General features: G+C 43.1%; 3 pseudogenes; 1 reads left to right on the forward strand and 2 right to left on the reverse strand.

Annotated features, from left to right (window-relative positions):
* The first annotated feature begins 14,760 nt into the window (after nucleotides 1–14,760).
* LOC138986874 (zinc finger protein 280B-like) lies at nucleotides 14,761–35,420 on the forward strand (annotated as a pseudogene).
* A 12,078-nt stretch (nucleotides 35,421–47,498) lies between these two features.
* LOC138986875 (testis-specific Y-encoded protein 1-like) lies at nucleotides 47,499–49,899 on the reverse strand (annotated as a pseudogene).
* Nucleotides 49,900–54,236: 4,337 nt separating this feature from the next.
* LOC138986876 (protein Shroom2-like) lies at nucleotides 54,237–56,646 on the reverse strand (annotated as a pseudogene).
* Between the last annotated feature and the right edge of the window lie 15,443 nt (nucleotides 56,647–72,089).

A 72,089-nucleotide genomic window follows, 5' to 3' on the forward strand; every position in this document is an offset into this window, starting at 1 on the left:
TCCTCATTAACAGGTGGATTCTTAACTGCTGAACCACCAGAGATCAATCTTTCCCAAAGTATTGGATGATTTTACACCCTGGGACTCACTTCACATTAGAATCAAGTGAGGGAAACACTGAACTTTCAGATTCCCAGGCCCCCTCCTAGGGCAATTTTAGTTTCTTAGGTATGACATGCAGCCCTGGAATCTCTATGTTTAATAATGTCCCAGGTGATTCTGAGATTTGAACAATCTTTAGAAACATATGAAAATGAAAATGTTAGCCATCCAGTTGTGTTTGACTCTTTGCAAACCCATGGATAGTAGTTCCCCAGGCTCCTCTGTCCATGGAATTCTCGAGGAAAGCATACTGAAGTGGATAGCCATTCCCTTCTCCAGGAGATCTTCCTGAACCAGGGATCAAACTCCGGTCTGCTCTACTGCAGGCAGACTTTTTACTGTATGAGCCATCAGGGAAGCCCAGAAGCATAAATACATAGTCAACATTTTCCTTCCTTTCCCCTAAGTTTTTGCAAGCATTTTAAAATTGACATCCAAAATGTTTTTATTGTAAGTGTAAACACAGCAAAGGATGTACCTTTGGGCATACAATAAAAATAAACCCTTTAAGTAAATTAAACTAGGAATTCCCTGGCAAACCAGAGTTTAGTGCTCAATGCTGTCAGTCTGGTGATCTGGGTTCAGTCCCTGGTCAGCAAACTAAGATCCTTCAGGAAGTCTCATGGTGTGTCCATAAATAAATAAAACTGTTAATATCTTGCTTGCAAATCTATCCAGAAGAATGTAAAGAGCATAGAGCTCAAAAAATATATATTTTTATTCATTTACTTGGCTGCCTCGAGTCTTAGTCGTGGCATGCAGGATCCTTTGTCCTTTCTACTGCCCTCTGGCATGTGGGATCTTAACTACCATGTATTAAACACACATTCCCTGCATTGGAAGGCAGATTCTCAACCAATGGACCATGAGGGAAGTTCCTAGCCTTGGGTTTTGATACTCACCAATATTGCAGAAGGACATGGCAAGCCAATCCAGCATTTTTGCCTGGAGAAGTCCATGGATAGAGGAGCCTGGCTGGCTACAGTCTATGGGGTTGCAAAAAGTCAGACACAACTGAGCAACTAGGCTCAGTTTAGCATTCACTATCAACCGTCTTAAAAGAGTGTAAAATGAGCTCTTTCTAATGGTCAGTTCTGTTTTTTTTTTTTTTTTTCCCTGCTTCATTGAGATGTAATGGACACATATTGTGTAAATTTAAGGTGAACACATGTTGATTTGATAAGAACAGTGTTTTTGATGTTATATCTGGTTAAACACTTGAGATCACGTTCATCAGTGAACTTCATTTTTGTTCTAATTCAGTGACTCTGTTACCTTATAAGGAATGGAAATACACATATTTCTTCTCTGAAACCCTCCTCCTCTAAGTATCTGTGTGCACAGGGCTGTAAAGGCAGTGGGAGGGAAAGCTTGAGATATAATCTCGGTGGTGCAAAGGGGAAGGAGAGAGAAGAGGGGGAATGAGGGAGGAAGGCAGAAGGATGGGGACCAGGGTGTGACCTGACACCCCTGACGTGGTTTAAGTAAGCATGAGCCCCTGCCTAGAAAAAACTCCTGGGGTTCAGCATGAAGATCCACAGTGAGGACCCCTGAAATCCAGCAGGTGCTGAGTCTTCAAGTGCAGATCATTTAGGAGTAAGCTTGCTTTCTGCTCTCCTCACTATGCCCACCCGCCCCCAATCCACCACTCTTGCTCCCTGAAGAGGACAGGGGTTTGCTGTTTGCAGATGGAGAATTTCCTGGTATTGGAAGAGAACCCCTGCCCTTTTACATTCCTGACATCAGCCCGAGCTCTGTTAGAATACCTGTGTGGACCACTTTCCTCTGCCCTTAAGCTATTGAACCCCAAATAAATAAAGATGCAGATAAACTGGAGATAAGGTGGTGGGCCTCTGGATGCCAGCGAGGGAAGTGGGGACACTCACCACACTGAGACCTGGAAAACAGCCCCTGGGTGGGGCCCTGAAGCCCCACCCACATTCTTTCCTCTCTCTAACAATTTGGTAGACAGGTTTCTAGCTGTAAGATCCCATGGGGAAAAACTGGTTCAGAAACCTGATTGGAGCCCCGTTTGGATACTTTGGATTGGATTAGAATGGGTTTTCAAAGGCTTGGAATCTCCTGATCCAGCCTCACTGAGAAAAGGCTTTTGGAGGGCCAGGTAGGAGTTTCACGGACACTGGACACAGGAAGCTGTGCTGGTATTTCCAGAGAAATCTTTCTGGGGTGTGGAGACAGAGACACTCCAGCTTCACCCTCCACTGGGACTCAGAATAGGGAGTGTTTAGATGCACTGAGTCAATTGGACTTCAGCAGCTGGTGAGCCATGGGGTTTGGAATGCTTCATTTTGTTCTCTACAGCCATGATTTTGCAAAATTTCTCTGTAAAGGGCTGGAGAGTAACCGGGAATTAAGGGCCAATGCAGTTTCTGCCATTAGCAGTGTGAAATAGCCTCGGGAACCCACTCCAGTGTTCTTGCCTGAGAACTCCCAGGGATATAATTTTTACAGTGGGCTGCCGTCTCCCAAATGGGAAAAAGTAAACAGAGTTGGACACGACTGAAGTGAAAAAAAAAAGCTAAAGCAGCAAATGATCATGGCTGTGTTCCAATAAAACTTTATTTGTGACACTGAAATTTAGATATCATAAAATTTTCACATGTCACAAAATATTCCTATGTTTGCCCCCAAATTAAAAAAAAATATTAAACATATTTTTAAAAGTTAAAAGAAAACAAATAAACTAAAACATAAAAATCATTCTTAGCTTGTTGGTTGGGACAAAAAAGCAAACAGAAGCAAGCCAATTAACCTAAATTCCTGTTTAAACCATTTGCCTATATAATGCAGCTAGCATCCCATTAGTGACTTGTGACATGAATTTAATAGGCTGGATTCTGCATTATGAAAAACAGAAATGGCATTAAATCTAAAATGACATCAGCTAGAAAGATACAGCATTATTCTTTTTTTTTTTTCTGCCACACCCAGTGGCATGTGGGATCATAGGTCCCTGAGAGGGATTTAAGCCATGACCCTGGCCTGGAAGTGAGGAGTCTTAAATACTGGATCACCAGGGAAGTCCCACAGCATTATTTTTCATACCACTATAAAATATATATGTATATACATATGTATGTGTGTGTGTTCAGTTGCTTCAGTAATGTTTGACTCCTTGCAACACTATGGACTTGGAGAAGGCAATGGCACCCTACTCCAGTACTCTTGCCTGGAAAATCCCATAGACAGAGGACCCTGGTGGGCTGCAGTCCATGGGGTCGCTGGGAGTCGGGCAGGACTGAGCGACCTCATTTTCACTTTTCACTTTCATGCATTGGAGAAGGAAATGGCAACCCACTCCAGTGTTCTTGCCTGGAGAATCCCAGGGATGGTGGAGCCTGGTGGGCTGCTGTCTCTGGGGTCCCACAGAGTCGGATACAACTGAAGCCACTTAGTAGCAGCAGCAGCAGCAACACTATGGACTGTAGCCCACCAGGCTTCTCTGTCCATAGGATTCTTCAGGCAGGAATACTGCAGTGGGTTGCCATGCCCTCCTCCAGGGGGTCATCCTGACCCAGAGATGGAACCTGCATCTCTTACATCTTCTGCATTGGCATGAGAGACCTTTACCGCTAGGGCTATCATTTACACACAACCAAAGAAACTATAATATGCTATTGATGAAATGTGATCTGGTATCAGAAATGGTCAAATGTAAACTATAGAATGGTCGTAAATGTCAGTGAAACCTGTTAATTGCATGGAAGCTATCAAAAAATGTATTATATGGAGAGAAATTACATATCTTTTTATTTTTACATATCTTTTGTTTTCAATGACTACAACTGGTCCTGTCATCATCCAGCTACATACTGGCTGACTTTCTCCCTTGTGTGATAGTTTTAAATCATTAAGATTTGGATTTCATGAAATACTAGGAAAAATTGCTTCTCAGCCTTTTGGCTAAGATCAAGTGTAAGTACCTGGGGAGCCAGGAATTAGTGGGTCAAGCCTGTGGTACAGATAAATGATTGTATTATTAACAGTTACTGTTTATTTATGTAGCAGACATATAACACTGACAGATGCCACATGTTGTTCTAGAAACAAAAATATAGCAACCCAATAGCTCTGGAGTTGAATATGGCATGTGAGTGGGAGGAGGCTGTAATTTCTGACATCATGGTCAGGCAAGCTTGGCAGATAAACTGTGGACAGTGACAGATCAGGAGCTGGGTGATGGTACTTGAGACAGCATCCTAGGCAGGGAGAGCAGCAGAAGTCCTGAGAAGGCCCCGTCCTCTCTCCTCTGTGCCCTTGGGAGATTGGGTCCGGGAACCCTGCACCCACAGATACCAAAATGCATGGCAGTGCAAGTCTCTTATATAAAATGGTGTAGTATTTGCATGTAACTTAAGGGGATGCTCCCACATGCTTTAAATCATCCCCAGATTCCTTATAATACTTAATACAATATTGATGCTCTGTAACTAGTTTCAAGTACATATGTATATATTTGCCAGCATAAGGCAGGTTCAAGTTTTGTTATTAGAACTTTCTAGATTTTTAAAAATATATTTTTGATCCATGAATAGAGTCCGGTGGGTGCCTTCTGGACTCACAGAGTAGAGGGAGTGAGGGGCACCCCCAAGGGACAGATGGGGGCTCTTTTAGACATTTTATGTTGTTCAGCATTTCTGAGTGCTATTGGAGATCTATAGCAAAATGGCACCTACCAGCTCTCCTGTAGAGTTTGACAGGAGCACTGGGGCCATCATGGGGAGAAAGGCAAAAGTGGGGGCTGGGGAAGGAAGTTTAAAACTGTCATGTCACTTAACTGAGTTTGAGATGTTTCCTTATGTATAAAATAAGGGTGTTAATAGTTATCTCAATGTTTCAGCCAATGATTCAATCAAGTACTAATTTTGTCTTTTGAAAGAAATAGAATCATCACCACTCATCTGCAGAGAATAAGTTCCAAGACCCCCAGTGGATATCTGTAACCTCACATAGTATCAAACCCTATATACACAGTGTTTTTGCTATACAAACATACCTGTGATGCAGTTTATTTTATAAAAGTACAGTAAGAGATTGGCAACTAATAATGACAGGAAAGTGAAAGTGAAGTCGCTCAGTTGTTTCCAACTCTTTACAACCCCTTGGACTGCACCTTACTACGCTCCTCTGTCCATGGGATTTCCCAGGCAAGAATTCTGGAGTGGGTTGCCATTTCTTTTGTGAAGGATCTTCCCGACCCAGGGATTGAAGCTGGGTCTCCTGAATTGTAGGCAGACAATTTACCATCTAAGCCACCAGGGAAGGTGTAATAATAACATAGAACAATTATAACAGTATACTTTTATAGAAGTTTTGTGAAAGTTTCCATGTAAAATATATTACTGTACTAATTTAGTGATTTTTTCACCCTAAAGGCAATGGCACCCCACTCCAGTAGTCTTGCCTGGAAAATCCCATGGACAGAGGACCCTGGTGGGCTACAGTCCACAGGGATTGCTCAGTCGGATTTTTTTCACAACTGAACTGTGACTTCACTTTCACTATTCACTTCCATGCATTGGAGAAGGAAATGACCAGCATCCTCTGTTGTTCTTGCCTGGAAAATCCTAGGACAGAGGAGCCTGGTGGACTCAACAGTCTTTGGGGTTGCACAGAGTCGGACATGACTGAAGTGACTTAGCAGCAGGAGGAAGCAGCAGCAGCAGCAAGCACTTACTCACACTCTCAGAATGCCATGCAATTTTGCAGTTTGAGGTTTAACAGCAAAACTAATACAGATTTCTTTTCTCTTCTTCACATTCACCACAGATCTTAGCAACCTCAGCATGCAACTTTTCTCTCTTTTTAATCAAATTGAGAACTTTGATATTTTCACTTAAATGTAGCACTTAATGGATTCCCTCTAGCATGTCTAAATGGCCAGCATCACTCAATATGCTTTGGGTTCATTATTGAGTAAAATAAGGGTGACTTGGTCACAGCCCTGTGACATCTCAACAGTCATTGTGGTAACCAAGTAACAACTGAGTGGGATGTGCAGGACTAAGGAACAATTCACATTTTGGGCAGGAGGAAGCAGGATGGTGTGAGATTCCAGTCACACTCCTCAAAATGACATGCAATTTACAATTTATGAGTTATTTCTTTCTGGAATTTTCCATTTAATATTTTCAGAGAACAACCCTCAGGGTTAACTAAAACCACAGAGAGTGACACCTGAATTCAAGTTCAAAGCCAGTCATTTCTAACATTTTGAACAGAGTGACCAGACTCAGAAATGGAATCCCAGGGGACCTAAATTCACCATGGCCCCTCCAGGAGTCTATTCTACAAATAATACGATTATGACCTTGGAAGGTCTCTTGACCTCACCAAGCCATGTTTATGGTGAGACACCATTTTCACAGATTCACGTAAATGACCAGACATGCTTCAGTCTTATGGATCCAGACAGAACATGTAGTTTGGAAGGGCTGGAGAAAACAGACTTTTTGACTCTAGCAAGTCAGAGCAAGATTGTTGGTCCCATGAAACAAAATCTGATCATGCTACTTGATGACTTTTACTATGGATAGCATACAAGAGATAGGCAGCCAGAACAGAAGACTCACACAGCCTCAGCTGAGCTGAGTGACTCACAGCCCTCAGCTGAGCTGTGTGACTCACAAGCCTCAGCTGCTTGAGAGTTCTAAAAAATGTCAAGTTTATGACCCAGGTGAGGAACCATCTGGAGTTTGAGAAGCAGAAGGGTGACAGCTGGGAAATCCACACTACCAGCCAGCACTGCAACCACCAGTTTCCCACCCCATTCCAGCTGCAGTATCACATTGAAAGTGTCCACACTTCTGGGGAGCCCTCCACGGTCTGTAAAATCTGTGAATTGTCCTTCAAAACACATCAGGTTCTCTTACAGCACATGAAGGACAGTCACAAACCTGGCGAAATGCCCTATGAATGCCACGTTTGCAATTACAGATCTTCAGCCTTTGCTGATACAGAGGCAAATTTTAGAACATGGCATGGAAACACAAACAATTTGCTTTGTCTGTTTTGCCTCAAATTTTTCAAACTGGCGATATCCTTCGTAAATCACACTTGGAGGCACTGGAACAAGAGGGTCTTTCCATGTTCCAAGTGCCTACTACAGTTATTGAAGCCAAAGGAAAATACAGAGCATCAAACCAATAATCATCAGTCATTCAAAAAGCCAGAACAATTGCAAGGGTTGCCTACTGAAACAGAGGTCATGATCCAAACTTCAGTTCAGCTGAGACTGAGTTGATTTCCCTAGGAGAGACAGCATCCATCATTGTGAGGAACACTGACTCCCAAGTGCCACCCAGAAAAACTACAAAGAAGATTGACTATGAACACAAACTACTCCAGACGTGTTGCAGCAAGGGATCTAGCTAAAAATTATGTTCTACCCACCTCCAGAAATTCAAAAAAGCCCTATTGAGGTTCAGCCAGCTGTACATAAAGACCCTGCTTGGCTTTTATTGTTCAGTTGCTCAGTCATGTCTGACTCCCTGTGACCCTATAAACTTCAGTACACCAGGCTTCCCTGTCCATCACCATCTCCTGAAGCTTGCTCAAACTCATTCCATTGGGTTGCTGATGTTTTCCAACCATCTTGTCCTCTGTCACCTCTTGTGCTCCTTCCTTCAATATTTCCCAGCATCAGGGTTTTTTCCAATAAGTTGACTCTTCCCATCAGGTGGCCAAATTATTGGAGCTTCAGCATCAGTTCTTCCACTGAACATTCAGGGTTGATTTCCCTTAGGATTGACTGGTTGGATCTCCTTGCAGTCCAAGGGACTCTCCAGAGTCTTCTCCATTCTCCAGGACCGCAGTTCAAACAGATCAATTCTTCAGCATTCAGCCTTCAGTCCAGCTCTTCCATCTGTGTCTGACTCCTGGGAAAACCATAGCTTTGACTTTATGGACATTAGTTGGCAAAATAATGTCTCTGTCTTTTAATATTCTCTCTATGTTTGTCACAGCTTTTCTTCCAAAGAGTGAGTGTCTTTTAATTTCAGGGCCTCAATAGCAGTCCACAGTTATTTTGGAGCCCTAAAAAATGAAGTCTGGATTTACTGTAACTGAGTTTGTACTGGTTTCATCTCTCCACCATCAAGTAGCTTTGAAATCTCCATGTTCCTTCCTGGCTACTCTGTGATCCCCAATGTAACCATTTCTCTGAACTCTAACACCAGGGATTCATTTTCCTTTGTTTCAAATTTTAAATAGATAGAATCACACAATAGAATTTCTGTTCCCCTGGTCTTTGTTTGCTTTCAAATAAGTGAGATGCATTCTTATTATATGTAGCTGTGGAACATTCCTTTTCATTGCTGGGTAGAATTCCCTTGGATGAATGGGCATAGTCTTATATGTCCATTTACTGTGCCTGAAATTTGAGGCTCTTATTTTGCCTTTTTGAATAAGCTGCCTATGAACATGTGTATGTGTTTCATAGTAATTTCTCTAAGATAGCTATATCTGTATATATGGATATGAGATTTTCTGATAATCCATGTGGTAGTGGTAAAGTTGCTAAGTGGTATTTGACTCTTGCCACCCCATACACTCTAGCCCACCAGTCTCCACTGTCCATGGGTTTTCCCAGGCAAGAATACCACAGTGGGTTGGCATTTCCTTCTCCATAGGATTTTCCTGACCCAGCGTTCAAACCTGGGTCTCCTGCATTGCAGGCAGATTTGTTACTGACAGTAACAAAATAGCCATGAAATTAAAAGACACTTACTCCTTGGAAGGAAAGTTATAACCAACCTAGATAGCATATTCAAAAGCAGAGACATTACTTTGCCAATAAAGGTCCATCTAGTCAAGGCTATGGTTTTTTCCTGTGGTCATGTATGGATGTAAGAGTTGGACTGTGAAGAAAGCTGAGCGCTGAAGAATTGATGCTTTTGAACTGTAGTGTTGAGAAGACTCTTGAGAGTCCTTGGACTGCAAGGAGATCCAACTAGTCCATTCTAAAGGAGATCAGCCTTGGGATTTCTTTGGAAGGAATGATGCTAAAGCTGAAACTCAGTACTTTGGTTGAGGTCATGTGAAGAGTTGACTCATTGGAAAAGACTCTGACACTGGGAGGACTGTGGGGGCAGGAGGAGAAGGGGATGACAGAGGATGAGATCCATTTGGATGGCATCACTGACTCGATGGACAGTGAGTCTGAGTGAACTCCGGGAGTTGGCGATGGACAGGGGAGGGATGGCATGATGAGATTCATGGGGTTGGACGTGAGAGTGGACATGACTGAGTGACTGAACTAAACTGAACTGATTCCTGCTTCTGAACCTAAATAACTTGTAGCTCCTAAGTGAAATTGTTATGAAAAAAGGAATGATATTGAAAATAGCAAACTTTTTGAGACAGAGCTAAAGCAGTTTCATATGTTAATGTGCACTACATTTGAAAAGAAGAAAGCTTGGCAAAACAATGATCTAAGTAAATGCTATTCACAGACATTTTGGTAGCAATATAAATTTTTTAAATCATTGTTACATGTATTCCCTAATAAGGATGATCAGGTTTTCACATATATAAATGCATATTTTTCTCTTCTGTGAGGTAATGTATTTATATACTTTATCTGATTTTTCAGTCGGGGTGTTCATCTTGTAGGAATTTTTGTTTGTTTCCTGTAAGGCTTAAGGAATCATAGATCTTCAACCAGGGATTGAATTTCTGCCCCTCCATTGCAAACACAAAGCCCGAACTACCAGATCATTAGGGAATTCTCAATGAAAATGTTTTCTATCTCCTTGTCTAATATGCCACTTCAGAGATATTAAAATGTAGCTAATGTGACAGAGGTATTAAATCCTTGTGTGTGCTCAGTCACTTCAGTTCAGGTCAGTTCAGTTGCATTCAACTCTTTGTGACCCCATGAATCGCAACATGCCAGGCCTCCGTGTCCATCACCAACTCCCAGAGTTCACCCAGACTCACGTCCATCGAGTCAGTGATGCCATCCAGCCATCTCATCCTCTGTCATCCCCTTCTGCTCCTGCCCCCAATCCCTCCCAGCATCAGAGTCTTTTCCAATGAGTCAACACTTTGCATGAGGTGGTCAAAGTACTGGAGTTTCAGTTTTAGCATCATTCCTTCCAAAGAAATCCCAGGGCTGATCTCCTTCAGAATGGACTGGTTGGATCTCCTTGCAATCCAAGGGACTCTCAAGAGTCTTCTCCAACACCACAGTTCAAAAGCATCAATTCTGCAGCCCTCAGCCTTCTTCACAGTCCAAATCTCACATCCATACAAGACCACAGGAAAAACCATAGCCTTGACTAGACGGACCTTTGTCGGCAAAGTAATGTCTCTGCTTTTGAACAAGCTATATGGGTTGGTCATAACTTTCCTTCCAAGGATTAAGCGTCTTTTAATTTCATGGCTGCAGTCATCATCTGCAGTGATTTTGGAGCCCAAAAAAATAAAGTCTGACACTGCTTCCACTGTTTCCCCGTCTATTTCCCATCAAGTGATGAGATTGGATGCCATGATCTTCATTTTCTGAATGTTGAGCTTTAAGCCAACATTTTCACTCTTCACTTTCAATTTCATCAAAAGGCTTTTTAGTTCCTCTTCACTTTCTGCCTTAAGGGTGGTGTCATCTGCGTATCTGAGGTTATTGATATTTCTCCTGACAGTCTTGGTTCCAGCTTGTGTTTCTTCCAGACCAGTGTGTCTCATGATGTACTCTGCATATAAGTTAAATAAGCAGAGTGACAATAGACAGCCTTGACATACTCCTTTTCCTATTTGGAACCAGTCTGTTGTTCCATGTCCAGCTCTAACTGTTGCTTCCTGACCTGCATACAAGTTTCTTAAGAGGCAGGTTAAGTGGTCTGGTATTCCCTTCTCTTTCAGAATTTTCCACAATTTATTGTGATCCACAAAGTCAAAGGCTTTGGCATAGTCAATAAAGCAGAAATGGATGTTTTTATGGGACTCTCTTGCTTTCTCTATGATCCAGCAGATGTTGGCATCTGATCTCTGGTTCCTCTGCCTTTTCTAAAACCAGCTTGAACATCAGGAAGTTCACGGTTCATGTATTGCTGAAGCCTGGCTTGGGAAATTTTGAGCATTACTTTACTAGCATGTCTGATGAGTCCAACTGTGCCGTAGTTTGAGCATTCTCAGTCCTGTCCAACTCTTTGTGACCCCATGGACTGTAGCCCGTCAGGCTCTTCTAAGTCCATGGGATTCTGTAGGCAATAATACTGGGGTGGGTTGCCATTTCCCATTCCAGGGGATATTCCCGACCCAGGGATTGAGCCCATATTTTTTATGTCTCCTGTATTGGGAGGCAGGTTCCTTATCACTATCACCACCTGGGAAACCTATTAAATTTTACTTTGATTTAATTAATTTAAAATTAAAAGCTATTGCTTGAGGAACCAGATCTTCCTTATAAATGTGTTTCAATTAATTTTTATACTCAATAATTTGTGAATCTCTTAGATATTTTCCTCAATTTGAGAGTCCATGCCCCTCTCCAGGTATAGGCTGGGTTTAGTGACTTGTTTCCAAAGGACAGAATATGTCAGGGGGAAAGAGATAACTTTATAGCAGAGGAACTAGTGGTAAGTCATATTGATAGTATGAATCCTTGATGGGAAGTAATGAGAAAGATATATTGCCTTGGAGGTATAGTTCTAAAAATATATAAACCCCTGTGCAACCAGGAGAAATATATCAAACCCATATTGAGAGTCATTCTGCAAAATACCTGTCCCTGAAGGACTCCTAAAAATTGTCAAAAGTCATGTAAAGCAAGGAAAGTTTAAGAAACTGCTAAGACCAGAGGGAGATCAGCCCTGGGATTTCTCTGGAAGGAATGATGCTAAAGTTGAAACTCCAGTACTTTGGCCACCTCATGTGAAGAGTTGACTCATTGGAAAAGACTCTGATGCTGGGAGAGATTGAGGGCAGGAAGAGAAGGGGACGACAGAGGATGAGATGACTGGGTGGCATCACTGACACTATGGATGTGAGTCTCAGTGAACTCCGGGAGTTGGTGATGGACAGGGGCTCTGGCGTGCTGCGATTCATGAGGTAGCAAAGAGTCAGACACGACTGAGTGACTGGACTGAACTGAAGACCAGAGTAAACTAAGGGAGGTATCTGTAGCTTTTCGGTATATATCCTCATGCAATTTGGCATCATATATGGGACATGAACCTGGAAAAGAACAGTTGTGGAAAAACTGGTAAAATTTAATAAAACCTGGAACTTAGTTAAAGGTACCCTACTGAAAGATACAGGAATAATTGTGAGGCTTAAAGGAGGTCATTTCACATAGACATAGTTTAGACATTGCAAGTATTTTCTCTACATCACATCCACTTCATTTTGACTTCACTGGAATGGGAATCTAAAGTTTTGTATACTTAACTGAATGGAAATCTTCAAATACAAATGGTCAATAATATTTAGAAGGTGTGATCTGACCATAATGCAATAATGAGAAATTGACAAAGAAACATCTTTTTAAATGCCATTCATTTGGTAATTATCAATAAACATATTAATACATAATATATATCTCCATGGAATTTTCAGGCAAGACTACTAGAGCTGATTGCCATTATTCTCCAGGGTATCTTCCTGACCCAGAATCATACCTCAGCCTCTTGTGTCTCCTGCATTGGCTGGAAAGTTCATCAGTTGAGCGATCAGGAAAGCTCATACAATATATAATCTTTGTCTTAAAATATAATATTAGGATATATTTGGAAGTAAATGATAATGAACATACTAATCAGCAAAAATCGTGGGAAACAGTTAAATTTGTACAGGGAAATGATGGAAACAGTGACAGACTTTAGTTGCTTGGGGTCCAAAATGATTGTGGATGGTGACTGAAGCCTTGAAATTAAAAGGTATTTGCCCCTATGAAGAAAAGCTATAACAAACCTAGACACAATATTAAAAACATACACATTACTTTTCTGACAAAGTCCATCTACTCAAAGCTATGGTTTTTCGAAAGTCATGTATGGATGTGACAGCTGGATCATAAAGAAGGCTGAGTGCCAAAGAATGGATGCTTTTCAATTGTGGTGTTGGAGAAGACTCTTGGAGTCCCTTGGACAGCAAGGAGATCCAACCAGTCAATACTAAGGGAAATCAACTCTGAATATTCACAGGAAGGACTGATGCTGAAGCTGAACATCCAATACTTTGGCCACTTGATGTGAAAAGCCAACTCATTGGAAAAGACCTTGATGCTGGGAAAGACTGAGGGAAGGAGAAGAAATGGGCAGCAAAGGATGAGATGGTTGGATATTATCACCAATTCAATGGACATGAGTTTGAGCAAACTCCAGGAGATAGGAAAAGACAGGGAAGCCTGGTGTGCTGCATGCAGTCCATGGAGTTGCAAAGAGTCTTACATGACTGACAGACTGAACAACAACAACAAATTAAGGTAAATTTATAGCATTACATATAAGACAAATGAGAGTTACAAATAACTATCTCAAAAAGCTGTAAAGATGAGCAACAGAACAAACTTATAGCAATAAGAAGGAATGAAATTTTAAAAAAGAATGAAAAATGAATATAATAGAGAAGAAAATTTATAACAAAACCAAAACTTTATTCTCCTATATGACTACTAGGAGACTTCCAGCAGAACAGGGCATTTAAAAAATACTTTGTAAAGGGCTAAAAGACTTTGAAAAGGGCTAAAAAAGGAATACTTTAGGCTTTGTGAATATGATCTTTGGTGGTTAATCAAGTTTGCAGCCATAGACAATAACCAAAGGAACTGGCAAGTCCCTGTTCCAACTTTAAGGACTCTGAAAATTGAATTTCACACAATTTTCACTTCAGAAAATAATATTTTCAGTTTTCCTCAGCCATTAAAAAGCATAAGGCTCTAAAATTAAAAAAAGAAAGAAAGAAAGCTCATTCTCAGCTCATATATGCTGTGCAAAAACAGGGCCGGCTGCCCTACATTGATCCAAATGGAATTCCAAGAGGAGGTGTTTCAAGATCCCCATAGACACCATCAGCCCACTAGGCTCCTGTTCTGTCCCTGGGATTCTCCAGGCAAGAATACTGGAGTGGGTTGTGTTTCCTTGTCCAATGCATGTGTGTGTGTGTGTGTGTGTGTTCTCAGCCCTGTGCCCTGGCGACTGCCCAGTTTTGTGTTGTGTGTGTGTGACCCCATGCACTGCAGCCTACCAGGCTCGACTGTCCAGGGTTTTTCAGCCCTGTGCAAGACTGTACGGTTTGTGTGTGTGTGTGTGTTGCCATTCTCTCCTGTGCCCAGCTCACAGTTCTGTGCTGTGTGTGTGTGTGTGGGGCAGGCTGCCCTGCATTGATCGAAATGGCCCTTGCCCCAAGAGGAGGGTGTTCAAGATCCAGGTGTGTGTGTGTGTGTGTGTGTGTTGTGTCTTAAGCCCTGGGTGTCACCCCTGAGGGCTGTGAGTGCTAGATACCATCATTTGAACTCCCCTGGTAGTGTGTGTGTGTGTGTGTGTCGTGTCTCGCCATTTTCCCTGTGCCCTGGCGACTGTGCAATGTATTTTTTCTTTTTCCCTTTGGTGAGCTGAGCTGCAATCTTGATAGACCCAAGACTTGAGAATCAGGTTCAGCCTGACCGCGCCCCTGGCGGTTGCCTCCATGCGATTGCAGGCGCCCAACACCAGCCTCGAGGTCAATCAGATTTGGCAGCGGACACCAGGCAGCCAATCATCTGTGGCGGCGGCGGGCCCCTAGGGGCAGCTCGTGGTGCCTCAGGTCTGAGGAGGGATCATTGCCTAGGTGCAGGTGACCTAGCGGCAGGTGGCGCAGGCAGTTCTGGCACCGTCGCCAAAGGGGACCGGTAAGGCCAGGGGCCTGGTGCGGCCAAAGCGGTGCCCTGAGGGCCCAGGGAGGGTTTCTCAGGTCCCCAGTCGCGCGGGGGCCTTGCTCAGCGGGCGGCCTGTGAGGGCCGATGGGTCCTCAGGACAAAGCGTGAGGCCAGGCCCACAGGCCCCAGGTCCCTTTGCCCTCTCCAGTCTAGTCTGTGCTGATGTTGCTGCTCTCTGGAGGCCTTCCGCTGGTGGTGGGAGGAGCCAGCTCAGGAAGGCCTGTCAGGCCCCAGCCCCGCCAAGGTCTTCTGTGGAAAAAAAAAAAAAAAATCAATCTAGTGGCCACTCCACACACACACACATTTGGTCATTTTCCTGTTTGTTTCTGACTCTCCCGGACCCAGTTCTGAACCCAGGCCTAGGGGGCCCAGCAGCAAAAGGCCTTTGGTTTGGCCTCTTTGGCAGAGTGCCTTGATCATTTGTTTGTTTGTTTGGACTCCAGAGCTGCCCCTGTGGGAGGCCCCAAGACTCAGGGAAGAGGAAAGTTCAAATCAGGTGTTTGTTTGTTTGTTACTGACAGAAGGAACAGGAATTCGTAGGGGTGGGCTCTGGTAGGGTGTGAGACGCCTAGTCAGCATCCCGTAGGGTAGGGTGGCTGGGGATAGAATATTTCGGAACACGTTGCTCACCCCAGGATATGACCTTCTCCTGCCTGGGAAGTCTCAGGCACTCAGGTTTTCAGTGTGCCTCCTGAGGTAAGGTGACAGACATCTTTACAATAAGGAACAAAGTTGTGTCTTTCTTGCCTTCTGTTTTTCTCCTTTCATTCTTGGGCTGACATATTGCGGTTGAGAGAGATTTCTCCTGGGGATTAGCTGACCCTGAATGCAGGTGATGACTTCAGGGAAATCATGGTTTCAAGTCACTCTGAAGCTCTCTGAGTTGCAACATTAAAACAGGCAAGGGGGCTAGTGGCTTGCTTTCCCTGCATTCTTGAAAGAAAAAAGTAAGAGCACCATGGGTTTTAAGATGTGTAGAGATGACTCCTACAACTTGGTGAGGCTAAAATGGGGCAATGCACATATCCTAAGGTTTTAGCTATAAAATCAAAGTAATGAAGGTATGGGTGTTCCCTGGTGGCCTGGTGATTAGGATTCTTGGCTTTCACTGCAGTGGTTTGGGTTCCATCTCTGGTCAGGAAATGAGGACCCCACAAGCCAAGCAGCATGGCCAAATGAATAAAAGAATGTTTTGTTCAGAGAAAATGTGTTGTGATTTAACATGTTTTCATGGGATTACTTACTCATTATTGCACCCTTAAGAGCTTTATTTCATTAAATAATTGAACTCCACTGGATGGGGGCGGGGGCATCTGAGTTCATTTCATGCCAGTAAACAAGATCTTGTGCCTATGCCCAGCTCTGTTGTACAGTTATATAATGCTGGTACAGTCTTGAACTTCACAGCATATCAGTGTTGCAGCATGTTTTGTTTTGTTACAACATGTGGCTTCATAGGATATTAGTTCCCCAACAAGGGATCAAACACAGGATCCTGGCAGTGAGAGAGCTGAGTCCTAACTAAACCACTGGACTGCCAGGCAACTCCTGTTTTTAGGTGTTTTGGTTTGTTTTGTGTTTTTTACGTTTTGCCATATTTATAGCAGAACTCTTATGTGTGATGTGTATGATGTGAATGATATTATAACTCAAACTGTTTGTGTTGTACATATTATCTAAAATCGAATAGTTTGAAAGAACTTACACTTGATATCTATTGGTCTAGAATCCAGTTGGGTAGTTTAGCCTCAGGGTCCCTCTTGAGGTGGTAGTCAAGCTTTTATCTGGTTTGGCAACCTCTGAAGACTTATTGAATCTAAGTTCTTTCACTTGGCTGTACTCATGAGGCCTCAGTTCCTCCTTCTATGGGCCTCTCCAAGGGCTGCTCATGTGGAGGCTGCTGTCTTTCCCAGAATAAGTGATTCAGGAAAGAACTTGCACCCACGATAAAGTGCAGAGTCTTTTTTCAGGCGTTACACATCTTCACTTCTGTATTTGCTTAGTCTCACAGGTCAACCCTGTGATAGTTTGAGAGAGAACTACATAGGGGTGGGAATATCAGGAGATGTGATTCATGGGGTCATCTTGAAGGCTGGCGACCATACCCATTAATCCACCATGCCAGCCTTTCTTCATATGATCTCAGTTCTGTTACTGTGAGCGAATTATTTGGCTTGTGTACACTTCTTGTGCACTGCTGCTTCTGTTAAGTCACTCAGTCATGTCCACTCTGTGCCATCCCATAGACAGCAGCCCACCAGGGGCCATCCCTGGGTTCATCAGGCAAGAACACTGGAGTGGGTTGGCATTTCCTTCTCCAATTCCTGAGAGTCAGTGAAACCAAGTCTCTTATTCTGTCCCTCTTTGACAACTCATCTCCTCCTGCCTACCAGGCTCCTCGGTCCATGGGATTTTTTTTCCAAGAGTACTGGTCAGCTCTGCCATTTGCTACTCAATTCTTGTTTATTCAGTGATATTCTAGCAAGTCTCTTCTTTGTCCTGGATTAAGTTTTCTGTTTCTCTGGACGGTTCCCATCAGCAAACAGACTGACTATAATGTCACCTCTCGTTAAAAATCTGTCTTTTGTAACACATCCTGCTTCTGCTTTTTTTAATTTCATGTTTGCTTATTATAGGCTTCTGCAGAGTTGTTTGTAGAATTTTTATCTCTTTTTCTCTCATTTTCCTTTAAATCCACTCTTGTCAAGGTCACCAGTGAATTCCAAATGTTAAACTCAGTGGTCAATTTTTATTTTTTTTTATTTTTATTTTTATCTTTTTATTTTATTTATTTATTTTTTTTAATTAATTTTATTTTATTTTTAAACCTTACATAATTGTATTAGTTTTGCCAAATATCAAAATGAATCCACCACAGGTATACATGTGTTCCCCATCCTGAACCCCTCCTCCTCCTCCCTCCCCATACCATCCCTCTGGGTCGTCCCAGTGCACCAGCCCCAAGCATCCAGCATCGTGCATTGAACCTGGACTGGCATCTCGTTTCATACATGACATTTCACATGTTTCAATGCCATTCTCCCAAATCTTCCCACCCTCTCCCTCTCCCACAGAGTCCATAAGACTGTTCTATACATCAGTGTCTCTTTTTGCTGTCTCGTATACAGGGTTATCGTTACCATCTTTCTAAATTCCATATATATGCGTTAGTATACTGTATTGGTGTTTTTCCTTCTGGCTTACTTCACTCTGTATAATAGGCTCCAGTTTCATCCACCTCATTAGAACTGATTCAGATGTATTCTTTTTAATGGCTGAGTAATACTCCATTGTGTATATGTACCACAGCTTTCTTATCCATTCATCTGCTGATGGACATCTAGGTTGCTTCCATGTCCTGGCTATTATAAACAGTGCTGCGATGAACATTGGGGTACAAGTGTCTCTTTCCCTTCTGGTTTCCTCAGTGTGTATGCCCAGCAGTGGGATTGCTGGATCATAAGGCAGTTCTATTTCCAGTTTTTTAAGGCATCTCCACACAGTTCTCCATAGTGGCTGTACTAGTTTGCATTCCCACCAATAGTGTAAGAGGGTTCCCTTTTCTCCACACCCTCTCCAGCATTTATTATTTGTAGACTTTTGGATCGCAGCCATTCTGACTGGTGTGAAATGGTATCTCATAGTGGTTTTGATTTGCATTTCTCTGATAATGAGTGATGTTGAGCATCTTTTCATGTGTTTGTTAGCCATCTGTATGTCTTCTTTGGAGAAATGTCTATTTAGATCTTTGGCCCACTTTTTGATTGGGTCATTTATTTTTCTGGAGTTGAGCTGTAGGATTTGCTTGTATATTTTTGAGATTAGTTGTTCGTCGGTTGCTTCATTTGCTATTATTTTCTCCCATTCTGAAGGCTGTCTTTTCACCTTACTAATAGTTTCCTTTGATGTGCAGAAGCTTTTAAGTTTAATTAGGTCCCATTTGTTTATTTTTGCTTTTATTTCCAATATTCTGGGAGGTGGGTCATAGAGGATCCTGCTGTGATGTATGTCAGAGAGTGTTTTGCCTATGTTCTCCTCTAGGAGTTTTATAGTTTCTGGTCTTACGTTTAGATCTTTAATCCATTTTGAGTTTATTTTTGTATATGGTGTTAGAAAGTGTTCTAGTTTCATTCTTTTACAAGTGGTTGACCAGATTTCCCAGCACCACTTGTTAAAGAGATTGTCTTTAATCCATTGTATATTCTTGCCTCCTTTGTCAAAGATAAGGTGTCCATATGTGCGTGGATTTATCTCTGGGCTTTCTATTTTTTTCCATTGATCTATATTTCTGTCTTTGTGCCAGTACCATACTGTCTTGATAACTGTGGCTTTGTAGTAAAGCCTGAAGTCAGGTAGGTTGATTCCTCCAGTTCCATTTTTCTTTCTCAAGATCGCTTTGGCTATTCGAGGTTTTTTGTATTTCCATACAAATTGTGAAATTATTTGTTCTAGCTCTGTGAAGAATACTGTTGGTAGCTTGATAGGGATTGCATTGAATCTATAAATTGCTTTGGGTAGTATACTCATTTTCACTATATTGATTCTTCCAATCCATGAACATGGTATATTTCTCCATCTATTAGTGTCCTCTTTGATTTCTTTCACCAGTGTTTTATAGTTTTTTTTATATATAGGTCTTTAATTTCTTTAGGTAGATATATTCCTAAGTATTTTATTCTTTTTCGTTGCAATGGTGAATGGAATTGTTTCCTTAATTTCTCTTTCTGTTTTCTCATTATTAGTGTATAGGAATGCAAGGGATTTCTGTGTGTTGATTTTATATCCTGCAACTTTACTATAATCATTGATTAGTTCTAGTAATTTTCTGGTGGAGTCTTTAGGGTTTTCTATGTAGAGGATCATGTCATCTGCAAATAGTGAGAGTTTTACTTCTTCTTTTCCAATTTGGATTCCTTTTATTGCTTTTTCTGCTCTGATTGCTGTGGCCCAAACTTCCAAAACTATGTTGAATAGTAATGGTGAAAGTGGGCACCCTTGTCTTGTTCCTGACTTTAGAGGAAATGCTTTCAATTTTTCACCATTGAGGATAATGTTTGCTGTGGGTTTGTCATATATAGCTTTTATTATGTTGAGGTATGTTCCTTCTATTCCTGCTTTCTGGAGAGTTTTTATCATAAATGGATGTTGAATTTTGTCAAAGGCTTTCTCTGCATCTATTGAGATAATCATATGGTTTTTGTTTTTCAATTTGTTAATGTGGTGTATTACATTGATTGATTTGCGGATATTGAAGAATCCTTGCATCCCTGGGATAAATCCCACTTGGTCATGGTGTATGATCTTTTTAATGTGTTGTTGGATTCTGATTGCTAGAATTTTTTAAGGATTTTTGCATCTATGTTCATCAGTGATATTGGCCTGTAGTTTTCTTTTTTTATGGGATCTTTGTCAGGTTTTGGTATTAGGGTGATGGTGGCCTCATAGAATGAGTTTGGAAGTTTACCTTCCTCTGCAATTTTCTGGAAGAGTTTGAGCAGGATAGGTGTTAGCTCTTCTCTAAATTTTTGGTAGAATTCAGCTGTGAAGCCGTCTGGACCTGGGCTTTTGTTTGCTGGAAGATTTTTGATTACAGTTTCAATTTCCGTGCTTGTGATGGGTCTGTTAAGGTTTTCTATTTCTTCCTGGTCGAGTTTTGGAAAGTTGTACTTTTCTAAGAATTTGTCCATTTCTTCCTCGTTGTCCATTTTATTGGCATATAATTGTTGATAATAGTCTCTTATGATCCTTTTTATTTCTGTGTTGTCTGTTGTGATCTCTCCATTTTCGTTTCTAATTTTATTGATTTGATTTTTCTCCTTTGTTTCTTGATGAGTCTGGCTAATGGTTTGTCAATTTTATTTATCCTTTCAAAGAACCAGCTTTTGGCTTTGTTGATTTTGCTATGGTCTCTTTTGTTTCTTTTGCATTTATTTCTGCTCTAATTTTTAAGATTTCTTTCCTTCTACTAACCCTGGGGTTCTTCATTTCTTCCTTTTCTAGTTGCTTTAGGTGTAGAGTTAGGTTATTTATTTGACTTTTTCTTGTTTCTTGAGGTGTGCCTGTATTGCTATGAACTTTCCCCTTAGGACTGCTTTTACTGTGTCCCACAGTTTTTGGGTTGTTGTGTTTTCATTTTCATTCGTTTCTATGCAAATTTTGATTTCTTTTTTGATTTCTTCTGTGATTTGTTGGTTATTCAGCAGTGTGTTGTTCAGCCTCCATATGTTGGAATTTTTAATAGTTTTTCTCCTGTAATTGAGATCTAATCTTACTGCATTGTGGTCAGAAAAGATGCTTGAATGATTTCTATTTTTTTGAATTTACCAAGGCTAGCTTTATGGCCCAGGATGTGATCTATCCTGGAGAAGGTTCCATGTGCGCTTGAGAAAAAGGTGTAATTCATTGTTTTGGGATGAAATGTCCTATAGATATCAATTAGGTCTAACTGGTCTATTGTATCGTTTAAAGTTTGTGTTTCCTTGTTAATTTTCTGTTTAGTTGATCTATCCATAGGTGTGAGTGGGGTATTAAAGTCTCCCACTATTATTGTGTTATTGTTAATTTCTCCTTTCATACTTGTTAGCATTTGTCTTACATACTGCGGTGCTCCCATGTTGGGTGCATATATATTTATAATTGTTATATCTTCTTCTTGGATTGATCCTTTGATCATTATGTAGTGACCTTCTTTGTCTCTCTTCACAGCCTTTGTTTTAAAGTCTATTTTATCTGATATGAGTATTGCTACTCCTGCTTTCTTTTGGTCCCTATTTGCATGGAAAATCTTTTTCCAGCCCTTCACTTTCAGTCTGTATGTGTCCCCTGTTTTGAGGTGGGTCTCCTGTAGACAACATATATAGGGGTCTTGTTTTTGTATCCATTCAGCCAGTCTTTGTCTTTTGGTTGGGGCATTCAACCCATTTACGTTTAAGGTAATTACTGATAAGTATGATCCCGTTGCCATTTACTTTATTGTTTGGGGTTTGAATTTATACACCATTTTTGTGTTTCCTGTCTAGAGAATATCCTTTAGTATTTGTTGGAGAGCTGGTTTGGTGGTGCAGAATTCTCTCAGCTTTTGCTTGTCTGAGAAGCTTTTGATTTCTCCTTCATACTTGAATGAAATCCTTGCTGGGTACAATAATCTGGGCTGTAGGTTATTTTCTTTCATCATTTTAAGTATGTCTTGCCATTCCCTCCTGGCTTGAAGAGTTTCTATTGAAAGATCAGCTGTTATCCTTATGGGAATTCCCTTGTGTGTTATTTGTTGTTTTTCCCTTGCTGCTTTTAATATTTGTTCTTTGTGTTTGATCTTTGTTAATTTGATTAATATGTGTCTTGGGGTGTTTCGCCTTGGGTTTATACTGTTTGGGATTCTCTGGGTTTCTTGGACTTGGGTGATTATTTCCTTCCCCATTTTAGGAAGTTTTCAACTATTATCTCCTCAAGTATTTTCTCATGGTCTTTCTTTTTGTCTTCTTCTTCTGGAACCCCTATGATTCGAATGTTGTAGCGTTTAATATTGTCCTGGAGGTCTCTGAGATTGTCCTCATTTCTTTTAATTCGTTTTTCTTTTATTCTCTCTGATTCATTTATTTCTACCATTCTATCTTCTAATTCACTAATCCTATCTTCTGCCTCTGTTATTCTACTATTTGTTGCCTCCAGAGTGTTTTTAATTTCATTTATTGCATTATTCATTATATATTGACTCTTTTTTATTTCTTCTAGGTCCTTGTTAAACCTTTCTTGCATCTTCTCAATCCTTGTCTCCAAGCTATTTATCTGTGATTCCATTTTGATTTCAAGATTTTGGATCAATTTCACTATCATTATTCGGAATTCTTTATCAGGTAGATTCCCTATCTCTTCCTCTTTTGCTTGGTTTGGTGGGCATTTATCTTGTTCCTTTATCTGCTGGCTATTCCTCTGTCTCTTCATCTTGTTTAAATTGCTGAGTTTGGGGTGTCCTTTCTGTATTCTGGCAGTTTGTGGAGTTCTCTTTATTGTGGCTTTTCCTCGCTGTGTGTGGGTTTGTACAGGTGGCTTGTCAAGGTTTCCTGGTTAGGGAAGCTTGTGTCGGTGTTCTGATGGGTGGTGTTGTATTTCTTCTCTTTGTTCAGTCGCGCTGTGGGGAGGGAGGGAGGGATGCGGCAAACAAATAACACTGGCGTGCGCTCGCAGTGCCTCAGCCACACTGGGTCTGCCCCCGCTCACGGTGCGTGTAGCCTCCCTGCCCACACTGCTCGGGCTCTAGGTTGTTCCACCGGGAACAATCCGAGGCTGGCCCTGGGTTGCATGTACCTCCCAGGTCCAAGCCGCTCAGGTTCAGGCACTCGGGTAGTCCTTAGAGGCGCAGACTCAGTTGGGCCTGAGTTTTGTGCTCTTCCCAGGTCCGAGCAGCTCAAGTGATGAGGTGTTTGGTGAGCGCCAATGCTGCGACTTATCGCCTCCCCGCCACTCGGTTATCTGGGCGTAAAACCGGCGCACCTTCTCAGGCAGATGTTAACCGTCCAGACCTCCAAGAAGTTTTAGTTAGCAAAGAAGCCTGCTTACAGTTTTATAGATAATGTCTCTCTGGGGCTGCAATTGCCCCCTTCCGGCTCTGGCTGCCTGTCACCGGAGGAGGAAGGTCTGCAGCCGGCTATCTCTGTTCAATTCTTTGTTCCGTGCGCGGGCCTGGCGGTGTCTTAGGTTAGGGCTGGCTTTTCGCGTGGTAGATATCCCACAGTCTGGTTTGCTAGCCCAAATTATTTCGCTCAGATAGTGCTCAGGGTATTCAGGCCAGATTCTTACTCTAAGCGATGCAGCCCGCGCTGCGCCTCCCTGCCCAGCCCCCGCTTGCTAATGGCGCGTGCAGGCGTCTGCGCTGCTTCTCCGCTGGGGGAGTTACCGTAGGACTCGCAATCTTCGAGTTTTAATTGTTTATTTATTTTTACTTCCTGTTATGTTGCCCTCTGTGCTTCCAAAGCTCGGCACAGATTCGGCAGTGAGAAGGTTTCCTGGTGTTTGGAAACTCTCTCTTTTAAGACTCCTTCCCGGACGGAACTCCGTCCCTCCCTCTTTTGTCTCTTTTTTTGTCTTTTATATTTTTTCCTACCTCCTTTCGAAGAGTTGGATTGCTTTTCTGGGTGCCTGATGTCCTCTGCCAGCATTCAGAAGTTGTTTTGTGGAATTTACTTGACGTTTAAATGCTCTTTTGATGAATTTGTGGGGGAGAAAGTGTTCTCCCCATCCTACTCCTCCGCCATCTTCTTTTTTTTTTTTTTAAAAATTTTATTATTATTATTATAATTTTTCTAAATTTGCAATATTGTATTGGTTTTGCCATATCAACATGAACCCGCCACGGGTGTACACGTTTTCCCCATCCTGAACCCCCTCCCACCTCCCACCCCATATCATCCCTCTGGGTCATCCCAGTGCAGCAGCCCCAAGCCTCCTGTATCTTACATCCAACCTGGACTGGCAATTCGTTTTGAATATGATATTATACATGTTTTAATGCCATTCTCCCAAATCATCCCCCCCTCCCTCTCCCACAGAGTCCAAAAGACTGCTCTATACATCTGTGTCTCTTTTGCTGTCTTGCATACAGTGTTGTCATTACCATATTTCTAAATTCCATATATATGTGTTAGTATACTGTATTGGTGTTTTTCTTTCGGCTTACTTCAGTCTGTATAATAGGCTCCGGTTTAATCCACCTCATTAGAACTGATTCAAATGTATTCTTTTAAATGGCTTAGTAATACCCCATTGTTTATATGTACCACAGCTTTCTTATCCATTTGTCTGCTGATGGACATCTAGGTTGCTTCCATGTCCTGCCTATTAGAAACAGTGCTTCAGTGAACATTGGGGTACACATGTCTCTTTCAATTCTGGTCTCCTCAGTGTGTATGCCCAGCAGTGGGAACGCTGGGTCTTATGGCAGTTCTATTTCCAGGTTTTTTTTTTTTTTTTTTTTTTTTTTTTAAGGAATCTCCACACTGGTCTCCATAGTGGCTGTACTAATTTGCATTCCCACCAATAGTGTAAGAGGGTTCCCTTTTCTCCACACCCTCTCCAGCATGTATTGCTTGTAGACTTTTGGATTTCAGCCATTCTGACTGGCGTGACATGGTACCTCATTGTGGTTTTGATTTGCATTTCTCTGATAATGAGTGATGTTGAGCATCTTTTCATGTGTTTGTTAGCCATCTGTATGTCTTCTTTGGAGAAATGTATATTTAGTTCTTAGGCCCATTTTTTGATTGGGTCGTTTATTTTTCTGGAATTGAGCTGCAGGAGTTGCTTGTATATTTTTGAGGTTAGTTGTTTTTCAGTTGCTTCATTTGCTATTATTTTCTCCCATTCTGAAGGCTGTCTTTTCACCTTGCTAATAGTTCCTTTGTGGTTCAGAAGCTTTTATTTTTAATTATATCCCATTTGTTTATTTTTGCTTTTATTTCCAATATTCTGGGAGGTGAATCATAGAGGATCTTGTTGTGATGTATGTCGGAGAGTGTTTTGCCTATGTTCTCCTCTAAGAGTTTTATAGTTTCTGATCTTATGTTTAGATCTTTAATCCATTTTGAGTTTATTTTTGTGTATCGTGTTAAAAACTGTTCTGCTACTGCTGCTAAGTCACTTCAGTCATGTCCGACTCTGTGCGACCCCATAGACGGCAGCCCACCAAGCTCCACAGTCCCTGGGATTCTCCAGGCAAGAACACTGGAGTGGGTTGCCATTTTCTTCTCCAATGCCTGAAAGTGAAAAGTGAAAGTGAAGACACTCAGTCATGCCTGACCCTTAGCCACCCCATTGACTGCAGCCTTCCAGGCTCCTCTCTCCATGGGATTTTCCAGGCAAGAGTACTGGAGTTGCGTGCCATTGCCTTCTCCAAAATGTGTTATGGTTTCATTTTTTTTTTTTTTTTTTTGGTTTCTTTCTTATACAAGTGGTTGACAAGTTTTCCAGCACCACTTGTTAAAGAGATTGTCTTTTCTCCATTGTATATTCTTGCCTCCTTTGTCAAAGATAAAGTGTCCATAGGTGTGTGGGTTTATCTCTGGGTTTTCTGTTTTTTTCCATTGATCTATATTTCTGTCTCTGTGCGAGTAGCATACTGTCTTGATGACTGTGGCTTTGTAGTAGAGCCTGAGGTTGTTATTTTATTTAATTTATTGGCAGCCTTTATTAGAGCAGTTCATTTCCTCCTCCCTGAAAAAAATGTTTCATTTGGATTACAGACTGCTTCTCTTTCCTGCTTCTCTTCTATCTACAGTTCTCCCAGATACAATGTGTGAGCTTTGTATCTGGCTTTATTCAGATGTCATATTTTTTTTTCAAATATTTATATTTATTTAGCTATGTAGCATGTGGGATCTTAGTTCCCAGCCCAGGGACGGAACCTGTGCAGAGTCTTAAACACTGGATCTCCAGGGAAGTCACTAGTTTGTGTATTTTCAAGATTCATCCATTTCATGGCTGTATAGCAGTGCATTTTTTTTTTTATGGCTGAATATGCTATATCAATATGGTATGTGGCTTACCTGTAGTCCATTGTGAGCATATACCACAATTTATTTATCCATTCATCAATTAATGGATAATATTTGGATAGTGTATTCTTTGTGGTTATTGTGAGTAATATTGCTGTGAACACTGTTTTTGCATGGACTTAACATTTTCATTTTTATGGATATATACAAAAGAGTGAAATTTCTGGATCATGTGGCTACTCTATATTAATTTTTGAGGTACTGGCAAACTTGTACAATTTTACAGCAATTACATCAACAATATATGAAGATTCCTTTTCTCCACATCCTCTGCATCACTTGTTATTATTCCTCTTTTTGATTACAGTCAACCTAATGGGTAGGAGAAGGCAATGGCACCCCACTGCAGTACTTTTGCCTGGAAAATCCCATGGATGGAGTAGCCTGGTGGGCTACAGTCCGTGGGGTCGCTGAGAGTCGGACATGGCTGAGCGACTTCACTTTCACTTTTCACTTTCATGCAATGGAGAAGGAAATGGCAACCCACTCTAGTGTTCTTACCTGGAGAATCCCAGGGAAGGGCAAGTGAGGTGGGCTGCCATCTATGGGGTCGCACAGAGTCAGACAGGACAGAAACGACTTAGCAGCAGCAGCAGCAGCAACCTAATAGGTGTGAAGTAGTATCTCACTGAGATTGATTTACATTTTATTACGGGCCTCCTTGGTGGCTCAGAAGGTAATGTGTCTGCCTGCAATGCAGGAGACCTGGGTTCGATTCCTGGGTTGGGAAGATCCTCTGGAGAAGGAAATGACAATCTATTCCAGCATTCTTGCCTGGAAAATCCCATGGATGGAGGAGCCTGATAGGCTACAATCCATGGGGTCGCAAAGAGTTGGACATGACTGAGTGACTTCACTTTCTTTCACTTTCAATCATGTTAAGCAGTATTTTTTGTGATTGTTGGCCATTTGTATATCATATTTCGTGAAAAGTCTATTCAAATTCTTTTCCTGGTTGTTAGATTTTTATTTGTCGTAAAAAAAACATCGAACTTAAAATTTTTACCATTTTAACCATTTTTACATGCTAAGTATTTCACACAATTTCATCAGCCTTTTTGGAGAAAGAAATGGCAACCCACTCCAGTATTCTTGCCTGGAGAATCCCATAGACAAAGGAGTCTGGTGGGCTACAGTCCATGGGGATGCAAAGAGTCATACACAACTGAGCAACTCACACACACACACACACACACAGAGTCACAGTGTTGTTTTGTTGTTGTTGTCATCGTTTTAGCTGTTCTATGCAGCTTGAATGACAGTTTCCTCATTGAGAATCATACCCAGGCCCCTGATAGGAAAATTTGGAGTTCTAGCCTCTGAACTACCATGGAATTCCTTATCACATTGCTATGAAACAGATCTCTACACCTTTTCATCTTGCAAAATTGAAACTCTGTACCCATCACCTGTCCCATTAAACAACAACTCCGCTTTTCTTCCCTGTTTCCCTAGACCCTGGACTCCATCATTCTACTTTGTTCCTTTCTATTGCTTGACTATATTAGATATTTCATATAAGTGGAAATATACAGTATTTGTCTTTTTTTATTACTGGCTTATTTCCTTTGGCTTGATATCTTAAGGGATCACGAATGTTGTAGCATGTGGCAAAATTTCATTTATATGGCTTAATAATGTTCCATTATATGTATATATCACATTTGATGGAAGTTTAGATGCTTCCACCTCTTAGTTGTTGTGATTAGTGCTGCTTTGAGCATGGCTGTGCAAATATCTCAAGACCCCATGTTAACTTCTTTTGAATTTATATTCAGAAGTGGAATTGCTGAGTCATGTCGTAGTTCTATTTTTAATTTTTTGAGGAGGCTTTATACTGTTTTCTGTAGCAGTTGCACCATTTTAAAATCTATCCATAACACACAAGGATCCAGTTTCTGTACATACTTGCCAAGAGTTGTCCTTTCCTTTCCTTCCTTTTACCTTTCCTTTCCTTCATATGTAAACATGCACACATGCATGAACACTTTTTTTCATATCCTTTCCCATTACTGTTTATCACAAATTATGAATATAGTTCCTTGTGCTATACAGTAGGATCTTTTTTATCTATTCTATATATTAACATTATAGTTTGCATCTGCTAATCACCAGCTCCCAATCTATGCCTCCCCGACCCGTCCTCTCTTGGTAATCACATAGTCTGCTATGTCTGTGAGTCTGTTTCTGTTTCATAGATAAGTTCATTTGTGTCATATTTTAGAGTCCACATGTAAGTGATACCATATGATATTTGTCTTTCTCTTTCTGACATCCTAAGTATTCTTTTTAATGTTAATGTAGAGTCACGTGTTTACTTGACTTCATTTTCAGAACATTTGTTGCTACTGTATAGAAATGTGATTGATTTTTAAAATATTTATCTTGTATTCTTCAAGCTTTTTATTAATTCTAATACCTGTGGTTTCTTTGGAATTTTCTATATATAAAAGTATGGTATCTCCAATATACTTTGACTTTTTCCTTTCCATTCTGAAGGCTGTTTTTTTTGTTTGTTTGTTTGTTTTTTGGTTTTTGGGTTTTTTTTGAGCAACAACAACAATTCCTTTTTCTTACTTGATTGCTCTGGTTATAGAACTGCCAGTATAATATTGAACCAAAGTGTGGAATAGACTTCCTTGTGTTGTTCCCAATCTTATAGGGAAAGCTTTCAGTGTTTCATTATTATTAAGTATGATTTTAGCTGTGGGTCTTTTACAGGTACCCTTTGAGAAAGTTCTCTATTGTTCTTAGTTATTAGGTATTTTACTTTAACCCCTATTATGAAAAGGTGCTAGATTCAAGAGAATGCTTTTTCTGCAGGCAGATGTGTTTTTTGTACTTTATTGTATTAAAATAGCATAATGTTGATTGACTTTCATATAATGAACCAACTTTGCATACCTCCATAAACCCCACGTGATCATGGTATATAATCTTTTTTATATGTTAGGTTTTGTTTGCCAGTATTTTGTTGAGGACTCTTGCATCTGTATTCATACGGGATATCCATTGTATGTGTGTGTGTGATGTCTGTGTCTGATATTGGTATTAGAGAAATACTGGCATGACTTTGCCTGCTATGTGGGCAAGAGACGTGGAATGAAGGATGAAGCATTGTTGGATTTAAGTTTAGTCAAGATTAGAGTGAGAAATTTAGGATATATCAGTGTGGATTTGGGGGTGAGATTATCAAGAAAGTACATTCTCAATTTGCTAGGCCTGTGTTAAGTGCTTGACATTGAATTATGCTATTTGTTAACTATGTATAGATACTTTATATTTGAATTTGCTACCTATTTTCTGTATTAACATTTATGAAATTAGTAGGTATGAATCAGTTGTAATGTGCATTTAAGATGGTTTTTTTTTTTTTTTCCAGTTTTACTACAAAACAAGATGCCATTAAATAGCTGACACTTTTTAAAAAGAGCTTAACCTTAAGTCTAAGAAATAAGCATGTTTGTCTTTAAGGTGTGGAAACACATTTAAAAATTATAAATTTGCCCAAAAAGATGCAGCTGGTGTGTGATTAACTTAGAATTCCAGCTTAATCTTCTTTGGCTCCAAAGTCCATGTTTCTAAACACTGTACAATAGTGCTTTTGTAAAAATACTCGTCCTTTACATGTGATTTCTCCTAATGATCAGTGGTGGTTTTTTTTTTTTTTTCTTTCCTTCTTTTTTTAGTTAGAAGAGATTAAAATCAACATGGAACAAAGCTATGATTCTTGAGTCATGTAGACTTGTAGTCAAAGGTTTTTCAGCTGTCATTTAGTCTCTTTTATGCTCAGTATCTGTATCTGTAAGATAAGGGTGTTTATAACCACCCTAGAATTTTGGAGATAACCAAATAGCACATTTTTCTGTACTTAACTAATATGTAGTATATTTATACCTAGGTGGCAGTTTATTTAAAGGAAGCACTGGGACTTATGGCCACACCCTCCAAGAACAAAAGAGTATTTAAAATATGGAACCACCATGTATGTCATGTGAAGAAGAACAAGAGCCAGAACCACAGAAAAGCAAGGGAGAAACCAAACAAGTAGATGACGAAGATGCTGAACTGATCTTGGTTGGAGTGGAACATGTAAATGAAGATGAGGATATGATCTTTGTTGGGATGACCTCAAATTCAAAACCAGTCGTTTCAAACATACTGAACAGAGTTACCCCAGGTTCTTGTTCAAGGAGAAATAGGTATGGTCACTTCAGGAAAGACAATGCTCAGAAATTACAGCCTGTTAGTCATGTGACTCCTGCATCAGAAGCAAAGACTGTCTTGCCAGTTTCTGTCTCTGAATCAAGATCAACAGATAATTCTATTATAATTCAGCCTTTGTCCAAAGTGGATTATAAAAATATTTCACCATAAATAGTGCCTAATAGCTTTTCAGAATTATGTTCTCCTTTCATTACCTTCACAAGTTCATTGCAGCATCCAATAGAAACAGCAGTTTCTGCAGGAGATATGAATAAAAGTCCTCATGTATCACAGCGGCTTTCCACTTCTGAAACAAATAGCACAAGTCCCCAAAGGCCTAAACTCAGTGATGGAATTATAGGAGAACATCCTTTAGCTTTGTCCCTTTCAGGTATTTTTCATACAGTGACTACTCAGCAAAGCACACCAGACAGTGTTCATACCTCATTAAGCCATGTTCAGAGTGGAGAACCTTGTCCAACAGCTTTTCCAAAGGACAGTGTTCATTGCAAGCATGTAAGTCCTTTAGGGGAAAATGGACTGACAAAAACTGACTTTCCAAGTATATCAAGTCAAAACAAGATTGCTGATCCCACAGAAGGCAATCTGATTGTGTTATTTCATGACTTCTAGTATGGACAGCATATAGGAGATGGGCAGCCAGAACCGAAAACTCACACAGCCTTTAAATGCTGCAGCTGCTTGAAAGTTCTAAAAAATGTTAAGTTTATGAACCACATGAAGCACCATTTGGAACTTGAGAGGCTGAGAGGTGACAGCTGGAAATACCACACCACCTGCCAGCACTGCCACCGCCAGTTTCCTACTCCCTTCCAGCTGCAGTGTCACACTGAAAGTGTCCACACGTCCCAGGAGCCCTGCACAGTCTGTAAAATCTGTGAATTGTCCTTTGAGGCAGATCAGATTCTCTTACAGCACATGAAAGATAATCATAAGCCTGGTGAAATGCCCTATGTATGCCAGGTTTGCAGTTACAGATCATCATTATTTGCAGATGTGGATGCACATTTCAGAGCATACCATGGTAACATTAAGAATTTACTTTGCCCCTTTTGTCTCCAAATTTTTAAAACTGCAACACAATACATATTCGTTATAGATGGCACTGGGTAAAGAGTTTTCACCAGAGTTCCAATGTGTGCTACAGTTTTTAACTTGTAAAGAGAAAAGGGAGCACAAGACCCAGTGTCATCAAATGTTTAACAAGCCTAAGCAGCTAGAAGGATTACCTCCTGAAACAAAAGTTGTTATTCAGGTATCACTGGAACCCCTTCAACCAGGATTGGTGGAAGTAGCATCCATTACTGTGAACACATCTGATTCTGAACCATCAGCCCCCAAATCTAAAAGTAGGAGGTCAAAAAACCCGGTTAATTTTACTTTAAGTAAGTCTGAAGCAAGTATTTCAAAGTTATAAACTCCATTAAAAACGAAAAATTCAATTACAGCATTATTCAATAATATCATATATAGAGAAACCAATGTGTAATTTATGTGTTTTTGTTTTAAATACATGAAATACAGTTTTGTTTGAATATTGAGATGTTATTTAAAAATATATTCCTGTTTTTCATACAATTGTCTTAACACTAAAAATTATGTGTGTGTGTGTGTGAGAGAGAGAGAGAGAGAGAATGAGAGAGGTGGAGAAAGGAAAAGTAACAACCTATTTTGGTATTTCATGTTATTTGTAAGTTTGAAAGCTCAACTATACATATAATCTGTAGAGTGGTTTAGCAATGTAATTTTCAACTGTTTTCATGCCTTGAAGATCTCAGTATTAACTATATAGCCAGATTGGAATGGCTTTGTTACAGTATGGTCCCTTGTGCTGCTGAACTCTCCGAAGTGCCTCTGTTATGCTGATCTAAGATAACCTGGCTCCAAAAGCCTGGTGTGGAGAAGTTGATGGAGAAGCTATGATGTGAGTTTGGACCAGACACAGGATTTAGTCAGTGGAGAGCTGTGGCTTCTTGTCCCAGTTGAGGAAGAGGTATGCATTCACTCCAGGCATGGAGCAAAGGCAGAAGGAACACTGTCTCAGAGTGTCTTTACCTAGATCAGGGACATCTCAAGGAAGCCAACCATCAAAATGCCTGTGTTTGGTGAGAGGCCCCTGCAAGCATCAAGCAGGCCCTGTGTTATCATTGACTGCAGTTGGAGAAGCAGAGATAGTTAATAGAATGAGGGCTGGTGCCTGTGGACCTCCTGTTGAGTGATCAAAAGGGGAATTTGATTCATTCCATCCCCTTTCCCATTTGGCTAGCCTTTAGTCACAGTGAAGTAGCCATATCTGTCTCAGTCACAGTAGTAAAGCAAGTTAAGATTCCCAAGGAAAAAAGCCTTGACATCCAGTTTGATTTGTACTGGACCCATAGTTTTAACTGAAAAGGATCAAACACAGGGAATCTGTTCAGTTTATGAATTGGGCTAAATTTAGTTCTCTTACCCTTAAGCTACAATGGAGTTGACTGAGAATAGTAAATGTAGTGGATACAAAGGGTCCAGGGTGATTAAACCCTCTATAGAACTTTTCCTTACCTTTTCCAGTTACAAGTATCTTACTCTAGTAGAACATGTGAGATTTCAGTTTTGTATCTTATCTTGCCTTGGACATGTATTGCAGTTAACAGCTAATTCTTTGTGTGTGTAATTTCCCATTTTATCAAACTAATACTGATTTTCAGCCTTACTTGACACAGTCTGATGTGCAGGAATTGTCTCGTTTATTTCAGTAATTATCAGGTCATAGAGTTATTATCCTTCCTCTACTCTATCCAGCTATCTAGTCTGTGATTATACTTGTGGAAACCTTTTTTCTTGCAGTCTCCGTGGGCTCTTTCACAGACCTGCGGGGTACCCTCTACGTATTGGTTCCTGAACATCAGCACACTTGGCTTCCTCTGTGGGTTCCTGGAGTTGAGTCTCCTCCTAGAGTTGAACACCATACCTTCTCCACTTCTGGCACAGATACCTAGCAATCTCTGTGCATCATTCAAGGAACCTGGGATCCTGGCTGTATACCTATGCCAGGAGAAATCTCTCCGTTTCCTCTTCCTTTCTCCTCCTCTTTGTCTCTCTTCACTCTCCACGCCCCCCCACCGCCTACCTCCACAATTTATTTAAATGCTCTAAGCTTTCACAAAGTGCTGGAAAGTGGTAATCACCAAGGTGTTAGCATCCGTCTCAGAACTGAAGAGGAAGGACTACAGATGACTAAGCTGTAGTAAGTCTATTGTCTCCATTTTAGTTAATTTCCTGAGTGTAAATTCAAATACAAGTAGATTGCATTTATTTATTCAATGCTTGATTGATTGATTTGCACTTTGAGTATATTAGTAGGCCTTTCCAGTTAGTTTGCTTGGGCCAAAGCACTTTGCAAAGTGTCAGCTTAAACCACTTTTAGGTGTATAAAGTGTGTGTGTGTGTATGAGTGTGTGTGTGTTCTGGTCTCAGGTGAAAACTCTATGTGTAAATAAATGTGCAGCCTATTGCATTCTCATCTCCTTTATTCCATTTCTATAGTAAAAATATGAAATGTTTTATTTATGTTTTTATTGTTGCTTAATATTTTGAACACAGTTACTGTTGTTTGCTCTGGAGTATGCTCCTAAGGAGTACAAGTTGTATTTATTGCCAAATAAAAAGGTTCTAGTGATATGGTCCCTGACTACTTCCTCTCTTCCATTCTCTGTCATTCTACTCTACTATTTTCCCCACTGGTGCCCTGTTTTTGACAGCACTGGCCTTGCTTTTCCTCAAGCAAATTCCATTTCTTCCCGATCCAAAGACTTTGCAACTGTTGTTCTTCTGGAAATGCTCTTCCCCTAGGCCTGCATGGCTTGCTACCTCCCTTGTTTGAGCTTCACCAGTGCTGTTCAGATCACACAGTGAAATCGCCAACCCCCTCCCTTTCCTCCTCCTCCTTAAAGGCACTTTAAGTCTCTACCCTCTCTTCCCTCTCCGGCCTAAATTTCCTAGGTTTCCACACACACACACACACACACACACACACACAAGAGATAATAACATCAAGGCTTTGCTTCTTAGAATTAACTTGAGTCAGGTCTGTGCCTGCAGATAAAAGATAGTTAATAGTGAGTTGAATTCTTTCAGGAGCTTTCTCTGTTTTTCTATTGATACTTCTATAATTTTTAAGGCAATGTCATTTTGTTTTGTTTAAAAATATATTGTATATCTGTCAAGATAACTATTTTGTTATTGCCCTTTGTGAATTTCCTTGTCTATTTTGCTTGTTCTTTCTGATAAATTTATTATTAGTTGCCAAAAAATTGTAAGTAAAATTATTATTTTTAGAAATAAAATGTTTTTAAAAAATTATTTCTGCTGTCTGTCTGTTTACAAATAACATGGCATATTTTTAGTTTTAAAAAATAATCTTATTGTGTTGTCCAGAACTTCTAAATAGTGATTTGTAAATGGGTTTTCTTGTTCTTAGTACCAAAAAAAAGGCAATGAGTATATGGCTTAATAAATTTCTATTTCTGTTTTTAGAATTTAAAGAGAATTGTGTTATTAGATAGTTTACATCTGTTGAGACATTTACGTTTCTTTCTTTCTCCCTTCCCTTCTTTTTCTTACTTTCTTCCCCTGTCTCTCTTCCTCTTTTTTCTTCCTTTGTCCCTTTCTTTCCCCAGGTTTTTGCTTGAGTGGATCTTTCCTGAAACAAAAGTAATTCCACTCAGGGTTGAATATTACCCTCTCAGAATCTCATTCCATTTCTCATTTTTAGTATTGGGATTAACTTCCCTTTCCCCCTTATCAGATTTGCCACAGTTGTATCAATATTTCTGATTTACTTTTTTCAAGAGCCAGCTCTTGTTTTATTGTCCCAACATGTTTTATTTTTGTTGTTTTCTATTTTTGTTTCAATTCATATATACCTTCTACATTCTTTAGGACTTTTTTTTATAACCTTGCATTTTATTTTTTCAATTTGTTTTAATTGGAGGCTAATTACTTTACAATATTGTATTGGTTCTGCCACACATCAACATGAATCTGCCATGGGCATACACCTGTTCCCCATCCTGAATCCCCTCCTATCTCCCTCCCCATGCCATCCCTCCAGGTCATCCAAGTGCACCAGCCCCAAGGATCCTGTATCAAACCTGGACTGGCAATTCATTTCTTATATGATATTATACATGTTTCCATGACATTCCCCCAAATCATCCTACCCTCTCCCTCTCCCACAGAGTTCAGAAAACTGTTCTATACATCTGTGTCTCTTTTGATGTCTCACATACAGAGTTATCATTACCATTTTTCTAAATTTCATATATAAGCATTAGTATACTGTATTGGTGTTTTCCTTTCTGGCTTACTTCACTCTGTATAATAGGCTCCAGTTTCATCCACCTCATTAGAGCTGATTCAAATGTATTCTTTTTAATGGCTGAGTAGTACTCCATTGTGTATATGTACCACAGCTTTCATATCCATTCATTTGATGATGGACACCTAGGTTGCTTCCATGTCCTGGCTATTCTAAACACTGCTGTGATGAACATTGGGGTACACGTGTCTCTTTCAATTCTGGTTTCCTCGGTGTGTATGCCCAGCACTGGGATTGCTGGGTCATAAGGCAGTTCTATTTCCAGTTTTTTAAGGAATCTCTACACTGTTCTCCATAGTGGCTCTACTAGTTTGCATTCCCACCAGCAGTGTGAGAGCATTCCCTTTTCTCCACACCCTCTCCAGCATGTATTGCTTGTAGACTTTTGGAGAGCAGCCATTCTGACCGGTGTAAAATGGTACCTCATTGTGGTTTTGATTTGTATTTCTCTGATAGTAAGTGATGTTAAGCATCTTTTCATTGTTTGTTAGCCATCTGTATTTCTTCTTTGGAGAAATGTCTGTTTTGTTCTTTGGCCCGTTTTTTTTCTTAATGTTTATTTATTTTCTTTGAGTTTAAATACATTTTATTTATGTGTTTTTTTTTTTTTTTTTTTTTTACTTTACAATATTATATTGGTTTTGCCTTACATCAGCATGAATCTGCCACAGGTGTACACGTGTTCCTATCCTGAACCGCTGTCCCACCTCCCTCCCCATACCATCCCTCTGGGTCATCCCAGTGCACCAGCCCCAAGCTTCCTGTATCTTGCATCGAAGACTGGACTGTCGATTCATTGGCCATTTTTTGACTGAGTCATTTATTTTTCTGGAATTGAGCTGCAGGAGTTGCCTGTATATTTTTGAGATTAGTTGTTTGTCAGTTGCTTCATTTGCTATTATTTTCCCTCATTCTGAAGGCTGTCTTTTCACCTTGCTTATAGTTTCCTTTGTTGTGCAGAAGCTTTTAATTTTAATTAGGTCCCATTTGTTTATTTTTGCTTTTATTTCCAATATTCTGGGAGGTGAGTCATAGAAGATCCTGCTATGATTTATGTCGGAGAGTATTTTGCCTATGTTCTCCTCTAAGAGTTTTATAGTTCTGGTCTTATGTTTAGATCTTTAATCCATTCTGAGTTTATTTTTGTGTATGGTGTTAGAAAGTGTTCTAGTTTCTTTCTTTTATAAAAGTTGTTGACCAGTTTTCCCAGCAGCACTTGTTAAAGAGATTGTCTTTAATCCATTGTATATTCTTGCCTCCTTTGTCAAAGATATGGTGTCCATAGGTGCATGGACTTCTCTCTGGGCTTTCTATTTTGTTCCATTGATCTATATTTCTGTCTCTGTGCCAGTACCATACTGTCTTGATGACTGTGGCTTTTTAGTAGAGCCTGAAGTCAGGCAGGTTGATTCCTCCTGTTCCATTCTTCTTTCTCAAGATTGCTTTGGCTATTCGAGGTTTTTTAGAGACAAAGAAGGACACTACATAATGATAGAAGGGTCAATCCAAGAAGAAGATATAACAATTATATATGCACCCAACATAGGAGCACCACAATATGTAAGACAAATGCTAACAAGTATGAAGGAGAAAATTAACAATAACACAATAAGAGTAGGAGGCTTTTATACCCCACTCACGCCTATGGATAGATCAACTAAACAGAAAGTTACCAAGGAAACTTTAAATGATACAATAGACCAGCTAGACATAACTGATATCTATATGACATTTCACCCCAAAACAATGAATTTCACCTTTTTCTCAAGCACACATGGAACCTTCTCCAGGATAGATCACATCCCGGGCCATAAATCTAGCCTTGGTAAATTCAAAAAAATTGAAATTATTGCAAGCACCTTTTCTGACCACAATGCAGTAAGATTAGATCTCAATTACAGGACAAAAACTATTAAAAATAGCAACATATGGCGGCTGAACAACACACTGCTGAATAACCTACAAATCACAGAAGAAATTAAAAAAAAAAATCAAGTATGCATATAAACGAATGAAAATTAAAACACAACAGCCCCAAACCTGTGGGATACATAAAAACAGTGCTAAGGGGAAAGTTCATAGCAATACAGGCATACCTCAAGAAACAAGAAAAAAGTCAAATAAATAACCTAACCCTACACCTAAAGGAACTAGAAAAGGAAGAAATGAAGAACCCCAGGGTTACTAGAAGGAAAGGAATCTTAAAAATTAGGGCAGAAATAAATGCAAAAGAAACAAGACAATAGCAAAAGTCAACAAAGCCAAAAGCTGGTTCTTTGAAAAGATAAATAAAATTGACAAACCATTAGCCAGATTCATCAAGAAACAAAGGGAGAAAAATCAAATCAATAAAATTAGAAATGAAAATGGAGAGATCACAACAGACAACAGAAATACAAAGGATCATAAGAGACTACTATCAACAATTATATGCCAATAAAATGGACAACGTGGGAGAAATGGGCAAATTCTTAGAAAAGTACAACTTTCCAAAAGTGAACCAGGAAGAAATAGAAAATCTTAACAGACCCATCACAAGCACAGAAATTGAAACTGTAATCAGAAATCTTCCAGCAGACAAAACCCCAGGTCCAGACGGCTTCACATCTGAATTCTACCAAAAATTTAGAGAAGATCTAAACCTATCCTACTCAAACTCTTCCAGAAAATTGCAGAGGAAGGTAAACTTCCAAACTCATTCTAAGAGGCCACCATCACCCTAATACCAAAATCTGACAAAGATGCCACAAAAAAAGAAAACTACAGGCCAATATCACTGATGAACATAAATGCAAAAATACTTAACAAAATTCTAGCAATCAGAATCCAACAACACATTAAAAAGATCATTCACCATGGCCAAGTGTGCTTTATCCCAGGGATGCAAGGATTCTTCAATATCCACAAATCAATCAATGTAATACACCACATTAACAAATTGTAAAATAAAAGCCATATGATTATCTCAATAGATGCAGAGAAACCTTTGACAAAATTCAACATCCATTTATGATAAAAACTCTCCAGAAAGCAGGAATAGAAGGAACATACCTCAACATAATAAAAGTTATATATGACAAACCCACAGCAAACATTATCCTCAATAGGGAAAAATTGAAAGCATTTCCCCTAAAGTCAGGAAGAACACAAGAGTGCCCACTTTCACCATTACTATTCAATATAGTTTTGGAAGTTTTGGCCACAGCAATCAGAGCAGAAAAAGCAATAAAAGGAATACAAATTGGAAAAGAAGAAGTAAAACTCTCACTGTTTGTAGATGACATAATTCTCTACATAGAAAACCGTAAAGACTCCACCAGAAAATTACTAGAGCTAATCAATGAATGTTGAGTCTTAAGCCAACTTTTTCACTCTCCTCTTTCACATTCATCAAGAGGCTTTTTAGTTCCTCTTCACTTTCTTCCATAAGTGTGGTGTCATATGCATATCTGAGGTTATTGATATTTCTCCCGGCAATCTTGATTCCAGCTTGTGTTTCTTCCAGCACAGCGTTTCTCATGATGTACTCTGCATATAAGTTAAATAATCAGGGTGACAATATACAGACTTGATGTACTCCTTTTCCTAATTGGAACCAGTCTGTTCTTCCATGTCCAGTTCTAACTGTTGCTTCCTAACCTGCACTCCCGGAGTTCACTGAGACTCATGTCCATCGAGTCAGTGATGCCATCCAGCCATCTCATCCCCTGTCGTCCCCTTCTCCTCCTGCCCCGAATCCCTCCCAGCATCAGAGTCTTTTCCAGTGAGTCTGCTCTTGGCATGAGGTGGCCAAAGTACTGGGGTTTCAGCTTTAGCATCATTCCTTCCAAAGAAATCTCAAGACTGATCTCCTTCAAAATGGATTGGTTGGATCTCCTTGCAGTCCAAGGGACTCTCAAGAGTCTTATGCAACACCACAGTTCAAAAGCATCAATTCTTCGGTGCTCAGCCTTCTTCACAGTCCAGTTCTCACATCCATACATGACCACAGGAAAAGCCATCAGAGTGATTTAGTTATGCAGATACATATCTATTCTTTTTTAGGTTCTTTTCTATTATAGATTATTACATGATAGTCTTTTTTTTATAAAGGGTTTAGGGCTTTATCTACTTTTATTTAAATAGCAATTTTGTCTGAATCCCAAATATTTTATGTATAATTTTTATTTTTTATTGTATATTTGCATGTATAATTTTTAAATTAAAATTTCATTCTTTATGATTTTTGGCAAGTTAATTCCAAAGATTTCACTATTTGCAGGCTGAATGTTTTAATTTATAGTTTACTGGCTTCCCTGGTGGCTCAGACAGTAAAGCAGCTGCCTGCAATTCAGGAGACCCGGGTTCAATTCCTGGGTTGGGAAGATCCCCTGGAGAAGAAAATGGCAATCCACTCCAGCACTGTTGCCTGGAAAATCCCATGGATGGAGGAGCCTGATAGGCTACAGTCCAGGGGGTCACAAAGGGTCGGACATGACTGAGCAACTTCACTTTCACTGAGAATTAAGTTTTCCTTGCAGGTCTGAGAGTATGTGTGAAAATACACGGAAATGTCTATATACACATCCTTTTCAGATTACTACATTTGTTTTTTTAAGATATATAAATATATTTTAAGAGATATTTTCTGTTTGTATGGTAAAAATATGAAATGTTTTGATTCTAGAAATCTGTTCCTCAAAATGAATTCTGTATAAAAAGTAAGGAGTAATTCCTAGTAACAGAACTTGGAAATGTTAAAAAATTATTCATAACTAAGGGTGGTAACAAAACCTTATTCAAGATAAGAGTACAACAGCTGGGTCTTATAATAGGGGAACGATATTGAGCTTAAGTCTAACTCCAGCAGGGACACAGCTGTGATTTATATCTAAGGAGAAGGGTGGGTCCATGGGGTTGCAGAGAGAGACTGGGAGGCTGAAAAGCAATGAACAACAGGGTGGGTGTCAGTGGATGGAAACTTATTAAGAGGAGCATAAGACTTCCCTGGTGGCTTAGAGGTTAAAGCATCTGCCTGCAATGTGGGAGACCTGGGTTCGATCCCTCCAGCAATCCCACTGCTGGGCATACACACTGAGGAAACCAGAAGGGAAAGAGACACGTGTACCCCAATGTTCATCGCAGCACTGTTTATAATAGCCAGGACATGGAAGCAACCTAGATGTCCATCAGCAGATGAATGGATAAGAAAGCTGTGGTACATATACACAATGGAGTATTACTCAGCCATTAAAAAGAATACATCTGAATCAGTTCTAATGAGGTGGATGAAACTGGAGCCTATTATACAGAGTGAAGTAAGCCAGAAGGAAAAACACCAATACAGTATACTAACGCATATATATGGAATTTAGAAAGATGGTAACAATAACCTGGTGTACGAGACAGCAAAAGAGACACTGATGTATAGAACAGTCTTATGGACTCTGTGGGAGAGGGAGAGGGTGGGAAGATTTGAGAGAGTGACATTGAAATATGTAGAATATCATGTAAGAAACGAGTTGCCAGTCCAGGTTTGATGCGCGATACTGGATGCTTGGGGCTGGTGCACTGGGACGACCCAGAGGGATGGTGTGGGGAGGGAGGAGGGAAGAGGGTTCAGGATGGGGAACACATGTATGCCTGTGGCGGATTCATTTTGATATTTGGCAAAACTAATACAATTATGTAAAGTTTAAAAATAAAAAATAAAAAAAAGAAACAAAAAAAGAAAAACCCAGAAAGATTCTCCTGGAGAAGGAAATGGCAACCTACTCCAGTATTCTTGCCTGGAGAATCCCATGGATGGAGGAGCCTGGTGGGCTACAGTCTACAGGGTCGCAAAGAATTGGACACGACTGAGCGACTTCACTTCACTTCAAGGGTGAGGGTGAATTCTGGCTAAACTGAGAGGATCATTGCTGAGGCTAGGTAAGGCTGATAAGATATTGAGGTGAGTGATAAGGAATGTGATCTGATACTGAGGGTGGTCAGATCAAGGGTGGGGTATTTTTTTCTAAACTGAAGTAGCAGATTATGGCTTAGATTGGAATAAATGGACAGGCACCCCTGGATAAAGATATTGCCCAAAGTTGGCAGTGCATTAATGAACTACTGCTGCATATCAAATTACCCCAAACTAACCGCTTAAAACAATATTATCTCATACTGCTGCTGAAAGTTGGGAATCCAGGAGTAATTCAGCTGAGTGTTCTGGCTCGGGGTTTCATGAGATTGCCGTCATTTGAAGCCTTGACATGGGCTGGTGGATTTCCTTCCAAGATGGCTTACTCACATAGCTGTTGAAACCAGTTTCCTTGCTGGCTGTTGGGAGAAAGCCTCAGTTCTTTCACGTGGGCCTCTGTACTGGGCTACCTGAGTGTTCTCAAGATATGACTAAGCTGAGTGATCAAGAGGATGAGCAAATAGGCTCCAGTGCCTTTTCTGACCTAGTCTCAGACACTTCATTTTCATTTCTACAATATTCTAACGTTGCAAGTGAGCCATAAGTCCAGCACACATGTGAAGGGGAGTATAAGGTCCACCCTTGAAGCAAAGGATTTGTGGACGTAATTTAAAACGACGTGGTACACACATGGCCACAAATTGTTTACATACTTGTATGTCCCAAATGCATTTTCCTGCCTATGCTTTCAAAGATTTTATCCATTATAGCATTAGCTTGAAGTTCTGGACCTTGGCATCTAAGTCAGGTCCAGATATGGAACAGGGTCCAGTTGTGCAGTATCTCAAGTTTTCAGTCACTCAGTTGTGTCCTACTCTTTGCGACCCCATGGACTGCAGCATGCCAGGCTTCCCTGTCCATCATCAACTCCAGGAGTTTGCTCAAACTCAAGTCCATTGAGGTGGTGATGCCATCCAACCATCTCACCCTCTGTTGTCCCCTTCTCCTCCTGCCTTCAATCTTTCCCGCATCAGGGTCTTTTCCAATGGGTCAGTTCTTCACATCAGGTAGCCAAAGTATTGGAGCTGCAGCTTCAGTATCAGTCCTTCCAATGAATATGCAGGACTGATTTACTTTAGTATTGACTGGTTTGATCTCATTGCAGTCCAAGAGACTCTTGAGTCTTCTCCAACACAATGATTCAAATTATATAAGTGTAGTTCCTCTAGACAGTTCCTGAGGATCTGTGAACAAAAGAGATGAGTTAATCTGCTCACTTTCACAGCTAACATACAGTGGTGGGTCATGCATAGATAACCTTCATAGACACTCCTGTTCCAGAAAGGGGAGGGGAGATGGGAGTTTAATAATAGCAGTTCTGAAATCCCATGAGTTCTTGTTGGCAGTACTTTGATTTGTATTCAAGGCCTGGAAACTTCCTAGGCTTTGGTCTCTGAATTTTTAATTCTGCCCTCTGACATGATTCCATTGCATGAAAGGTGGGTAGTATATGGTTACAGTGGAACAGTCTGCCTAGCCTGCTTCCTGCTTGTTGAAGGTAGAAGTCCAGAGCTGTCTTATTTTGTACTATAGCTGGTCTTTTCAGTCCAAGCTGAACTTAAATATGCTCTCTTAAAAACTTGGTGTATCTCCTGATAATCTTACTGGTGTTCATGCCAAAGCACCCCACTCCAAAGACACCATCACACATGTCTTCATAATAAGGCCTACTCTGTCTTGGTTTTCTGCTGAGATAGCTGAGGGACAACACCCTGAAACTTGGTAAAAGTCGTATTGTGTGACTGAAATGGTCTCTGAGTGACACCGCTAAACTCTTTGGAGGGCATTGGCCTGACTAAATAATGCCAGCTTTCTGAGGCTTAACAAAGAATTTTACAGTCACACTCATCTTTAGACCACCTTTATTTAAAAAAAAATTTTTTTTTTTAAGAACTGACATATAGGTGATGTACAATGTTATATTTAGACCACCTTACCTCAATGCCCTGAATGTGATCTTTGTTTGAGAGCCATTAATTTTAGCATCTTCTGTCATCTTAAGACTGGAAAATTTCCAAATCAGCAAGTTCTCTCTCCTTTTTTAATATCTTTCTCTTAAAGTCCCCCCCCCCCTTTAAATTTCCCTTCATATTTTGCTATATGTAGCAAAAAGAAACCAGGCAGCACTTTTGGCTGTTTGGCTGGAAATCTCCTTAGCTAGATAGTTAATTAGGTACAGTTTCTCTTCCAGCTCATTAGGTACATTTTCTACTTTTCATAAACTGTAGGTGTAGTGGACTTCCCTCTGCACACTCCACAGGCTCTTTCCTCCTGCCTCTCCTTTCTGCCAGGGTCCTGGGTGCACCACTGTGATTCCACTTAGAACATGTTTGCTTAGTGAGATAATGGGGATCGATTCCCTGGCTTCAGTGCTTCTGCTGGCCAGAGACTATGTACCTTTCCCTAAGACCTTCATGTTTTTGCTATCCAACTTCTATCACCTGGCTAGGTTAGTTCTGACACTCAGAAGTGTACTGGCAGGCACTTCTGCGTGCACATGTGAACACACATGTACCTGACACACTAACATTCTTGAGAGTAAACTTGCACATATGCAGAAGTACAAGCTTTCTTCTCCAGGAACATGAATTTTGGTAAGCACCCGACTTTCTTTGTCCTGGTTGTTTTCTTTCACTTGCTCATTTATCATGTCAGGTTACACTTTTAATTCTGTGACTTATCCTCAAAGGTTACAAAATCTTGGCATTTGCTCGTGACAGGGACTATCCTGCAGAGCAGAGAGCAGGATTGGAAGTGCTCTCCCTGGACAGCTGAGTGACATGCGCCTGCATTCTGCATTCTCCCATCACCTTGGACAGCTTCACAGTACCAGTCACATTGGCCTGATCCATTCCCTGTGCATTCCTTCAGGGGACCAGAAAACAAGGACCTCTGGGCTCAGCTGACTTGGAGAACTGCTTTCTCAGTGTGCACCTATCTAGGTCATTCCTTGTGAATGTTGTGCCCTTGTTGCTAGCCTACCACTCCTTAGGGCCAACAACATTCTGAAAGAGTCCCCCTGTTCTTCCTGCTGTGTAGCTTTCTGTGTACACCTGTCTATCTGTTCCCCCAAGTGCTATCTCCAAGTAGCAGAAAAAGGCCAAAGAGACGCTCAAGCCTCCAAGAGCCCCAGAAGACTGTGATAGGTCTGGGTCTAATCCAATGTTGTGAAGAAGGTGCACATGGATACATGGTCTCTTCCAGTACAAGGCATGGAACCTGCCTTGTTCCATGAGGCCATAAAGGTAAGGTGGCATCCCTACACGTTGTCCCTTCTATTTAACACTACCCAGACACACAGAGTCCCCAAACAGATGATGCCCTGAGAAACCTGCCCTTTCTGGGCTCACAGCTCATGCCTCCCTTGGGCAGAAAGCAGCTTTTCTATTTCAAATGCACCAAGAGGGCTTGAATCACCCAGGCCTCACTGATTTACTAAATGCCAAGACTCTCTTTCAGTTGCTCTCGTTAGGCCCAGGTAGGACTCCGTACAGTCAGGCATCCCTGCTTGCCTACATAGCCCATGTGCCAAGGAAGCCAGTCCCTGGTTGGGCCCAGGGGCATCCAAGATGGTTACGTAGAAGGTAAGGTCCCTCTGAGCGTCACCTGGTGCAGATCCCCTATAACAAAATCAGAGATTCTGCACCAGCGAGACTGCCAGAATCCTCCCTCAGGTGAAGACGCACACCTATGCCCCTCAGGACCCCAAAGCCAGGGGCAAGACCCCAGAGGAAAGAAGGAATTCACGTCAGGACTTTCAGCACAAGCCATGAGGTATTATCTTTGGCAGGACCACTATTGCCTAGCCCCTGGACCCTGAAAACCATCAGGCTCCAAACTGCCCCCAGGGGCTTCCCTGTCTCCCACTTTCCCGAGGTTCTTTGGGGCATGCAATTAACCCACTATCCTTGCTTCCTCCCTGTTTCCTCCCTCACAGGCACACCCCGGCAGAGAGGCACGCACCTACACCCACACCTGTGGCTTCTTCGCCCTTCTACACTGCCAGGGAGGCTGGAAGTGCCTGGAGGCATGCCACTCTCATACCCTGTCTCTCCTAGGATGCCTGAAATTTTGCACGTACAGCTTACTTGAGCACATCTAGCGTTTTGTGTCACATCGTGCCAGTGTGTGCCACTTTTGGGGAGGGAGTGGGCTGGCTGATGGGCTGCACTGTTCAAGGACATTCCCAGGTCTCTTTCTCACGTGTGTGGAACAAGTCTCCAGTGCAGCAAGCAATCTGTGCCTCTTTCTCCTTTGGGTCTCTGCCCATCTCCACAGGACCTTAGCCTCCTCACCAGCCCAGGTCCTGCTGTAGCTACGTCTACCATTTCCACAGGCCAGCCCTCGTCCCCACAGACTGAGGGGTCCACAGGCAGTGGTTTCAAAGCCCCACGCCACCTGATTTGCTATGGGTGAATCCTCAGACCATGCACCCCATCTTCCCAGTCCAAACACACACAACAAGGTATAAATGGTGAGCGTGTTTTCTATTTGGTCTAATTACAGATTTCTGGAGCCACGGTCCCGAGTTATGACTGGCCATCCTTTCTTCGTTCCCCTCTATGACTGGGTCACTGTGGAAATAGGGCAACCAACCACCCTGAGACTGGTGACGCCTCCTGCCACCTTGTCTGGTTGTTTGGCACCTCCTCTCCTGTCACTTTCATCTCTGCATCTTGCCTTGGCCAGAAACACACACACACACACACACACACATGACACAAGCACACACGTGTATACACACATATGCTCTGCACGGGGACACAAATGCAAACGGGGAACACAGATATTTCAGGAGCTGAAGATGCCCGTGTCCAGTAATGTCAGAGATGGCATCAGTAGGCACCATGTCCTGCCCTTAGGTCTCCCTGTCCACCTCCTCCCCGAGCTCTTCTGTATTTTCCCAAGGCAGCCTGAAGCTGCTTCCAGTGCAGCATGTCAGGTGGTGGTGAGATGCTGAGTTGTGGATGTGGAAATTTACAGATGATTCCAAAGTCAGCACACAGGTGCACTGCGACCCCAGAGAGGATGCCTTTTCAATTCCCAGGGTAAGGGGCAGGAGTGAGAAGCCCAGGCAATCTCAAACTCAGTGAGCAGCAGGAGGCCGGGGGATGACAGGACCCACAGACGGATGATTCTGACAAAGATATGTAATTCACCCTGCCTCTAGTAGTATCACCTAGGACTCTCACACTGCAACCGCAGCAGATTTGAGGGAGACTTGCTTCACTCATGGACACACCGAGTCCCCAAGCCCCCAGTCTCAGCAGGGCACCTGCTACATGCATGGCCCAAATTCAGGCTCCACAGACAGCTTGCATGAGCCTGAGCATTCCCATTTGGGAAAGGACAGTGTCACAGCTACTACATGGCTGTCCCTTCTCAGCCCACCTCCAGACCTCCTCACCACATGTGTTTCTGTCATTTACCTCTCATGGAAGAACATTACTCCCTGGAGTACTACTTCAGGGGAACGTCCCAAACGTCTTTGCTGATGACCTGCTGGCAACATGAGCAAGGTCAGCCTAGAGCTGACCAGAACCCTCCCTTGAGCAGCCAAGAACTCCATCAATTGCCAACTGTGTGCAGGCCCAAAGCAACCTCACCTCAGCAATACTGTCCAATTCTGAGCAGTTATGGCCTGACAACCAGTTGAGAAAGTTAAGGATCCTGGTGTCCAGCCTGCAGCTGGGTTCTCCAAGTTCAAAGTCCCAGAACCAGTGGACTGGAGTGGAACAACGTGCCCTATACCCTGCAGAAAGACAGGGGAGACTGGGGTGGACCCCACAGGTGGATCATCCACACCCTTGCACACCCACACTCATCACCCCCGTAGCCACGTTTTACCAGTAATGTCAAGGTAATACTTCTTAATGATCAGCATGTTCAAGAAGTAGGGGTTGTCCTGAAAGGTAAAGATCAGCTTGCAGCAGGATCGTGGATGGCTCTGCACCTGCACCTACCAGGACAGGGAGGAGGGAAAAGGTGCAAGCTTCTACGGGCCTTAACTTGCCTCCAAGGCAGGCATTAACAGCTTCCACGATGACTCTCCAAAGTCTCACAGTGCAGGAACATTAATAACATGATCCTCCCATTCCCTGCCAGGTCCCATACCCAACCGTCCTCAGTCTCCCTCACTGACCTTCAAGTTGATCATGTTGCTGAGAAAGTCTTTATCTTGGTCGCTGATTATGACGGAAACTTGAAGGTGGTTCACAACCTGCTTTAGGTCAAGGAGTCATTCAGGCCACATGCCAGGCCAAGAAGAGCCAGAAGCATCAGCCCTAGTCTGGGGTGGAGGAAAGACACCAGAACAGGCATCTGCAAGGATGCTGGGCACTTCCGCTTGCCCAGCCACCACTGATGTCGTCTGCTGCTGCAAAGTTGCTTCAGTCGTGTCCAACTTTGTGCGACCCCATAGACGGCAGCCCACCAGGCTCCCCCTTTCCTCTGATTCTCCAGGCAAGAACAATGGAGTGGGTTGCCATTTCCTTCTCCAAATCATGAAAGTGAAATGTGAAAGTGAAGTTGCTCAGTTGGGTCCGACTCTTCACGACCCCGTGGACTGCAGCCTAGCAGACTCCTCCGTCCATGGGATTTTCCAGGCAAGAGTACTGGAGTGGGGTTCCATTGCCTTCTCTACTGATGTCGTCAGGCCCTCTCATACCATCAGATACGCTCATGGCTCTGGGTTTCTTGTGGTGTTCTACATCTGAGGTGGTCTGCATTCCCTATGCAGGGGCTGTTTCTGACCGCTACTCTTCTCCAGAACTGTGTATGCTGGGAGGTGGCATGTCACTGCTTACATGTTCAGACTTGCAGTCATTTTGACAAACCATTTCTGAAAGCAAAGTGTGTGTGTGTATGTGTGTGTGTGCGCGCGTGCGTGCGTGTGTGTGTGTCCCATGTCTCAGCTATTTCCCGGGAACCTCCACATTTACAATAAATAATAAGCGTCTGCCGAGGCTGCTCTGGTGTACTGTCTCTGGTCATTCCTGACTTAGAGGCCTCGGGTCCTGCTCCTCCTCAGATGCAGGCCTGAAAGAGACACTCAAAGTCATGGCTGTGACACTTACAGGTGTGGGCCTACCCAGACTCTACTCGCCTGTGCCTTTGGAGCTTGCCAATTGCCCAGGACAACACTTCCTTCAGGGGCCTCCAGCACCCTTCCTGTGCCCTCACCCCAACCCCTCCTCCTGCTCCTACTCCTGCCCCTCCTCCTCCTCCTGAGCAGCGGACCCCAAGGAGCAGCAGAAAGGATACAGTTTTGGCCCAGAAGCCAGGGATGCCCTGGATGATGGTGCTCCTTTGAGCCAAGTCACGCTTCCTCCTCCTCCTCCTCCTCCTCCTCTTGTGCATGAAACGAACATAGGCCCTGTGGTTTTTCTCATGCTCAGAGCTCAGTTCCACCTGCAGGGCAGCCAGTGCCTGCAGTACATCTAGCGCTGGAAGCTCACTCGGGCCTCCAGGCCTCTCCTGGCCCTGCTCCTCCACCGTCTTCTCCTCTAGCTCCTAGGAGGACCCCTGTTCCTGCTCCTCATCCGCTACAACCTCCACCTCCTCCATGATGTCTTCTGCCAGACGCTGAAACATCAGCCCGATCCCCACCACGTCTGTGTCCACCAGGCCCTTGCTGTCCTCCACCACCTCCACCTTGAAGAGGGTGGCCTCTTCACCTGGCATGACAACTGGTGTGCAAGGTCCCAGCTGTGCACAACATCGGGATGGCAGGCCACGGAGCCCCTGCCCCCTGAGCAACCAGGCTCACAACTAAGAAGGTCCGGGATCCTGGGACACACCTGCCTTCCTCTGACCACCTCTCAATGCTCCCCTTGGCCCTGGCCATGACCCCAAGCTGGTGCAGATGTGAAGGGACAGAACATAATAGCACAGCAAGTGGTGCGCAATGGTGGCCCAGGCTGCAGTAAACCTGTGGGGCCCACTAGCTCTTTGAGGGTGGGGAGAGATGGTGGTGGTTGGGAGGCAGGGGCTGGTGTGTGTGTGGGTTGGCTGGAGGCTGAAGAAAGGAGTGGCAGACAGCCCAGGACAGGGTGAACCGGCCCTGGGATATCAACCAAACAGGCGGGGCCCTAGGCTGTGAGCCACGCACAGGTTGCTGGCCCAAATCTAGACCAGTGGCCAAGAGGGTAGTGGGCAGTACCCTTATGGACATGCCTCTAGACCAGAGGGCATCTTTCATGGTTCCTGGGCTCCAGCACCCCAGCGTGGCCAGATTCTGCTCCAGGGAGGGAGAGGGTTTTTCATCTGCCACTACGCCAGGCACTGTCATTGACCTGGCTCTGGAAGTTCCTACCCAGGGTTCCTGTTCTGCAATTTGAACAGTGCACTCCTGTGTCCCAAGGGAAAGTCAATAACTGGGTGCTCTCACTGAATATACAAAGGATATGCAAAGACACCAAGTGGCTGGATACTTTTCTCCATGGGACAGACAGCCTGTTGCTGTCCGGATTCTAGAGAAGTAGGGGGAAAGCTTACTGTTTGCTACAATTGATATCCACTGTTCAGGGAAACCAGAGACTTAGGGTACAGAGCTCTCTCTGTGTCTCTTTATCTCTACGTCTGGCCATAGCACTGTTTTGGGCAATCCTTCTGTATGTGTACCAGGGGCTGGTGTCCGTGTGTCTCTGTCTCTCTAAGTGGTGCTCTTGCCGTTTGCCTCTCTCTGGACACCATCGCTTAGAAGAGAAGCTTATCCTTGGCATGAAGGCAAGCCCTTCTCCTCCTGAGTGAGTTGCACCAGTGGGAGATCAGACTGTTTTAGTCCACACGTTTGGAGAGTGCTTTCTCAAACTTGAAAGCCAACAGTAGGTGGTTACTGATGAACCACAGAAGGGGATGTGTTACCCTCCCTCCCTTGCTGGACAGACATGAATGCTGCTCAAGCCTGCAGCAGCTTGGCCACACTTTGCACAGAGGGAGAAATGGGGCATGCTCTCCTGGCATGAGGAAATTCCCTAAACCTTGTTCGAATGTCTGCCTGTGAGACGCTAAGGACAGCTCCCAGTTAAGTTCCATGACTCACTGGTGCCGGGGACATGCACGTCTGCCCATTTACTCTATTGAGGCCCTATCAAAGTGTTTCTGTTCTCCATGTGAGAACACATCCCAGCCTGCCCATTCTCCCAAGCCTGTGGGTCCGGGAGCAGCAAGAAGATCAAGCTAAGCCATCCATCCTATAGTCCTGATGCCTGATATATGCATTCTGCAGAGTACAAAGAGTGATGTTTCAAACTGGAAGACTCTACAGGTAGAAGGTGCTTATTCTGCAGTGATGGTCCATCTCTGAAACCTCACAAAAAAGGCAAAGCTTGCTCATGCTCATGGCAAGGCTTTCTCCTTGACCAAACAGCACTAGCCAGGGACACCTGAGTTCATCTCCAGATCTCCTCTGTCCCAAAAGTTCCAACCACTGGCCCCTGACTTCCTCTTTAATCCTTATTGGGTGTGTGCTGAGGGCTCTAATCATTGGTCCCTGTATTTCTTCTTATCCTCTCTTTGCATGTCAACACAACTCCAGACACTTGTCCCTTGACTTTCTCTATAAGCATCCTCTTCCTTGTCTATGTAGCTATAGCAACTGGATTCCTCACCTTGTCTCTCAAAGGTCTTCCATTCTGTCGACACTGTTCCATCTAAAGTGATCACTGGCCTGAACTGCTATCCTCCTCATCCTTGTCCCCACAGTCCCTCCCACGGGTCCCCAATTTGATCTACAAATCCCCTCATCCTTCCTCACACAGGTACTGATTTTATATCCAATTTATATCCTGTCTCTGATTTTATATCCAATCTTCCCTCCTCGTCTACACAGCAACAGCTACAGGGCTCTGACCCTCTCTCCAGTCCTGCTCTTCCTTATAAACACAGCTCCAGTCACTGGTTCCTGATCACCTCTCCAAATTTCCTCCTCCTTGTCCACAAAGTTCCAGGTCCTGGTCCCTAACCTCCAGTCAAATCTTCCTCTTTCCAGTTCTCACAGCTCCAGCTACTGGTCCCTGACTGCCTCTCCATTCTGCCTCCTTTTTGTCACACAGCTCCAGCCACTGATCCCTGACTTAAAATCTCCAAACCACCAAACCTAATCTTTATTCACACAGGTCTGACCATTTTGCTGCTGACTTTATCTCCAGTCTTTCTCCTCCTTGCATACTCAGTTCCAGCCACTTGTCCTGACTTTATCTCCAATCTACCTCATCCTTCTTTATACAGCACCAGCCACTGGTTGCCTTGACTGTTATCACAAATCCTTCACTTGCTTGTTGAAACATCTCCAGAAGACATGTCCCTAACCTCTTCTCTGATCCTCCTCCTCCTTGTCCACAAAGCTTCAGCCACTGGTCTAGCCACACTTCCAATCTTCCTCCTTGTCCACACAGCTCTAGCAACTGGTCCCTCACTTTGTCTCTCATTCCCCTTTCTGTTTGTCTACACAGCTTCTAGTGGTCACTGACCTGAACTGCAATCTTCCTCACCCTTGTTCACATGGCTTTGGCCCCCCTGTCCCTGACAGTTATCTACAATCCTCTTCTTTGTACAGAGAGTTCCAGAAACTGGTCCTTGACTTCCTTTCCAATTCTCCAGCTACATGTCCATACATCTCCAGCCAACTGGTCTCTGACTTCATCTCCAAACCTCTTCATCCTTGTTCACACAGGTCCAGCCACTTGTCTTATGATGTTATATCCAATCGTCCCTCCTCGTCTACACAGCTGCAGCTCAAGCACCTTGACTGTTTCTCCAGTCTTGTTCTTCTTTATCCACATGTCTCCAATCACTGGTCCCTGACATCCTCTCTGATCATCATCTTCCTCCCTGTCCACACAGCTGCAGCCATGGGTCTGTGTGACCTCAAGTGCATTCTTTCCCATCCTTGTCCACTCAGCTCCGGTCACAGTTACCAGAGTTTGATCTCCAATTCGCCTCTTAAATTTCCATGGAGCTCCTACCACAAGGCCCTGACTTCCTGTTTAATCTTCCCTCCTCCTTGTTCACACAACTTCACCCACTGGTACGTGCCCTCCTCTCCAATCATACCAGTCCTTGTCCACACCACTCCAAACACTGGTCTCTGATCTCCTCTTTGGTCCTCCCTCCTCTTTTTCCAGTTATAGACACTGGTCCCTGACCTCCCCTCCTAGCCTCCTTGTGCACACAGCTTCAGCCACTGCACCCTGAACTCATCTCCCACTCTCCTTCCTTCTGGCCCACCCTCTGGTCCCTGACCTACATCTACAATCCTCCCTCCTTCTGTCTACAGTGCTCCCACCAGTGGTGTCTGCTGCCTGCCCAACATGTCACATATCTCCTACACCAGGGCCTTAGTACTTGTTGCCCCCACATCCCCCCAGTCCCTAATGTCACTCCAGGGTTTTCTTCATTATGAGCTCATCAGAGCCTTCTCTACTATCACACTGCTTTATCTCTGTATGCCTTCACCCAGTTTTACTTTTCTGACCAACTACATTATGTTTGAAAATGTTTTCTGTAAAGAACCAGAGAGTAAATATTTTAGACTTTAGAAGCCACACAGCCACTACTCAACATGGCTTACAGTATTAAAGTCCACCAGAGGCCATGTGTAAAAGAATGAATTAGTTGTCTTTAAATAAAACATAATTGACAATAGCAGAGTGGGGGCCATGTGTGGCCTGCAGGCCCTGTATTGTGTGTTTGTTTTTGTGCTGTGAATACACAGTGCCTTCAGGGAATGAATGACTATTTTGCATGTTGCTGCTGTATCCCCAAGGGCGTGGGTTAGTTTTTGGAGTTGAACAGTGACTGCTTTTTGGTTAGCACAGGCTTTACAATCTGCTGTTGGATTTATTACCTGATTATAAGAATTTTAAATTGGCACTCAAAAATGGTATGGACCCTCTAAAGGTCATATAATTAAGTCCCTTGGGTTTCAACTGGAATAGAAGAGACATTATCCATTGATCTTAAAATGAAAGAGACTGGTGGCCACAAAGTTCTTTTGACACTGAATCTCATGACAGAGAGATAGCAAGGAGGTCCTGCGGAGAGGCCCAATTTTAGGACAGAAGACTCTCCCATAAAAGGCTTCACATGAAGGCCCAAATGTCAACATCCTACCCAACACAAATGGCACATGGTTCAGGGGCAGGCTGAGGGTGGACCTGAGGGCCACCAGCCAGCACATTATCATCTGAATTTCAGCCTCCCTAACTTTTCCACTGACAGGTCATGGTCCAAGTCACTCCCCGAGTCCTCTTCTGGCTCCTGCTGCTCCTTCAGGTCCTTCATCTTTATCAGCAGCTCTGCCTTGGGGGCCTATTTGCTGTAGTACATGTAGTTGGTGGCCAAGGGTGTGGTCTCCAGTAGGCTGGTCTTCTCCCTCCTGGGAAACAAAATGATAGCTCTGACTGTGCCTGCAGGTACACCTGAAACCTGGGCTGGGGTCTGCAAACCACAGGGCTGATGAAAGGACACCAGCCAGAGAAAGGAGCCAGCAGAAGCATGAACAGAGTAGGGTTCCCTGGTGGTACAGTGGCTATGATTCTGCCTTCCAATGCAGGGGATAAGAGTTTGATCGCTTAGTTAGGAAGAGAAGATCACACATTCTAGGGAGTATGCAAAAAAAAAAAAAAAAAAATCAATAAAGCAAGCAAACAAAAAGAAGTGTGGAAATGGCAGGTCCTGAGGCCAGAACTGAAAAGTGAAGTTGCTCAGTCACATTTGACTCTGAGACCCAATGAACTGTAGCCCCCCCAGACTCCACTGTTGCTTGGATTTTCCAGGCAAGAATACTGGAGTGGGTTGCCATTCCCTTCTCCAGGGGATCTTCCCAACCCAGGGATCGAATTGGGGACTCCTACATTGCAGGTAGACCCTTTACTATCTGATCCACCAGGGACTCCAGCCAGAACTAGAAACCCCTGCCAAATAGTACCTGAAGCCCTGCTTGTGGGGGAGGAGGGTAAAGGTAGTTTTCTTGGGGAGCCTGAGGTCTATGGAGAGCTGTCTTTTGCCACTGAGAGTGCAGCCACAGACCCCAAGTTCACCAGGCATCCTTCCACCAGGAGCCACATTTGCAGCCTCTGAGCCCCTGTCTGCTGCACATTCATGCTCCCATCTACTGTCAATCAGTGATATTTACCAAGACCACATGCACGGGTATGACAGATGTAAGCAGATGCATCTTGGAGGGTAGGCGACTGAATGCAAGAGGCTAGAGAGGGTCCTTTAGATAATAAAATGTGATGCTCTTAGTCACTCTGTCATGTCCCAGTCTTGGTGACCCCTGGGGAGTGTAGCCCACCAGGTTTCTCTGTCTTTGTGATTCTCAAGGCCAGAATACTGGAGTGGGTAGCCATTCCCTTCTACAGGTGATCTTGCCAACCCAGGGACTTAACCAAGGTCTCTCCTGTTGCAAGTGGATTCTTTAACCATCTGAGTCACCAGGGAAGCTTCCCATCCAGTTCTCTATACAGAATGAGTTACAGCAAATTTACCCCCTCAGCTAAATATGTAAAAACAGAAGTTCTTTTTTTTTTTTTTGTAAGCACATATCCTCCGTAGCCTCAATTTTCACACCTCTGTAACAAGTTTCTGCTCCTCAATACTAGTGACCTTTGGCATTTGATTGTTCTTTGGGGGGGGGGGGGGCACTGTCCTGTGTCCCTGAACGTTGATGAGCACCATCCCTGGCCTCCACTGTCCCAAAGGAGACAATGAGAAGTGTCTCCCAACATTGCCAAGTGCTCCAAGGGCAGACAGCAGAGAACCGCTACCTTATGAGAAAAGCACCCATGGGCATCCCTAGAAATGTGTCTTTTCACATCTTTACCCGACTGACGTCACTGCCCAGATGGACATTTAATTTGAGGTGGGTGTCAAAAAAATAATCCCCGAAGTGCCAAACACCTATGGAGAAATCTGTCATCAGAGAGCATGCACGTGAATGGATAAAGAGATACATCTCAGGCCCCTCAAGGTGGAAGCACAAAAGGTTAGAACCACACACAGGGAAAGTGAGGGGCAGAGATGGGGTGGGGTGGTTTACTCACTTCTCTGCCATCCTGGGCGAGAGCACCTTGGACAGCAGCTTCCTCCATTGCTGCAGTCCTTCCAGGAGGTGCTCATCTTTAGGGAAGATGCCTTCCATAGATCCATGGTGGTTCTCATCCTCACATCGGGGTCCAGGATATCTGCCAGTGACTTATCCCTGCCTGAGCTTTTGCGGGCCAGCTCCTCTGACTTGAGGTCATCATCGGCCCTATCTTTGGCTTTCATGTACCTGAGCGTGGGAGGGGAGGCCCAACCGTCCTTGGCGGGAGGCCCAGGGTCTCCAGGGGGCTGGGGCTTGGCACCCTGGAGGCTGTAGGGGCAGAAGTGTGAGTAGGACTGCTCCGACCTGCTGAGCATCTTGATTTGATCCCACTGGAGGCCGTGGGGCAATGTGGGTGGCTCTGGGATGCGGGCCAGTGACTGACAGCTTTCCTTCTCAAGGCTGGCTCTCCAAGTGCACTATTTTGATGGGCACCATCTTCATCTTGGTGTTGTCCATCACCCACTCGATTCTGCCAAAACAAGAGGTGTCCATTGGAGACATGCTGTGTTCCAGGCATAGCTCAAGGATCAGAACTCACATGAGTGAACCGGCTGGTCCTAGGGTGGAGCCTTCCAGACAGGGGAGCCCAACTCAAAGATGGGCCTATCCAGGTCACACATTCCAGGATTGGGAGGATGAATTCTAGGAGTTCCTGCCCACAGCCACTCAACTTGACCCTACTCTGAGTCCAACAGAGTAGGTTGACCCTACTCTGCCTCAAGGTGCTTAAATTCAGAGGGAAAATTCCAGCATTTCACCCAAGCAGAAAAACACAGGGAACACCCCTCTTCATTGCATTCCTTTATCTCCACATGTATAAACCCTCCCCACTTACTAGTAACTTGAAGTTAAGTGAAAGTTGCTCAGTAGTTTCCAACCCTCTGTGACCCCATGGACTATAGGCCAGAATACTGGAGAGGGTAACCTTTCCCTTCTTCAGGGGATCTTCACAACCCAGGGATTGTACCCAGGCCTCCCAAATTGTAAGTGGATTCTTTACCAGCTGAGCCACAAGGAAAGCCCAAGAATACTGGAGTGAATGAAAGTGAAAGTACACTGGACATTCAGCCATGTCCGATTCTTTGCTATCCCATGGACTACACAGTCCATGGAATTCTCCAGGCCAGCGTTCCAAAGTGTATACCCTTTCTCTTCTCCAAGGTATCTTCCCAAACCAGGGATCAAACCCAGATCTCCCACATTACAGGCAGATTCATTACCAGCTAAGCCATAAGGGAAACCCAACAACACTGGGGTGGATAGCCTTTCCCTTCTCCAGCTGATCTTCCCTACCAAGGGATCTAACCCTGGTCTCCCGAATTGTATGTGGATTCTTTACCAAGTGAGCCTCAAGTGAAGCCCTACTCAGCGTGTATTTACATCTCTATCCAAATCCTCACTTTGGGGGAAACTTGATTGGAAAAAACAAACAAACAAAGCAATAGAAACAAATCCTCTACAGCTTGTGATATCCATTCTGAAAAAGAAGGTCTTCAGGTGATTCCTGAGCACAACTTCCTCTCCTCTTGAAACCCATGCAGACTTCCATATTCAGAATGTTTGACAAACTGCTCCCTCTGCATGAGGACAAACCACACAGTGGACAAGACCTTATCACCTCCTGGTCACATCCATTCCTGCTGGGAAGCAGGACCTGGAGCAGTAGAGGATGAGGTGTGGGCTGGGCCTGGGTCCCTCTCCAGGCTCCATCTAGGTGAGTCTGGACAGGTCTTTCCAGAGGGCCCAGTCCCCAGCAGCACCTAATCCCAAGGGATCCCTCAGTTAACAAGCTACTGTCTCTCTCTCTTTAGTTGTTAAGCCATGTCTGACTCTTGTGACCCCATGGACTATAAGCCCACCAGGCTCATCTGTCCATGGGGTTCTCCAGGCAAGAATACTGGAGTGGGTTGCCATGCCATCCTTCAGGGGATCTTTCTGACCCAGGAATTGAACCCAGGTCTCCTACATTGCAGGCAGACTCTTTACTGACTGAACTATGAGGAAAATCCTTGGTGTGCTACCCTAGGTCTGATAAACCACACTACAAAATGAGCAGATTCTTATAGCCCGAGATGCCTGATGGGACTGAATGACCCTCAAGCAGCCCTCCTGGCTCTTTCCTCACAGACACGCACTCTAAACCCAGAAGCAGGCTCCAGGAAAGCTCCTGCCAATGCTTTTGTGAGCCATCAAACCTCAGGCTTGTGTCTACTGCTGGGAATGGTGCCCACCTTGTAACAAACACAGAAACCAACCTCAGAATGTCCAAGGTTTCAAAGGAAGCTTCCTGCTTTCTGAACGGGAGTAGATGCATTTTTATTTGAAGTGAGTGACTACTCTCTAAAAGTCCCCCACATTGTGGAAACACTGCATTTTCCTCCTCTCTGCATCCCTGCCTTGGACTGGCATGCAATGAGACCACAGGACTTGCCTGTTGAATTCAAAAGCTATGTCTCAGGCCCTGCTCTGTGCCCCTGTTGGCTCCCCAAGCAGAGGTAACTGGAAGGGGGAGACACAGGATACTGAGGGAGGTGAGGCAATGCTCAGGCAATCAGGCATCAGGCACACAGACAGTAAAAGCTTCTGTGTCTATTAGTCATTCAGTTGTGTCTGACTCTGTGACCCCATTGTAGCCTGCCAGCCTCCTCTGTCCATTACATTCTCCAGGAAAGAACACTGAAATGGGTTACATATCCTTCTCCAGGTGAATCTTACAGATTAAGGGATTGAACCCACATCTCCTGCACTGCAGGCGGATTCTTTATCATCTTAGCCATCAGGGAAGCCCCGAGTGTCTCTGAGCTGTGCACAAACACCAGGCAGCCCAGAGGACCTGTCCAATGTGTTTCACTCACTGTTTGGTTGGTAGTTGATGATGGGCATGGAGCAGGTCTCCAATCGTGAACCCTGGCTCAAAGTCCACGGTGGATGTCAAAGGCATTCCACTCTCTCAGGCTGCTACCAACCTGTAACATTGGCCTTAGGGATGGGGACACTGAGTTCAGTACATGGTTAGCCACCTTTCTTGGAAGAAAACTCCTGAGTGGCATGGATACTTGCCGCATGACTGTGTTCCTATGGCCAGAACCCGGCCTTCTATGATGGCCAATACAGCAAAGGCCACTGGTTCACGAAAACCTCTGTGGGCCCCTCAAATGACATATTGGACGGGAGCACAGTGGATGGATCAAGACACCCCCACTAGGTATGGTCAACAAGTTTTGCTGCTGCTTGTGGAAACTCCTCTCAGAATCTTGGAAAAGACTGAGTAAGAAAACTCACATATTCTCATGACAAGAAAAAAAAAAAATGAAAACCACACCCCCCACCTCAACAGAGGTCAGGAGAACTGAGCAAACACTCAGCCACATTCCTCAGAGGAGCCCACTATGCCCCAAACCAAGGACCGAAAACCAAGAGGACCATGTCAGCTCATTTACTAACAATGCCACACACTCCACCCTCCACTCAAACCATTGCATTGCTTCTCCTCCTTTTCAGAGCTCCTCAGTGTGCCCAACAGAAAGGATCTCTAGATGAAGCTACACTTGCTGTTCCATGTCTAGGGTAACTCAGGATGCTATCAGTTAATGGCCACAATATGCTGGCTTCGGGGTAAATCTACAGTGGGAAGATGCAACAGAATTTTCCATGACAATGAAAGCAGCCATACTCTGCAGTGTCCAGAGTGCTAGCTGCTAGCCCTACAGGGTGAAAATGAGCAACAGGTTTTATTTCATGGTCATTAACTTTTGAACTGTGGTACTGGAGAAGACTCTTGAGAGTCCCTTGGATTGCAAGGACATCCAATCAATCCATCCTAAAGGAAATTGGTCCTGAAAATGCATTGGAAGGACTGATGGTGAAACTCCAATACTTTGACCACCTGGTGCAAAGAACTGACTCACTTGAAAAGATCCTGATGCCGGGAAAGATTGAAAGTGGGAGGAGAAGGGGATGACAGAGGGTGAGATGCCTGGATGGCATCACTGACTCAATGGACATGAATTTGAGCAAACTCTAGGGGATGGTGAAAGACAGGTAAGCCTTGTATTTGATGCAGTCCATGAGGCTGCAAAGAGTTGGACATGACTGAGCAACTATCACTTTCACTTGCATATTAGAAACCAGAATCTGGTAGATGCTTCTGCAATAGGAAATGTATTTTTAAGAGAGACCCTCAATGAATGATTTCTAAACAGGAAGTATTTTTAAAATAAAGCCCTATGATTATTCAGTGGAAGTGAAAAATAGATTTAAGGGACTAGACTGATGAACTATGGATGGAGGTTCATGACATTATACAGGAGATGGGATCAAGAATATCCCCAAGAAAAAGAAATGCAAAAAAAGCAAATGACTCTCTGAGGATGCTGTACAAATAGCTCTGAAAAGAAGAAAACCAAAAAGCAAAGGAGAAAAGGAAAGATATACCCATTTGAATGCAGAGTTCCAAAGAGAACTCCAAAGAGAAGAAAGCCTTCCACACTGATCAGTGAAAAGAAATAGAGGAGAATAATAGAATGGGAAAGACTAGAGATCTCTTCAAGAAAATTGAGATACAGAGAGAACATTTCATGCAAACATGGGCTCAATGAAGGACAGAAATATTATGGACCTAACAGAAGCAGAAGATATTAAGAAGAAGTGACAAGAATACACAGAAGAACTGTACAGGAAAAGATCTGCATTACCCAGATAATCATGATAGTGTGATCAGTCACCCAGAGCCAGACATCCTGGAATGTGAAGTCAAGTGGGCCTTAGGAAGCATGACTATGAACACAACTATTGGAGGTGATGGAATTCCAGTTGAGTTATTTCAAATCCTAAAAGATGATGCTGTGAAAGTGCTGCATTCAATATGCCAGCAAATTTGGACAACTCAACAGTGGCCACAGGATTGGAAAATGTCAGTTTTCATTCCAATCCCTAAGAAAGGTAATGTCAAAGAAAGCTGAAACAACCACACAATTGCACTCATCTCACATGCTACTGAAATAATGCTCAAAATTCTCCAAGCAGGGCTTCACCTATATATGAACCATGAGCTTCCAGATGTTCAAGCTGGTTTTAGAAAAGGCAGATGAACCAAGGCCAAATTGATCACATTTGCCAGAGATCAAATTGCTGGCATCCTTTGGATCATTGAAAAAGCAAGAGGGTTCCAGAAAAACATCTATTCTGCTTTATAGACTATGCCAAAGCCTTTGACTGTGTGGATCATGATAAACTGTGGAAAATTCTGAAAGAGATGGGAATATCAGACCACCTGACCCACCTTTTTAGAAATCTCGATGCAGGTCAGGAAGCAGTAGTTAGAACTGGACATGGAACAAAAGACTGGTTCCAAATAGAAAAAGGAGTACATCAAGGCTGTATATTGTCACCCTGCTTATTTTTATGTGCAGATTACATCATGAGAAACATTGGGCTGGATGAAGCACAAGCCGGAATCAAGATTGCTGGGAGAAATATCAATTACCTCAGATATGCAGATGACACCACCCTTATGGCAGAAAGTGAAGACTTTAAGAGCCACTTGATGGAAGTGAAAGACGAGAGTGAAAAAGTTGGTTTAAAGCTCAACATTCGGAAAACAAAGATTATGGCATCTGGTCCCATCACTTCATGGCCAATAGATGGATAAACAGGGAAACAGTGGCAGGCTTTTTTTGTGTGTGGGGACTCCACAATCATTGCATATGCTGACTGCTTACTCCTTGAAAGAGTAAAAGATGCTTACTCCTTGAAAGAAAACTTATGACCAACCTAGACAGCATATTAAATAGCAGAGGCATTACTTTGCCAACTTTACTCTACTTTTACTTGTCCATATAGCCAAGGCTATGGTTTTTCCAGTAGTCTTGTATGCATGTGAAAGTTGGACTATAAAGAAAGCTGAGCACCAAAATTCAATGCTTTTGAATTGTGTTGTTGGAGAAGACTCTTGGGAATCCCTTGGACTGCAAGGAGATCCAACCAGTCCATTCTAAAGCAAATCAGTTCTGAATGTTCATTGGAAGAACTGAGCTTAAGCAGAAACTCCAATACTTAGGGCACCTGATGAGAAGAGCTGACTCATTTGAAAAGACCCTGATGTTGGGAAAGATTGAGGGCAGGAGGAGAAGGGGACAACAAAGGATGAGATGGTTGGATGGCATCACCAACTCAATGGACATGAGTTTGGGTAAACTCTGGGAGTTGGTGATGGTCAGGGAGGCCTGGCATGCTGCTGTCCATGGGTCACAACAAGTCGGACACGACTGAGCAACTGAACTGAACTGAGCAGAATTAAGGTTTATCATTGGGTTTTCCTACATCCATGTTTCCTACAATGAAGCCAACTTATCAGGCATATAAGATGCTCAGACTTCGTGCTTCGCTAATGCCATTAAAATTCAACGTTTTAAATAACCATAATATGTGGAACACACACCTGCTTTTACCTGAAAAGACATTTGTGCCCTTGAAAAAGTCCACAAATAAGAAGGGAACAGAACATGATCAGCACCCTGGAATGCATGTTTGAAAAAACTGTTCCTCTTATCTTACTCTCTCAGACAAGCTTGGTGAAGCCTCAACCCGTATCCAAGTCACTTCACATGAACAAAGACATTATGGTCTGTGAATCTCAGAAAGGAGGCTCTGCTCACAGCATCTTTTGCTGTCTTACATGTCCATGCTGTGAATGGGCCACAGTCATGTTATCAGAGCCAGAGAACAGTGAGATGAAAATGACAAGAAACATGGCTATCAACATTGCAGAGAACAACATCAGAAACATCTGGGCAGAAGACCATGCAGACCCCACCTCCAATCCAGGAAGCACCCTCAGTGAATCCCATCCTTTAGAAACCTGGACAAGTCCCAGGGCTGGAAAACTCTCTCTGTCTGGGTTTTATAGGAGCATAGCCACATCCAGCCCTTCAGGGACCATCCAGGGACCTTCAGGGACCTGCTCCCAGACCACAATGGCAGAGCTGTCAGTATGACGGGAACACTGAGTTCCCCAAGGGCCAAAATGTTTACAGTCTGATCCTTCGCAAAGTTTGTTGACCTCTGAGGTAGAGCCGAGGAGTCTCAGCCTGGAGTCACACATGATCATGCTTCTTTCTTTCTTTTAAATTTGTTTCCAACCTCCCAACAGAAATTTTATACCAAAGTGGGTGTAACTAATTTACATTCTCACAATGTATAGAAATTCTATTGATCTACACAGAACACATGGTGTTAGCTGAGTTAGATGTGTGACAATTTAATGAATAAAAGCAGCAATTTTATTGCAGTCTTTCTTTAAAAAACTGTATTCAAGGACAGCTGATTTTCAATGTTGTGTTAATTTCTGCTGTACAGCAAGTTGATTTGTATATATACATTCCTTCATATTCTTTTCCATGATGGCTTACCACAGAATATTGAATATACCTCTCTATGCTCTACAGTGAGTTCAGTTCAGTAGCTCAGCTGTGTCCAACTCTTTGAGACCCCATGGACTGCAAGACACCAGGCTTCCCTGTCTACCCCCAACTCCTGGAGCTTCCTCAAACTCATGTCCATCGAATCGGTGATGCCATTCAACCATCTCATCCTCTGTCATCCTCTTCTCCTCTTGCCTTCAATCTTTCCCAGCACCAGGGTCTTTTCCAATGAGTCTATTCTTCACATCAGGTGTCCAAAGGATTGGAGCTTCAGCTTCAGTATCAGTCCTTTCAATTAATATTCAGGATTGATTTCCTTTAGGATAGACTGGTTGGACCTGCTTGCAGTCCAAGGGACTCTCTCAGAGTCTTCTCAAACACCACAGTTCAAAAGCATCAGTTCTTCAGTGCTCAACTTTCTTTATGTGCTCTACTATAGGACCTTGATTATTCATCCTGTATAGAATAGCTTACATCTGCTAACCACAAATCTCTAATGTTTTCCTTCCCCCCCACCAGCCCCCTTTGTAACCACAAATCTGCTCCCACATAGCCTCATTTTAAATTAAAAACAAAACAAAACATTATTTTGCGCATTTCCAGCATTGATGTGATTTGAAAAACTGAGGTGAAGCTCATATACCCAAAATTCACCCTCTGGCAGTGTCTGGTTTAGCAGCTTTTAGTAAATTCACAGCACCACTATCTCATTCCACAACATTTGCATCACCCACAAAACAGCTCCACACCCCTGGGAAAGACTGCCATCCTCCCAACCTTCACCCACCTTCGCTGTGTCTTCAGGGATCTGCCTGTTCTGGGCAGTATCTACGCATAGAATTACGCAACAAGATGCTTTTTACGATATTGTTAAATATGTCTAGTTCCCTTATTTTTACAATTATTAGACATAAAACACTAAGTTTTAGTCACTCAATCGTGTCTCACTCTCTGTAACCCTATAGACTGTTGACCGCCAGGATCTTGTGTCCATGGGAGTGTCCAGACAAGGATATTGGAGTGGGTTGCCATTCCTTTCTCCGTGGGATCTTCCCAACCCAGGGATCAAACCTGTGTCTCCTGCACTGCAGCCAGAATCTATACTATCTAAGCCACCAGAGAAGCCATAAAACATAAAACAGATATGCAAGTGACATGAGAGCAGAAACATTTAGCCAACGTTTATTTAACAGCTTTACTAGGAATGAAATTTTATTCTCATGGCCCCAGACACACCACTTCTTGTAGGTGCAGTTACCGTGGGTTCCCGCATGTCACATAAGAACTCACTGCTACTCTTTGCAAGGATAGGAGCTACAGCTCTGCTGGCAAGGCACCCTGAGGGCTCACTTCCTGTGTGTGGAGACAGCTGGGTTCTCATGTGAGCTTGAACTCAACATTTTGTCCCTGATGGGGACATCCAGCTCATCACCTCCAACAATGTGACCCCAGAACACACAACACGTGAACATCCAGAACATCCTGGTAAGAATTTGATGATTTCTTAATGGGTAAAAGCTTTCTCTTTGGGGTGATGAGAATGTTCGAGAAGTAGATGGTGTTGATGGAAGAACTAGGCCCTCTGTGTTGATGAGAATGTTCTGAAAGTGGATGATGGTGATGGATGAATTAATTCCTTCAGGGTGATGAGAAGATTCTGGAATTGGACAGTGGTGATGGATGAAGAAGGCCTTTTGGGGTGGTGAGAAAGTTCTGGAGCTGGAGAGTGGTGACGAATGATGAAGTAAGCCCCAGAACCCTCCAACCACTGCTGTTACAATGCTCCCTTCTGAATAACAGGAAGTCATAAGACAAAACCAGCCAGTAAGCAAACCTATCCATCCCTCAGCCTGGCTCTTCATTTCTGGAAGTCACATGGCTATAAACATGAGGAGAAAATGTAGTTAAAAATGAAGACGTTATAAACAGCACCACATATTGAGCCCAGGACTTTCTCATGGCTGCTTCTCCTCATCTCTAGGAGCACAGAGATCCATTGGCAAGGTTCCATGAACAGGAGACACTGCACCACCTAGACTCCACCCTGGAAATTTCAAGCTGGGCCTTCACCTTGTGATCATCCCAGTGTGACTTCCTAATTACCTGGCATGGCAGTCAGAAGGGAAAGCTTCAACTTCCCCCTTAGCTCACTGAATTCAGGCCAGAAAAGCAATCAGCACATGAGGGTGGAACACTCTCCTATTATGAAACCTTCTGATGAGCAGCCTGTGAGTGCATGCAAGGTCACGCCTGTGCATGTAACAAATGTATGAACACCAAGGGGAACAAGGTGGCTGGTGGGAACTGGGAGATTGTGATTGACACATATATACTATTGATGAAGAAAGTGGGGAAAAATAGTGAAAGCATTAGTTGCTCAGTTGCATCTTATTGCGACCCCATGGACTGTAGCTTGCCAGGCTCCTTGTTCCATGGGATTCTCCAGGCAAGAATACTAGAGTGGGTACTCATTCCCTTCTCCAGGGTATCTTCGTGGCCTAGGGATTGAACTCATGTCTCCCAAGTTGCAGGCAGATTCTTTACCATCTGATCCACCAGGGAAGCCCATACACTATTGATGGAAAAGTGAAAGTCACTTAGTCATTGCCAACTCTTTACAAGCATGGACAATCCATGAAATTCTCAGGCCAGAATACTGAAGTGGGTAGCCTTTCCCTTCTCCCAACCAGGAGATCTTCCCAACCCAGGTCTCCTGCATTGCAGGCAGATTCTTTACCAGCTAAGCCACAAGAGAAGCCACACTATTGATACTATGTATAAAATATATAACTCTTAAGAACCTACTGTATAGCATAGGGAACTAAATGCTCTGTGGTGAACTAAATGAGAAGAAAAAATTTCAAAGACAGTATATATATCCATCTGCATCTGTATACAAAGCTGATTCACTTTGCTGTACAGCAGAAACTAACATAACATTGTAAAGAAACTATACCCCAGTAAAAATTAATTAATAAAAAAAAGAAGACTGGACATCAGGCTCTGAACACCAAGCCACCTCTCAGAGGAAGTTGTACAGGGAGGTGACCCTCAGCTGGACTTAAGTGTGTTCATGGATTTACTATGAAAACACATTGTTCCCTAAACAGCATGATTTCAAACAGATTTCACCTTCTGACTGTTACTGGAATTAAGGATCCATTCTTAAGGCTCCACCATGACCCCCCTTCTTCTCCCATGTGTCCCAACAAAACACAATCTTGCAGGTCAGAGTGACCTCTGGCAGTAACTCCTACAGGCAGGGGAAGAGGTGGCCAGGAGGAGGCTGGGAGTCAGAACCTGCCAGAGGTCACAATGCCAGGTTCCACCCCACAGGAATACTTCGCAGAACCTCCCAGAACATAGTCCTCTACAATTTTTCAATGTATCAAGAGGTACGGGTAGGAGTGGGTGTGGGGATGGTTTCTGGATGATTCAAACACACAGCATATATGGTGCACTTTATTTCTGTAATTATCCCATGTGAGAAATGAAGGAAATATTTGTACCACAAAATTTCCTTGTGATAAATAAGGAAGTATTTGTACCACTCACCATAATGTACAATCAGTGGGAGCCATGAGCTTGTCTCTCTGAAACTAGATGGTCCGATCTGGGGGAACTATGGGAGACATTGGCACCTGAAGGATACTGCTTGTATCCAGTCTACTCCATAACTGGGCTTCCCTGGTGGCTCAGCTGGTAAAGAATCTGTGTGCAATGCAGGAGACCCTGGTTTGATTCCTGGGTTGGGAAGATACCCTGGAGAAGGGAAGGGCTACCCACTCCAGTGTTCTTTCCTGGAGAATCCCATGGGCTGTATAGTCCATTGAGTCGAAAAGTGTCAGATATGACTGAATGACTTTCAGTCACACACTCCATAATGTTGCTTTGTTGCAGTTTGTGATTCAGTGATAAAAAATCTACCTACCAATTCAGGAGACACATCAGTTCAATTTCAGGGTCAGGAAGATCCCCTGGAGGAGGTCATGGCAACCCACTTTGTATTTTTGCCTGGAGAATCCCATGGACAGAGGGAACCTGGTGGGGTACAATCCATGGGGTCACAAAGAGTTGGACATGACTGAGCACACACAACACACTGCAGAAAACCCTACTTCACAAAGACCAGGATGTTGGAAATGGATACAGGCTTTTCAGTCCTTTTGTGGCAATCTCAGGATATTCCACCTTGACTTGAATCCAGTATATACAGACATTCGAAGTTGTCTCAAACATACTTTCAGGGCTTCCATTATTTGCTATCTCAGGCAGTAATGCAGATGATGAGCAGGGGTTATAAATAACAGATAAAGTTTTGCTTGTTCCCTCCCCTCTCCTGGTTCACTTCCTGTTGTGTGGCCAAGGGAAGTGGGTAGGAGGTTCCTACTGGGTCTTCATTCCAGGGGTTGGAGAACCTCTGCTCTACAAGGCTCTCATGTGAGGAGCAAGAATGTGACATGGTTAAAGCTTAGCTATCTCACAAGAGTTTGTTTAACACATGATACTGACCAACTTCCCTTGTAGCTCAGACAAAGAGTCTTCCTTCAGTGCCTTAGGTCATTAAGATTCTCTGGAGAAGGAAATGGCAGCCCAATCCAGGATTCTTGCCTGGAAAATTCCAGGGACAGAGTCTTGCAGGGTACAGTCCAGTTCACTTCAGTTGCTCAGTCATGTTGAAGTCTTTGCGATCCTATGGACTGAAGCAATACAGGCCTCCCTGTCCATCACCAACTCCCAGAGTTTACTCAAACTCACATCCATTGACTCGACGATGCTATCCAGCCATCTCATCCTGAGTCGTCCGCTTCTCCTCCCACCTTCAATCTTTCCCATCATCAGGGTCTTTTCAAATGACTCAGTTCTTCTCATCAGGTGGCCAAAGATTGGAGTTTCAACTTTAGTATTAGTCTTTCCAATGAATATTCCGGACTGATTTCCTTTAAGCTGGACTGGTTGGATCTTCTTGCAGTCCAAGGGACTCTCAAGAGTCTTCTCCAACACCATAGTTCAAAAGCATCAATTCTGTACTCAGCTTTCTTTATAGTCCAACTCTCAGGTCCACACATGACCAGTGGAAAAATTATAGCCTTGACTAGATGGATCATTGTTGGCAAAGTAATGTCTCTGCTTTTTAGTATGCTCTCTAGGTTGGTCATAAGGTTTCTTCCAAGGAGTAAGCGTCTTAATTTCATGGCATAAATCACCATCTGCAGTGATTTTGGAGCCCCGCCCCCACCAAAATAAAGACTGTCACTGATTCCCCATATGTTTGCTATGAAGTGATCGGACCAGATGCCTTTCTTAGTTTTCTGAATGTTGAGCTTTAAGCCAACTTAAAGGCTATAGTCCATGGGTTTACAAAGAGTTAGACACGACTGAGTGACTTTCTTAGTGGCCACCAAGTTCGTGGTACCAAATTTGACATGCTGATGTCTTAACTCCAAAAAGCAAGGAGAGCCTGCTGCTTCATGTACTTCCAGGTAAAGTAAAATCGTCAATACAAGTTCAGCAGAGGGGTCATCCCAGCAGAGAATCATTTTTTGCCATGATCCAGAAGGAGCTCAGAGTCCCACCTCCACTCAGCGCAGGTGCACTGCCAGGGAGGCGGCAGGCCTGAGAAGATGAGCAGAGGGGTTCTATGCTCCCCACTTTCTCCCCACTTGCTGTGTCTGGTGCCACACAGGTGGGCATCTATTCCTCAGTTGCTTTTAGAAAATGACTCACCTCCCCTCCCCTAGAGGGGTGTGCAACTCCACGTGGGCAAGAGCCCTCAGAAGCAAGAGGCTTCCCTGGTTTCCCTCTTCACCAGCTGCTCACTAAGATGGCAGCTCCTTAATTTTACAAAATTATTTTATTTTTGGTTGCACTGTGTCCTCACTGCTGTGTGTTGGCTTTCTCTAAATTGTGGTTAGCAGGGGCTGCTCTCTAATTACAGCCCACAGGATTTTCACTGTGGTGGCTTCTGTCATGGTGGAACATGGGCTCTAGGCTGTGTGGGCTTCACTAGTGATTAAGCCTGGCTCAGTAGTTGTTGTGCAATGGGCTTCATTACCCTGAGGCAGGTGGGATCTTCCTGGACTAGGAATCAAACCCATGTCCCCAGGGCTGGCAGAGGCACTTTTAACCACTGAACCACTGGGAAGTTCTTCCTTTATTTTTTTTAATTAATTAATTTTTTATTGAAGCATAATTGCTTTACAGAATTTTGCTGTTTTCTGTCAAACCTCAACATGAGGAATGCAAACTACTTAGCCACTATGGAGAACAGTGTGGAGATTCCTTCAAAAACTGGAAATAGAACTGCCATGTGACCCAGCAATCCCACTGCTGGGCATACACCTCAAGTGATCCAGAATTGAAAGTGACTTGTGTACCCCAATGTTCATCACAGCACTGTTTACAATTGCCAGGACATGGAAGTAACCTAGATGTCCATCAGCAGACGAATGGATAAGAAAGCTGTGGTACATATACATGCAATGGAATATTACTCAGTTATTAAAATTAATACATTTGAGTCAGTTCTAATGAGATGGATGAAACTGGAGCCTATTATACAGAGTGAAGTAAGTCAAAAGAAAAGCATCAATACAGTATATAGTGCATATATATGGAATTTAGAAAGATTGTAACAATGACCCTATATACCAGACAGCAAAAGAGACATAGATGTATAGAACAGTCTTTTGGACTCTGTGGGAGAAGGTGAGGGTGGGATGATCCAAGAGAATAGCATTGAAACATGTATAGTATCATATGTGAAACAGACTACCAGTCCAGGTTCAATGCATGAGACAAGGTGCTTGGGACTGGTGCACTGGGATGACCCAGAGGGATGGGATGGGGAGGGAGGTGGGTGGGGGGTTCAGGATGGGGAATACATGTACACCCATGGATAATTCATGTCAATGTATGGCAAAAACAACCACAACATTGTAAAGTAATTAGCCCCCAATTAAAATAAATCAATTATATATATGTATATATCGGAGAAGGCAATGGCACCCCACTCCAGTACTCTTGCCTGAAAAATCCCATGAACAGAGGAGCCTGGAAGGCTGCACTCCATGGGGTCGCTGAGGGTCGGACACAACTGAGCGACTTCACTTTCACTTTTCACTTTCATGCATTGGAGAAGGAAATGGCAACCCGCTCCAGTGTTCTTGCCTGGACAATCCCAGGGATGGGGGAGCCTGGTGAGCTGCCGTCTATGGGGTCGCACAGAGTCGGACACGACTGAAGTGACTTAGCAGCAGCAGCAGCCCTTTTGAACCTCCCTCCCATCTCCTTCCTCATCCCAGCACTCTAGGTTGATACAGAGCCCCTGTATCAAATAGAACAAAATACAACAACATCAAATACAACAGAAACCAGTTTTCATAATCATGTTCTGGTTAACAGATCAGCAATCAGGGGGTGTTATTTGCTCAGTCTTTTCCAAGCACATAACATTTCACAAATTGACAATTATGTGTCATTGTCCCAGTTGTGAGCATGGGTGTCTTTCCTTCCCTCCTATGCTGGGAGGTCCTTGGGGGCTGGAACCTCTGTCCTACTTGAGTTTCCTGAGACATACAGCAAATTCCCATTGGCTATCTATTTGACATATTGTATAGTAAGTTTCCATGTTACTCTCTCCATATATCTCACCCTCTTCTCCACACTTTCCATGTCCACAAGTCTATTCCCTATGCCTGTTTCTCCATTGCTGCCCTGTAAATAAATTCTTCAGTATTATTTTTCTAGATTCTGTACACATGTGTTAGAATACAATATTTATCTTTCTCTTTCTGATTTACTTCCCTCTGTATAATATGGAAGACAGGATGGAGATTCCTGAAAAAAAAAAAAAAAACTAAGAATAAAACTACCATATACCCCAGCAATCCCACTCATAGGCATATATCCTGAGGAAACAAAACATGAAAGAGACACATGTATCCTAATTTATTTTAACTGCTAGAACATCAGATGTAAACTGGGAAGGTGAATGATGAAAGGACACTTCCTTCCTGAGAGCGTGCACACAGTAGTCAAACTAAACTTTAGGGAGAAGCAGAGACATGTCTTCTAGGGTGATGAGCTAACTCTGCTCCCTGCTACAGATACTGAAGCCCTCACAACAAGGGCTTCAACAAGCCCTCACAACAAGCCCTCCTGCCTGCAACAAGGACCTCAGAGGGTAATGCAATGAGGCTCTTTTAGAGAGGTGATTCACGTGAACTGAGGTCACAGTGTGGACCCTCATCCAACCTGACTGGAGTCCCTCTTGAGATTAGCACAGAGACATGCACAGACACCCAGCTGTGGACACAGGGAGGTGGGTTCCCGCAAGTCATGGAGGGAGATCCAAGCCTGTCATCATGTGCAGCATCGACTCAGGCCTCTAGAGAAAGTGTCTTGCCGGTGCTGCCAGGTCAAAGGCAGTTTGTTACAGCAGTCCAGCAAATTGCTGCACCCAGTGGTCAAGGTCCCCAGATTACCACGGCAGGCAGACCAAGCTGGGAGCAGACTGCCATC

Source organism: Bos mutus, unplaced genomic scaffold (assembly GCF_027580195.1).
Source record: "Bos mutus isolate GX-2022 unplaced genomic scaffold, NWIPB_WYAK_1.1 CTG225, whole genome shotgun sequence".
In the NCBI taxonomy this organism is placed as follows: domain Eukaryota; kingdom Metazoa; phylum Chordata; class Mammalia; order Artiodactyla; family Bovidae; genus Bos; species Bos mutus.